We start from the raw sequence: 72,089 nt of genomic DNA on the forward strand, positions 1-72,089 counted from the left end.
GGAAGCAGTTTGGTTGAAGAAATTCATCTCGGAACTTGAATTTGTTCCTTCCATCTTAGAACCTATTATGTTATTGTGTGACAACAATGGTGCAATAGCAAAAGCGAAAGAGCCATGGTCTCATTAGAAGTCAAAACACATTCTGACGTGATCTCACTTGATTAGGGAGATCATTGCACGAGGAGATATTATGATGGAAAGGGTTCTATAAAATTACAACATAGCAGATCCACTAACTAAGCCACTAGCTCATGAAGTCTTTGAGCGTCACTATGAAGATGATTTAGTGGTCAAGATGCGATCATCTGCCTCGGTATAAGAGGAGATTGACTGGAGGAAGACGATGCAGAAAAATTCTTGGCCAGGGTAGTGAGAATATTGGAGAATGTGTTCTTCAATTATCCCCGTTATTCATCAATACTAATCGAATGATAATTTATGGTTTGACGATAAACCATACCCTAAGTCATTTTCCAGTCTCGTGCGGATGACGGATTATACATATACGATAACCGATAATGGTAAAGGTTACATGAGAGAGTTTGAGGCTACTAGGTATCTTCTAGAGCACGAGGTGTAGCTTGGCACACCATGGGCTGGAAACTTAAAATATTGATTGGGTTAAATCGATCCTTATTTAATTAATCTATATGTTGATATAGTTAATTATTAAGGTTGGTCGATAAATGTTATTGGTCCATTAAAGTAATTAACTAGAATGATACATGGGCCTAGAGGGTCACACGTACAAGGTCATAAGGGCGTTGGTGAATATATTTTACTTTGGAGGTTTTTTTTGAGAAAAACCATAAGTGTAATATAAGGAGGGAAAGGGGTCTCATTTTAAGCACCCATGCAAGCCTGATTTGAGCGCCCCTTCCCTTTGTTCATTGTCCACATCAACGAAGGAGAGAGTCTCCAAGAAGAGTTGAACAGAAAGAGTTGGAGATCCAAACGCCGAGTGATCGTGTGGATACTTTTAGAGCTGGACACATGAATGGCTTCGGAATGATATCAAAGTGATCATGTCAAGGGTGGAATAAGTTCCTTAAAAAGTTACACTCAATATTTTGTTTTGAAGATCGATTGTGAATCGATCGACACACTTCCGCATCCATGGAACCTAACAATACATGGATCAACAGGAAAAATGAGAATACATGTCGCTCAAGCAAAGCGATTTAGAAATGCACAGCAAGATCAACAGGAAAAATCACAAATTACACTAACAAATACTCCAAATGACTCTAAAATTCAAATACAAGGAAATAGAAAGCACCTAATAGGGTTGATCCAGGATGAAGCTCCTCTCTGTCTTGCATTTGTGATCGGGCCACCTCTAGAATGACCTCCTCCTCTCGAAATTTGGCTTTTATACTTAGGTCACATGGAAAAATTACCATTTTATCCCTAGTGAGTAATTAGTTTTTATCCATCAATGTAGGCTTGATCTAAATAATCCAACTGTAAAGATAGAAATAAGAGCTTGAGACAAGAAAATCCATAAGAAAATTACTTGAATCAGACTTCAGGATCAAAAGTTATTAATAAATGAAAATCGACCAATCTAAGCCGTTGGATCAATTTTTATTATTCAATTTTATTTTTTTATACACACAATGTCATGTCGATTCTCTGATTGGGCAAAGCATTTGAACTTAAAATGGCGAGTTCATTCTTGTAGTTCCACGTACCCCCTATCCTGAAATCAAAATAAAGAAAAAAACAATAAAAAATAGACACAATATATAGTGATTTGCCCATACCTGTGCATCTTGTAAGTTACACCCAATCACAGAGTGCCACGTCACTTCCCATGTGTGCGCTTTGTATGCACAGCATCAGAGATGAACTTACCGCCTGGAGAGAGAATTTCCTAGAATTTTGCAAAAAAATCCCTGATTAAATATGCACACGCAAAACTGACACCGCCCAAAACATATTTATTTATATTACTTTTCGCTTCCTCTCCTCCATTTTTTCCTGAAAAACCCATGAAAAATCCTGATTAATTTCAATAAAATCCTTATTTTTGCCTTATAAATGTACTTTTTTCATTTAAAAATTCATTTCTTCCTCAAATAAATTCCCAAAAAAATCCAATGAAATTTCAGAAAATTTAGAAAAATCACTAAATTGTCCCCACATTAATTAACCATAAAATTAATTTTTAAAGCTGCCATTTTCGTTTAAACAGAATTATTCCAAGCATAAATAAATTCCATAAAATTCATAAATTAACAGAAAATTAGGGTAAAATCAGAATTCACTTGAAAAAATTAATTAACATGAACTATATGATAACAACCCTACTTTGGACTATTTAAATGCATAAAACTGTGATAATTGCTTGAAATAAATGCCAAATTTAGAGTGTTATCACGGCCTCAGAGTGCCCTTATTATATGTGGTATTTATTATTTATTCAAACCATGACTAATGAAAATATTATAAATATTATGTTACTAAACCATATTAGAACATTTTAACGTCATTCTTACTCCTTTGTGGGCAAAAAACAATATAATTTAGATAGGTGACAAAATTAAATTATATATATAATTTGTTTAAGTAAACATTAATTCAAATAATATATACATATTTTTAAAAAAACCAATTTATAAAGTATGATAAGATTATTGCTCCTAGGGGATTACAATTAAGGGGTTAATTGAATCAATGACAAAAGTTGAATTCATGTTAAGCCTATAGAATATTCATTAAAAATAACAATTAATTGAAAAAATATTTTTCTTGATAAGTATCTAATTTTTTTTCAAATATATGTAACTTATTTATTTTATAAAATTTGATGATTTTATATATTGTAAGTGGGTCTCATTAAAGGGTAATGAGATGAATAAATATAAGTGGGATACTATTATTTAAGTGATTTACTATTCAATTAAAAAATTCCTTACTGAAATAGTTATAGTTCTATACATGCCATCGGGCAAAATTGAAGGACATTTTTTTATTTTGAGTAGCTTGCATTGAGAGGATAGCTGGTATCATGAAAATAATATGTATTTATAATTAGTTAACTGATTATGTTTTCAAGTAATAAGTATTTGAATAATGTCTTGATCAACACAAAATATAACATTGTAAAAGTTGTTGTTGTTTTTATCCATATTTTCTAATTCCGGAGGAGGTGATGATATTGTTGAAGAATGTGTATTTATTGTGAAATATATCTATTTATAATATAAATAATTAAATCAAGAACTGTGTATGTATTGGAGAAATAACTGACACCATTTGAAGTCGTTCTTGCTTCATTGAGGGTCACTTTGAGGAAATAAATGCAATTGCCGAAAAGGCTTGAAAATTATTTTAATTTTTAATGTTTTTTAATCATGGAATAATTAATTTAAATAATATGTTTTCAATAAAAGAGTTAAAATAGTTTTAAATAATTTGATATAATTTTCCCTCATTTTCCGGTCAATCTAAGAGCATGAAATAGATTTATTGTTTTGATGTATTAAGAGCATGAAATCGATCAATCAATTTCAGATACAATATTAATATGATCTATTAATATGATTCACATTAAATATTTTATTATGGGGAAGATTTTATATATTGTAAAATGCAAACTAAAATAATATGAAATTACTTATCGGATAAATGATAACAGCACTAAATGTATAATATTCTTACAATTTAGCAAGCCACATTGAGGAGATATCTTGGATTGATAAAAAAAGTTATTTTTCTTAATAATAATAACTATTGTGTAATTTAGTAATAAAAAATGGAAATACTACGGATGGATTATTTATTCATATTAATTAAAAAATAGTTTCCAAGTATGAATATCATTTGATAAATCTTAATGGATAACTGCGACCAAAAAAATAAACTCTTTTTTATTTATTTAAGTAATCCGTAACTGAAATAATATGTATTCATTATTTGAAAGCCACAATAGTTGTAAAAAAGTTTGGTGTTGTTGTTGTGTCTTAGTGGTCTCTGTAAAAAATAAATTTACTTATCTGAAGTAATTTATTATTAATTCAAATAATATTTAAAGTGAAGTAATATTCTTCAATGAACTAAATAAACAATGATGTCATCACATAGTGTCCAAGATATGACGACACCTTCATATCCAGATATGAGGGATTCAATATGAAAGAAGCAAAATCTCATAATTACGAAGTAGGGCATTGATAAGCTCAAATTTTGGGTGTTTTTACTGGTTATTTATCAGTTAAATCGTGTGAGGATTGAGCTTATGCAACAATAATTATAACCTCAGCCTTAGGGCAAGTAAGGGTCGATCCACAGGGAGCAGAGAAAACAACAGAAAATTCTGTTCAGTTTACTGTAGAATAGCAGTTCAAGATTTTTAATTTCAGCTTTAATGTTCAGTTAAACTAACCTCAGTTAAGTTCTACAAATTATTCTTTGTAAAACTTAACTGAACAGAGCCGTCATCAGAGAATTTCCTGCTGACGGTGTGCTCTTGCCCTTTGAGGCAAAGGAGCAAACACCTTGCTCGCAGGTGCGGTTTGTGCGCAGGTGAATGCTGACGCACGGGGTTGCTGCCCATGCGCAAGTGCTACCTGCGCGTGGGATGGCTTCCCTATGCGCAGGCTGCTGCTTGCGCACAGCGTGGCTGCCTGTGGGCAGGCAGCTAACTGCGCGTGGGGTTGCTTGCCTGCGCGCGGGATGGCTGGCCTGTGCGCAGGCAGCTACCTGCGCGCGGGCACGGCTTGGGCAGCTCGCAGCTAGCTGCGCGCAGCCTCTGCTGCGTGCGGCGGTGCTGCGCGCGGCCTTGGCTGCGTGCGGTGGTGCTGCGCGCGGCATTGCTACGCACGGCCTTGGCTGCAGGAAGCTCGGCCTGCTGGCAACCTATGCGGTGGCCTTGGTTGCTAGCTGCCTAGGCCCTCCTGCAGGAGTCAATTTCACAGAATTTGCTGAAGAACAGTTTAGGTTTTCAGAAAAACGAGAGGGAAAATCAATCTGAACAAACAAAGAATTCAAAGATCAAACTAGAAGATGAACAATCTCGTTTGGAACAACAGGGAGGTACCACTCAGCACCTTCCCCTCCAACCTCGATTGTCTTTGCAGGGAGAGGACACACCAACTGAAACAAAAACTCTCACACCACCTTGTGTCACGCCCTTCCGGCAAGATGACGATCGTCGTGCTCCAGCTACTCCTCAGCTTGCTTCTCTCCCAGCTCCAATGCTCATCAGCCTTGGAGGGTCTGCAGAAATCCTTCCTCTCCAAGCCCTAGCTTCCTTGAGAGAAATTCTGGACAACCTATAATGAGCCCTTAAGAGGCTATTTATAGGTTTCTCTTAAAACATGCTTAGTGGAAAAATTAGGGCTTCTTTCGTCTTGATTTTTCGCCAGCTCTTCTTGATCAAGTTCCTCTTTCTTTGGCTGCCTTAATCTGTATCTGAACTCACTAATCGAAAATGTAAGATCTAATCCACTTGATTCAAAGAATCAAGTGGGGTTAGTGAATTTGTAAAATAATGCATATGAATGACAACCAATATGGATTAGGTGGATATGATTGATGCTTTTATGCTAAAAAAACTCTAAACATTTGATGACGTATTGAGAGTCATCAGGCATCTCAACTCTAATGTTCCACCTAGAGGACATGAGTCGTACAGGCTCAATTCTCTTAAGCACCACTGAAGTCTGCCTTTTATAAATTGACCTTTACATGAACACTTTGATCATCAAAATACATATCTAGACATTTCTATATCTATTCTCTTTATATTGTCTTTTTGATCTTTCTCATCGTACTGTTTAACATGTTATCAGAGCAAACCCACATAGATCCACATGAGGATATTGAATCTGATGAACCAATAGTGAAACATCTTCAACATCGAAGAATGAGGTTTGTTGAGCGCATTGAACAACTGGTGTTGAGCCACATCCGCCCATTAGCTTGAAGTTAAACTCCCTCATATACCTTTAATGGAATCACCAAGTTGTAGCAACTACTTCAACACTAGGATTATGCCTATATTTTACTCACAAGGGGTCCTCAAGAGCACTGTCATTCTTCGACACATAGCATCCACGCTAGAAGTGTGATATGTATGTTATAGCTAAACTCATGTTAGCAATGACGGATGAAGTTCTTATGATCATTCAAGATTGTGATATGGCTAACTCAGAATGAATCACAATCAACTGCTATCTCTCTTCCGGCTTAGAATCAAGGGTAACGGAGCTAATCATCAGACCCAACAACCAGTGAGGAGGTGCACTCAATATCGCTGATGTCTAACATCCATAGGTTAAATTGAATGCTCAGTGAATGAGCACACTCTGAATTTTGTTCTGATTCGATGTCTATCACCAAAATATCTAGTCTTTCACACTAGTAGGAACACTATCATGTCATTGTTGTCTTTTAACACTATTGTTTGCGATGCTATGATCTGAAAATACACTAATAGTTGAGAAGAAGTTCAAGAACCACTACATATGGTGAATCAAACTTACAATTTAGAAGACTTCAATAATAGGGGTTGAGAATGAAAAAATCGAGGACGTGACTAAAAAATGGACAATATCATAACCAAAAACACCAAAAAATGTCCCAAGTTCAAGATATGAAGTTACATAGGACACAACAGATGTACGCCCTGATAGCTTTGGACCACTACCAGGATGACATACAACCGCACCAATGATTGCACCACACAAGCACCATCAAGCTACTTGACTTGACCAAACCAACCAAAAGCTAAGTGTCACATTGAGGACTCCAACTAGGTTTTTAGTCGAGACCCTCACCTATTACTCTTCATTGGTACTCCAATAGTGGTTCTATGTGACAATATGTGCAACACCTCATTCAACCCACAACATATCAAGGATTGAACAAACTCTATTGGTTCTTCATCTCTTTTTACACACCATCAAAATATTAATCTTTATAATGGTATACAACTAACTAAATGGAAATATGTGTGGCCAGCAAGCCAATCACACATTCCATATTGCATTCATTATTTATTATTATGATGTATTCATTATATTGCACATCTATGCTTATAATGAAGTCCATGAATACATGATCCAACTAAGTGAATTATGATACCACCTTGATATTTTTAAAATATTCACGTATGAAGGATACTTGAGAAGGACATCGAAGTATATGTATGAAATAGCATTATCTACTTTCACTCACATTATGAGGTATGGCTGGTCATGTAGCCATTAGTATGGATACATTGAAGGATAGATAGTGGGTGTTCTTTAAAGGAAAGAGTTCACTGAACTGATCCATATGAATCCCTGAACAGTAATATACCAAACTCTCAATCAGGCTTATTCACATCACGGTTGTGCTAGTGGTCCTTAAATCTGAGACATCAAAGATGTCTTATGGACGTATTGTTGTACTTTGAGTATGGCCTAAGAGTTCCTAATCATGGGATTCTGAATAATCTTATTTCAAGTGAAACTACAAGTTCACAAATACGATTGAGTGATCAAGATGGGATCGTCCACCTTCAGTATAAGAGGACATAGCTCATTAATTAATCTATATGAAGTCCTAGGCCAAGGTAGTGGAAGATGAGTGAAGAGTTATGTAATGATTTCACAATTTATCAATCCAACTCAGATAACAGATTAGGTTTTGAGAGTTGACCATACCCTTAGTCTTCTTGGGAGTATCAAACAGATGAGAGATTGTATGTACACAAACATGTTCCTATTTATCTTCTAGAGCATGTGGTGTATGTAGGCACCCTATTCAGTAGAGACTTGACCTATCAATTAGGTTAAATAAAATTTCCATTAATTAATCTATATTAAAATATAGGTAATTAATCTGGAAGACCAATAAAGGTTATTAGGCCATTGGAGTTGTGAACTAGACCGATACATGGGCCTAAAAGGCCACATGCAAGTGGTTTTTTGGATGTTGGAAGATATTCTTAACTTTAGGGAGTTTTATGATAAATACTAACTTATCATAAATAAGGGAAGGCCCTAAATGAAGTTGACCCAAGGCTAGAATTGTTTAGGGATTTCCCTTTCTTCTCCATTCTCCTCTTAGCCCCTCTCCATTTCCAATGCGATCAAGATGACATAAAAATAATGGTGGAATGTGAACATGGCTCATCAAGTCAAAGGAGAAGATTTGACATGAGGAGGATTACTTGGATACATCTAGAGGTTGACCCTTAAACAGCTCGACACATCTCATGTGACGATTCAAGAAATTATGGATATGATCAATGCCTTGGTAATTGGACATAAGGAATTATTTTGTGGATGACATTTTGATCCCCTTGTGATTATCCCATTGTAGGAGTACACCTTGTTTCATCAAGATCAAGGTCATAACCCAACACATCTAACATAAAAAGGATCTATTTTCTGTAAAACAACTTAATGTTAGACAACAATGTATTTGTTGAATTTCATCCATAATAGTGTCTTATTGTGGATTTTGCACGACCAGGGAAAACCTTCTCAAGGGTGACATGAGGGGGTCTCGACCACCTACAACCATCACCTTTGAGAGTGCATGTCAATGAGGGAACCTTTTTTGTTAACTAGCATCACCATCTCATGCATCAATTGCTTCATATTTTGAACTCTGTTTTGTCTCGTTTTGGGTTCCCTTTAACAGACTTGCCTCAAAAATAAGTGTTTACGTCCTGTTGCATGGCTAAAATAAATTATTTTCCCTTTTCCTTCACAACTTAGCAATCCTCAAAACGATTGGAACTCATTTAATCCAATCTCTGGGGCTCTACTCTCATTATTTCTCACTCTGAGTTCTCCTATAATGTTTCCTTTAATGATTCTTACAACAGGTTCACATGACTCTATTCTTCGAAGACGAAAATCAATTTCCTATTGACATTTTTCTGGTCGCAAAACTGCATTGATAACTCGATCACAAGATACAAGCTTTTTCAATATTACTTAGGGGAGGGGTGCGTAAATATCAGTCACTCCATCAACAGTTAAAAGATGAAGGTATCCAACATCATCTCTCCTATTTTCATACACCACAAAACATTGAAATATCATTGAAATCACGCTTGTGATGATGCTACATTCATCATTGGCTTAAAAATTATGGGATGAGGCCATTGTCACTGCTGCTTATCTCATCAACCAAATGCCAACACCAATACTCCAAAATCATTTGCAATGTGAGGTACTCCATAAGATGACATCTGATTATAATTTTACAAAACTATTTGACCACTTTTATTTTCCCAATCTCTGGGCATATGCTGCATCCAAGCTATGTCAACGGTGTGAACAATGTGTGCTGATGGGATATAGGATGCACAAAAGGCTATTGGTGTTATTCCCTAACCTCAAAATGTAATAATGTAGCTCACGATGTTGTTTTCAATGAGCATATTTTCACATTTTAGCGGTCTTAAACTGAACTGAATGTCTCTTGACTTCCATCTCTACCTAGTATGATTACCCCTCCTCCGACATCTTCTACACCTTCGACCACTAACCATCCTTCATCCCTACACATAGACACAAATATACCCCAGTCACCATCCTCATCCAGAAAATCCCAAAGTTTTTGCTCATCTCCAACCTCTACTCTCCACCTATATCACAAGTGTCCCCCAAACACTTAATGATGCCACCCCAAACCTTTACCTCAATGTCTCACTACGTCAATCATGCCACCCAAATCAAGCTCAGTCTCAGCTTCTCTTGCACCCAAAGCATCAAGCTATGCAATGAGAATACAAAGCATTTCTCCAAAATCATAGCTAAGACCATGTCCCTTTATCTCCAGTCACAAAGCCAATGGGTTGTAAATGGAGTTTCAAAACCAAACTTCATCCAGATGGCACCTTTGTCTACTTCAATGCCCATGTTGTCGTTCAAGGCTTTAGGTAAATCCCATGGATTGATAACTAAGAAGCCTTTGGCACAGTCTTAAAATGACCACACTTTGAATTATCCTTACCCTTGCAGCCACCCATTATTGGAACCTTCAAAAGTTAAAATTTTCTAATGCCTTTTTGCATGGAGATATATATGAACTTATACATAGGAAACAACCTGTTGAAGTATTGCCTCCACTCAACTCTCATCTGTCTATCGTCTTCAATAATTATTGTATGGCTTGAAGCAAGATTCTTGAGTGTAGTTTCACAAACTCAACTTGTTCTTAATGTCTCTTGGTTTTACTTGATCTTAAACAGATTCATACCTCTTCTACAAGTTGTCTCCCTATGGCTTGCTCTACCTGTTAGTGTATGTTGAGGGCTTGCTCGTACATTGGTTGGATCCCAGCGAAATTCAACAAGTCATCTCATCACTTCGAAAGGAGTTTGGCATAAAACACTTATGCCATGCACATCATTATCTCAGCATAAATCTCCAACAACATTCTAAAGTTATGTATCTAAGTAAAGCTCAATATGCAATCAAAATGTTATGCATGGCCAAAATGGACCAACGCAAACCATAAAGCACCCCTTGCTGCACAGTATCAAATCTCGCTATAGATGTTATTAAAGCGGTATGCATGGAAAAAGATGTGATGTGATCCTACAAAATATCATAAAATTAGTGGAGTGTACAGTATCTGATGATAATACATCCATTATCCTCGATATTTCCGTTGGGTTGCATTAAAATATTTAGTATGTGATGGTGAAAGGATGTGTTATTCCAACTTAGGCTTTCATCACATCTCTTCTCCTCAGCATCAAATTTTCAGCGATGTTGGTTCGGCAGGCGTTATCTCAGGCTGTCAGCCCATTAGTGGGTATCTCATTTATATTTGCTCAAACTTAGTCAGCTGCGTATCCCAAAAGCAAAATAGGGTAGCTCATTCAAGCACTGAAAAATCCCACCACAAACTACTATGGGTAAAATCTCTGCTACGTGAACTAAAAATATCCTTTACATTGAACCCATTTGCGGTGCGACAACTTAGGAGGTACCTATTTAACCACAAATCATGTTTTTTGTGCAGGTACTAAAAAAATTCAAATATAATATCATTTTGTGAGTGACCATGTTGTACAAGGCGGTCTGCAGGTAAAATTTGTTCCAAGCCAGGATCAAATAGCTGATGCTCTAGCCAAGCCCCTAGCGAAAGCATGATTCCAGAGGACCAATTCCAAGGTCAATCTTGACTCAAGCCTGCACTTAAACAGGTTGCCAAAGGAATGATGATGGTATCATCACCAAATATCAGTGATTTTAAACGACCGAAGCAAACCTCATAATTAAAAATCAGTTATATAAATATTTTAAAATTGAAATAAATATAAAGTTTGAATGATGCTCTGGCTCCTCATAGGGTCACATTATTGTGTTTGAATTGTGTTAATGCACAATATATTTAATTAATAATAACTTGTGCTTGTTAATTAAGTAAATCTTATCCTTGAAAATTTTGGAATTATTGTGAGATGTGTTTTTATTTACTAAAATCATAAATAATTATATCTATTAAGTAAGTAATTGGTAACTGGAGAGGATTTGACGACAGTGACATACAGTGGTTCACATTACAATGATAATTGGGATTGATAAACAAAATTTGTATTGATGTATTACTGATTAGAAAAAGTATGCCCGCGATTTTATGTCATTTTTATTCTAGTGGTTCTTATTAAAAGGATGAATGGGATTGATGAAAAATGAGTTGTATTAATTTGTGAGTTTTATTTTTTATGTATTCACACAATAACTAATCAAAGTGCACATTAACGGAAAAATATATAACTAATTGAAAACATTTTGATACAGTTTTGTGCCTTAGTGAGCCACAATAATATGATTAAAATGATTATTGAAAAATGTATATTTATTATGAATTACATTTATTAGGTATCTTATTAAAAATATTAAAAGTATATTAACCCATCAATTAAAGGCAATCATTTTAAAAAACTTGATGCCGTCCCGTGCTCAGTGGGTTAAAAATGTATCGACATATATATAAAGATTGATTATCATTCAAATAGTACGTAATTAAAATTTGTATGTATTTTAAAATTAAATATAAAGAATTATACACTTTTGATTGAATTCTTATATCCCTTATGAGAGTTTATTGCATTCATGAAAAATAAGTTGTATTTATTATGATTGGACTTTGTTATATATTCAAGTGATGAGTAATTATAAATGGTATTAACATATTTTCATTCAAACTCCACACAAGCTTGTGATTTCCGTCATGTATTGAGATATTAATTTGAGCGCTAAAACTCGCTTAACTCATTCCCAGTTGATGTATTAGTGTCTCAATAACATAGATGGGGTACTTCATGTACTTGAATGAATATTTTCAGATTGAGATATCTGTCAATAACATACGTAGGCATATGTTAGAGTCTAAAGATGTCCCCTCAATTCTATTTTACAGTCAAATGCGTACTCTATTCACCAAGCATCCATGATGAGATGGCTGCTGGGGCGTTTGCACAACCATTCACGAAGATGACACGGAGGCTGCAAATTCTGATTGACAGTCGAAGTGACAACGTTGGGAGGTAGACAACTAATGATTGACCACCATCTTCCTCCATCTTTACGGAAGAGCGGATTGCTCCGTCCACTTCTTATCCCATTTTATTATTCATAGACTTACTTTTTTGGTTTCCTTCAACGTCCACACCTGATGATCATGCAAGGAAGATCGCGGGAGGGCAGCGTGTTGGGAATCACATCAGACGATTATACAAGGATTTATTTAAATGTCAAGAGAGATGAGTAACCTAAGGAAACAGTCAAAACGGAAAGATATCAATGAAGACACTGAAAATAAAACTGCGGGCTTTCCAGTTTCTGGGCCCCCAGTAAGTCTGCCAAAAAAACACCATTATTTACAACCAAGAAAATCGAACTTAGCCATCTGAAGACCCATATCAAAATTAAATAGAAATATTTTACATTTCTTTATATGCTATTAAATGGCGCCGTTCGAATTATGATGATAATGACATGACACAACACGTTTAGTCATAGATTTTTGTAAAATTTAGTGACGCGTAAGGCCAGGGTGACGTCAGGAACTGCCGGCCACCAGATAGCTGAGTCACAAATCGTAGTCCGTCCCGTTCCGTGGTCATCGCCGGCAAACCCTAGCAAGGAACAAGCATTCCATCGTCTGAACACCCCTCCAATCAATACCTTCTCCAGAATACTAGAAATCTCAGACTTTTCAGAACTTTGAGTAGGGTTTTTAATGACATCTACTAAATAATTTATGTCAAATCCATGTCAGAGACTTACCCAATCGATTTGGAGTAGTAACAGTTGAGAAGGCCAAAGCAAAGAATCCCGGGGTGCCCACAAGATCTGGTCTCCGCGTTTCGAGAGATTCTTCCCATCCCTGCAACCCTGATCGAAGGTCCAGTCAAGAAAATGTAAGGGCCGCCCGTAAGCAATGACGATGCTGTCATGGCGACGGGATTCCTCAAAAAGCTGTTGTCAGAAGGAAAAGGTTATACTTTGACTATTCCGTAGTGCGAAGGCTTGTGGACGACCCCTGTGTGGATTCTGCGGCCGCTCCGGCTTTCTGCCCAGCCGCAGTAAATGCAAGCAGAGAGTCAGACTGTTGTCTACCGAAAAGGGCGAAAAAAAAGGAAAACTCATAAAAGCCCGATCTTTGAATCGAACGCGAAATGGGGTTTAGCTTGGAGGATTTGCAGGGGTGATGATCAGAGATGTGGGTTTTATTTTTATTTATTTATTTGTATTTTTTATTATTTTTTCCGGACATGTGTGTTAAACTACAGATGAGAGAGACGGAGAAGTATTCTCAGATGGAGGAGAGTTCGGGCTCCGGCGACGCCGATTGCGGGAGTTCTTCGCGCGGGCCGCTGCGGGCTGAGGCGGACAAGAAAGGGAAGAGCGCCGCCCAAGCGCCGCCGCCGAGATGCCAGGTGGAGGGCTGCGCCGTAGATCTGACGGGGAGCAAGGCCTATTACTGCCGCCACAAGGTCTGCGGGATACACTCAAAGTCCCCCAAGGTCATGGTCGCCGGCTTGGAGCAGAGGTTTTGCCAACAGTGCAGCCGGTACCATCCTCTCTCTCTCTCTCTATCTCTCTCTATCTCTCTCTCTCTCTTCCAATCCGTTTATCGCCCCCCTCTCTGTCTCTGTATCTCTTTCCATCTAATACTATTTCTCCTCTTCTCTCTGAATCTGTCTATATCCTTCCGCCTTCACTCCATCTATCTCTCTATCTTTTGATGTATCTCTCTACCTGCCTATACTTCTATTTCTCTAACCTTCTATGAATATCTGCGTATACATTTTTTTCTCCCTAAATTTTTTTTTATCTGTCAATCTCTCTCTCCACCATTCTCCTATTACTATCTTAAGTCTATCCGTATTACTATTTCTCTGTCTCTCTCTCTTTATCTGTCAACCTCTCCATCCATCTATCCGTCTGACCATAAAATTTGCCAGTGTCCTCTCCCTGAAGGTTTTTGCCCGTTTTGCTGGCAATGGTAATTTGCCAGTGTTCTCAGTCCCCTGGATAATTACCCCCCCCCCCCTCTCTCTCTCTCTCTCTCTCCTCTCTCTCTCGCGCGTCGTAGTCACATTCTGTGGCGTGAGTCGGCGCGGAATAGGACTCAAGGACAAGCAGTGGTCTGGGATATGCCATCTATCTTTTTTTGTCGAAGCCACAACTCGTGACGCTTTTGTTTTTTTTCTATTTTTGATCGGCCCACCTCATGTCTTGCGCCAGGCTTCCGATAAGAAAAATAGCAATAACCCGCGATAACGCTTTCGCGCGTGCAGGTTCCACGTACTGCGGGAGTTCGACCAGGGGAAGAGGAGCTGTCGCCGGCGCTTGGCGGGCCACAACGAGCGGCGGAGGAAGCCCATGCTCCCCAACCCGCCAGCCACCGCATTTCTCCGCCCGCCGCGCCCGCCGCCGTTCCCCTCAGGTAGCGGTTTTCTGCTGGACTTCGCCAACTCGAGGTTGGCGACGGCGAGAGGGGGTACCTGGGCGAGCGCGCGGGCGGGAGGGGGACTGTCGCCGCCGGCCTGGCCGGGCGTTGCCGCCAGCAGCCTCGGCCATGCTGGGGGCCTCTTCTCCAACCAGGAAGAAGCTCATCGTAGAGAGGAATGGGGGATCTCCGACTCGGGCTGTGCTCTCTCTCTTCTGTCAACCCAGCCATGGGGTACCGCCGCCGCCGCTGCCGCGGCGGCAAGGGCCCCGATAACTGTGGACCCCAGCTACGGCGGTGGCAATAGTTGCGAGCAGCTCGCCAGCGAGCTTGAGCTCGCTCTACAGGGGGGGCATCTCCCTTGGCTGCCATGATCTGTAATTGGTTTTAAGCGGCTCAAGGCCTCCTTTCTCTTGGTGTTAATCTTGCAACTTGCCTTCTCCGATTTATTCTTTCCGTTTTGCATGTCTCAGGTATCACTCGCTTCTGCTGTTACTTGATCTACGCGGGGTTCGGATGGCACTTGCCCACCGAGCAGTATACGGTGGGTAGCAGGCATGTCGTATCGTATTGTTTTTCGTCTAGAAGACAGTTATGACTTCTTGGTTTAAAACTTCTGGAACTTTAGTGTGGAGGTTTATTTTGGACTTATCTTCGCCCCGTGATCTCTAAGTGGCGGCTGGTTTCTGTGTGAAACAGCTGAGTCATGGGTTCAACACTTGTTATAAGAGCCAAGAGGTTGAAGCCATGCCGAGACAATGATCTGTCTGCGTCAACCATCGGTGAGTTGGAAATCATTCTTGAAAGGAGATTTTGAAAAGATGGTGAATGTTGTAGAAGGCTTGAGGAGAATAAGGTTTGTCATCACTGATAACAATTTCTTACTGCCTTGATGTAACACTACCTTAAGTTGACTAATTTCTGACCTCTCCAAAACCTTGCGTGGTGAGCTGGGCGTTACTGAGGCAGAAATCAGAAGCGCACTTTTCAAAAATACCCATTTTTTCTGTATTTATAATTTAATAAACATGGAATTTATTTGTTCACAGTCTTATAGAAGAAGAAAACTAGAAACGAGAGACCCAGATATGAGGGAGAGATGAGAACGTTCATATTAGTAGAGACGTGGTATTTGAAGAATGCTATAAATGGGATTGGGAGATTTCGGTTGATCTGTAACATAGAGGTACATTCTAATTTCCCGTTTTTTTCTAAACTCACAGATGGTCAGGGTGACCATATGATGCCATATCAGCATCAAGTTCATGAATAATGTCTATATCATGCTCCAAATTCAAACATTTTGGTCATATGACCACTGCATAGAACTCAACTAGAAAACTCAGAGTCAGAGACCTTGAAGAGGCCTATGATGATGCTGAAAAAAAAAATCCACACTGATCCAGCAAATAGGTGAATGGAAATTGAAGCTACAAAGCTGGAATAATGGAGGTGTGACTTAGAAGAGGATATTGAATTAATACAGAAGAATTTCACCCATGTAGAGTTTTCTCCACCATCTGGTTGTAATCCCATTAGCCTCAAATGGTTGTACAAGGTGAAGATGAATCATCACCTAGACATAATCATGTACAAAGCCTATATATTGATTATGAAGAGGCTTTTATGTAGTAGCCAGAATCGAGACTGTTGGAGTGATGATCTCTCTTACAGGACGAGGATAGACAAATAATCATTTGGACGTCAACTATTCATTCAAATGGATTTATAGAAGAAATTTTTACAAAAAGTAGCACGAGGGCTATGTGAAGGAGGGAAGAGCACATCTAGTGATAACATTGAATGAAGCTTTTTATGGCCTGAAGTAGGCATATAGAGCTCAGTGCACCAAATTAGACAAGTGCTTATGCTCTTTTGGTTTCCTAAGGAGTTCAGAGGAGTATGTGCAGTGCGATAAAATTATTGGTGTATATGTTAATGTTATCCATACAACATGTCTAGAGAACATTCATATTGAGAAGTTTAAGACACAAATCCAGGAGTTCAATTGAGTAATCTTGGATTACTCCGTTCCTAATTCAGAATTGAGATACTTCAGACGTCGGTAAAAATAGAGTTGGGTTAGGGGGTATTGCTATGAAGACGCTAGAGAAATACTGCATGATGGATTGTAATCCTACAGAGATGCTTTTGGAAATATGATTCCAATTCAATAAGAAAGGAGTTCATCTGCTAAAAAATTATGCACATAATAGAATTCTGATTGGGAATATGAGATATTTCACCAATATTAGACCAGATCTAATGACGGATTGTAACCTATGGAGATCCTGTTGGAAATATGATGCCAATTCAATAAGAAGGGAGTTCATCTGCTAGTAAATCGCACACATAATAGAATTCTGATTGGGAATATGATATATTTCACCCATTTAGACTTGGTCTAATGACCTCAATTCATTGTCTCAAAATTCAATTATTGAGCATATGGGACTAGGCAAGAAAATACTGAGTTATGTGAAAGGGAGACTGGTTTTTGGTTTGGTATATGAGAGAGGAGGAGATATTTTGGTGGCTTATTCAAATGGTGGCTTATGAAGATATAAAGAGTACTACAGGTATGTGTCGTTTTATATGATTGTGACTAACATAATAACTTAATGATTCATGCAGCGGAAAACTTATTAAAGAATCTGAACAAAGATTTAAATCCTAATACTAAAATCACATAGACATAGATAGGGTACCCAATTTCTTGATTCCTCAATCAGTGTGTGTTTAACAGTTCATGTGTCTAGCCTCTTAATGTATCCTCATGGTCCTCACCACATTGAATATTCTCCATCTTGACGATAACCATTATTGATCCACCATTTTCATTTTCCCATCCAGGTCACATTTGAAAGTAGAGGAGGGGAGAAAATGAAGGGAGAAGAAGGATGTACATCTAAACAACTATGTCAATTTCATTTCAGGGCTTTCTCCTCTTAAATTCGAACAGGAATCTTCATAAAAGCCCCTATTACATTTTCAAACATCCAAAAGACTATTTATCAATATAGTTAATGATTTCAAAACCCCAATAATGAAATATTTCGAGGTATAGATTAATCAATGATTAGTTTAAACCAATTGATAGGTTGAGTTTCAAGACCATGGGGTGTCAAGCTAAACTTCATTATTTAGAACCTCATTCTTTAGAAGACACAATTAGTATAATGAGTCTTTCATGGAAACTAACTGTTATCAGTTACCATGAACATATAGTGACTCATCAGCTGGACTCTCCTAAGACAACTTCGGGTGGTAAATTGTTAAATGCTAATTGGTCATCCTTGTTGGTACTGGTGCGTTTCAAAATCATTGAATAACTTTTCTTTGATATTCAACTACCCTGGAACGACTTATTCACATAATATTCTTTTAGTTTTCTCTACTTATAGTGAGAGTAGACAACCCCATCTTGACCTCTTAATCATCTTCATGAAATTCTTCTTTCACATGAGCTAACATAATTTAAAACTTCATGAATCAGAACTTGCATGTCATAGTCAAAGTACAACTGACCATCCACAAGGCAGATATAGTATCTCAGATCTAAAGAAAACTTAAAAATCATTATGTGAATAAAACTTATTGATATTTTGGTAGAAAACCATTCAGGGATCCATACATATCAATTCATTGAACTTTCTCCCCTAAAAAGCACTCAATATTTGTCCTTAGTTTCTCCACACTTATGCCAAAGGTATTGGGCATTATCATCGCATGAGTGAGACTAGATACTGATACTTTGTATAAATATTTGAATGTCCTTCTTGATTATGATTTTAATACAACTATTTATAATATGTGGTGAAAGAATAGTAATCTTTGTATCATGATGTCATCATAATTCACTTAGTTATTGCATGTAATCATAGACTTCATTATACTCATCACACATGCATTATAATGAACAAATGGTGTATCAATGAACATTAAATGAGATATGGAATATATTATTGCCTCGTCAAACATATATTTGGATTAGTATAGTAATGCAAGTGTGAAAAATCAAATGATAATCTATGTTCCATTACTTTTCAATTTTTATGAACCTAGAACTGGAAAAAAATTTGGTTATTTTTAAAGTAAAATATAATGTAGTGATAAATATTCATGATGCAAGAGAAATTCACTCTCCAATGTCTTATATACCTTGGAGTTTTAGATTACTATTTCGATTTTGGAAAAAGTTGGTTTGAATGATTAAAAATGGTAATGTAGGAGGGGTAATTATTGATTTAAAACTTTTATGCCAGGTAGCAAAGAAATAAAATTGTTAATTACTCCTTTTCTGGACCCCAATATGAAAGGCTGCCATATTTGGACCCAAAGTCTTTTAAATTGATAGAGCTTCTCAAAGAAGTACACACTTACATCTTATATTAGATCACTAACCCAACCCTTGGGGAAGCCAATACATCCAGATGTGGATAGGAAAGTGCATATCTTTGATGGGTGATAATGCCGAAGAATATTTATGAAACATTTTTCTATCAAGGGGTTTAAAGTGTTGGTGGAGACCTTGTCGAGGGATTTAAAAAATATTTGCACATACAATATACAGGGCACATCAAAATACTACAGACTCCTCTTTGCTTTCCACAACTGAATTGGGTATAAGATAGTTGAATAATATAATTAATTAACATTTTAGTGAATTTGTAATAACCTTCCTTGAGACTACTTTCTTGAGTCACTAAGTGCCTCCAGATATAATGTAACTGCACATTGACTAAAAGCTTAAAGCATGTCATCCCTTATGCCTCAATGTGATGATGACCTACCATCGGACATTTGAGAAAATTTTCATGTATTGTTGATTGAAGATTCTGTGAAGATATTTTCTCAAACTAGAACACAGAAGTCCCTGGGACTTCTCAGGTATGATATGATATAATTATAAAAGTAGAAGCATATGGGTATCAATAAAGTTGGATGGATTGGAATGAATCTTTTGGACCTTAACAATAGAGACTGATTCCTCTTTGAGGATGGGTGCTTGAGGCTTTCACATACTATTCTGATCCAAGGACTACAAGAATTTACATCAGGGACAACAAGAAGTATTCATAGGGGTATGTCCCAAATAGGGTTTATCAAATTATATCAGTACCCATTAGAGTGTTCTCAACTGACCTGGGTTTTACACACATCTGCACCCATGTCCATTTGAAAGTTACCTTAATCGTAGACTTTTTCAAACTGCTTTAGTTGGGATGTTTAGCTTTGTAATAATAATTGATGTACCATCTTATTTCTTATAGCCCTCACAATGTATCAATAATCTCTCTCACAGTAAATAGACATATTGAGAACAGACATGTATAGTAGGTTAATATGAGCATTTACATTTATATCTGCATTAAATTGACTATACATGCATGTTAAGCTTAAAATGATGAAAGTTTCTTTTGAATGATATTTATATGTTTTGCATTTAAAAGTATTTTTAAAAGTTTTAATGATGTCATATTCTGAAAGAACATTTTTGAGTTGAAATGTGATTTGTCATGAATGGTTTGGCATTATATTCAAAGAGATATCATTTTTTAATTCAAGTTATTTATTTCAAATATTTTTATAATTGAAAATCTATTTTTTTGAACTGTTTAATGGTTCTTGGACCTTTTGCTGTATTCCCAAATTGGAGGAGAGAGAAAATTAGAAGTTAGAATAATCTAAATGCAAATCACGATTTTATATGATCTTGTAGGTGTTCAGACTGATAGTTTGAGCGTAGCTTTATTTTTTTGGACTATTTCCATCCATATGGTTGGATATATAAATAGAGCCTTGGATTTTCGTAAAAGCTATCTTTAAGCTCAATTCCTACTTGAGAGGTAAATTCAAAGAAGGTGAAGTTTTGAAAGTTCATCATAAGTGTTATTTGTGTCTCAATTGCTTGGAGAAGGTTCATAGAGAAGAGGAGAGGCTGTTATGAATCAGGAAGATGCCTCGATCCCAACAGAACATAGTGATATAAGGTTAGCCTCTTGCCCTACATTGGTCATTCTTCAACGTACTTAGGTAGAGCATATCCTTCATCACTATCCGCCGTCATCCATCACCATCTATCATCATCGAAAACCGCATCACATATCATCTACCACCCACATCATATAAGTCATCAAATATTTAGATTTTTAAGTATCAAAGCATCAAGAATATTTAGTTAATCCATGTGAGTTGTCATGCGTATGCATTATTTTATAAAATTACTAACACCACTTGATTCTTCGAATCAAGTGGATTATATTTGACATTTTTTGGTTAGTAAGTTCAGAAACAGGTGAAGACAACCAAAGGAGGACGACAAGAATCAAGAGGAGTTGGCGAAAATTCAAGAAGAAGAAAATTCCAAAAATGCCCCCGGGGCATGTGTTAAGAGAAACCTATAAATACTCTCTCGAGAGTTCATTTTGAGGTTGTCCAGAATTTTCTCTAAGGAAGCTAGGGCTTGGAGAAGAAGGTGTTCTGCAGACCCTCCAGTAGCTGATGAGCCATTGGAGCTGGGAGGAGAAGCAAGCTGAAGAGTACCCGCTCAAGAAGATCGCCGACTCACCGGACAGGACGTGACACGAAGTCGGAGTGATTGAGCTGGTTCAGCTTTGTTTTCTTCTCCCTCTTGGACAATCTCAGTTGGGGTTGAAGCACCTTGCAAGGTTCTTCAGCAGTTTCCAACCAGAGTTGTTTTGTTTAATTCGAAGATTTTCTTGTTGTTCAGAGTTCATTTTCTTTTACCTTTTCTGTGTTTGATTTCATCCGAATCTTAACTCATCATGCTTAATCGATTCTCTACATAACAATCGGTGAGGTCTCGCTCAGGCAGGAAGAACATAGCCGCCTGCTGCCAAGGGATCTGCGCGCAGGATCGACCTGCACACAGTCGCCTGCGCGTGAGAACCCGCGTGCAAGCAGCACCGTGCGCAGGGAACCCGCGCGCAAGCCACGCCCGCGTGGAGGCCACGCCCGCGTGCAGCAATAGTCGTGCGCAGGCCACGCCCACGCACAGCAGCTGCCGCGAGCGAGCACTCACCTGCACACAGGACACCACTTGTGCGCAGGGTGCTTGTTCTTTTGCCCCAAGGGGCAAGAGAGAACCGTCAACAAGAAACTCTTGCTGACGGTTCTGCTCATTCCAGTTTATAAGAACTTGATCTACAAACCTAACCGGAAACAATCTAACTGAGGAATTAGCCGAATCTATATTTGTAAAGAATCTCTGCAACTTAACTCAAAAGTTTTTACAGAGATTAACACTCAGAATTAGAGAATTAAATGAACTGATTTGATAGAAAGAATTCTTCTGCTGTTTTTTGCCGTCTCCCTGTGGATCGACCCTCACTCGCCCTAAGCTGTGAGGTTATAAATTTCGTTGTACAAGCTCAATCCTCACACGCATTAACTGATTATTAACCAGTAAGAAACCATTGCAAAATTGAGTTTATCAGTCACCTCTTCATGTCTTCCTCCATCCTACTCTCTTGATCTGACTCACTTTGTTCTTGATCCACACACTACCATTAATGTTAATACTTGTCTTACTCTTATTGAATAGTTAATATCCCTATCTCTGATCAGCATCTTAATTTTATCACTACCTTTTGCACAATATGTATCCCGTCTCCTTCTCTTAAAACAACTATCAAGAGAGTTATTGTCCTAAGATTCATTCCCTATGGAGACAACCCATACTAATCCATTATTCAGTGCATTAAAGTGAGTATTGGTTTATAAAATTCATTGATTAAACTCAAGTACAACACTTACATGATTTTACCTTAATTTTAAGTTTATCAGGTATGATCATCTAAGAAGTTATGCATGACAACCTTATGAGATAAAAACTGGTTATTAAAACATATGGGATACTCCACAATCTCATTCATCATCAATTAAAAACAATTATGGAGACATATTTTTCCATGACTTTATGTATATAAGCCCAAAACATCATATATATTGTGAAAAATGACATAGATCATTTATGCATTCTGGCATGGATATTTAATAAAAAATATGGTTTAAACTTATGGAGACCAAATTTAAATTGAAAAAACAGATAAATACATATGGAAATATTTACATCTGCATAATTTTATTATATATATATATATGGAAATAGTAAGAACATGAAAACCACACTACCACAAGGAGTCACAGTTCAAATTAAATAAGGACACCTATATGAGAATTTTGCTCTCAAAATACCTATAGCACCAAGCTGTTGGTCAGTGGATATGAGATCATCAATTTTTTCCCAATATGCTCTCTGTAAATATTAACCAATACAATTGTTTCCATTCAATCATAGGCATTTTAAGGAAATTTTGACATGACTATTCACAGGTCATCTTAATTTTAGTGTGAAGTTAGTATTCATGCGTTGGTTCACTTAACATATTATTTTTCAATTTTTGATTGTGAAATTTGAATGTTTTAAATTTCAAATTGAATTAGACATAATATCACATTTTGATGCCAGTTTGATATTATTTTACATTATCAGGTGGAATAAAATTTGTATTTAGTTCTCTTAAGTTAATCCAAATTCAGAGGTTGAACTAAAGAACAAGATGAGAAAATAGATGAGTTATGTTACTTCTGAAAAGAAAGTAAAAGACCACACAAAGAATAACTGAAGGAAGTAGTTTCTGGCAAAGAAGGGAAGGAAGAACAAAAAAAAGTAAAAGGGAAGTGGTATGCCTCTGAGAAGGAAGCTCCTAGTCATTTATTTCAACAAAAGTTCATATAAAGGCATTCATCACAACCATCTGATAAGCTCAATTTACGTGGTTTTTTACTTGTTATTTACAGGTTAGTCGCGTGAGGAATTGAGCTATTCAACACAAAAAGTTAACCTCACAGTCTTAGGGTGAGTGAGGTGTCGATCCACAGAGAGCAGATAAAACAATGGTAACTCCTTTTTTTAATTCAGTTCAGGTCATCGGGTTTCTATATCAACACTAACAATAAAAGTAAATTATCTTCAGTAAAGTCAATCGAATTTCCTCAAAAATGATAGGTAAAATAACCTCTCAATGAATCAGTGAGTTCTGTTTCAGAGTTAGCTTATTGGAAGTAAGAGATGTGGAATTGGCAATATCACAAAACCTTACGCTCGCACGCACAGGATTGGCCTGCGCGCGGCGTCGTCTGCGCGCGGGTATGGCCTGCACGCGGCGACTGCTGCTCGAGGGTTTGTGCCTGCGCACGGCGTCGTCTGCGCGCGGGTGTGGCCTGCACGCGGCGACTGCTACGCGCGGGTTTGTGCCTGCGCGCGGCGTCTGCTGCACGTGGGCGAGACCTGCGCGCGGCGACTGCTGGGCGCGGGTTCTTGCCTGCGCGCGGCGTCTGCTGCGCACGACGTGGCCTGCTTGCGGCGCGGCTGTGCGCAACTTTGTTGCGCGCGGCCTTGGCTACAGGCAGCCCTGGCTGTGCGCAGCCCTACTGCGTGCAACCTTGGCTGCTGGCGGCCTTGGTTGTGCGCAGGCTTGCGGCGCACGACCTGGGCTGATGGGGCCTTGGTTGTGCACGGGTTTGGGTGAGCACAGCTTGCTGCTGCTATAGAGAAGAATTCAAACAAAATTGCTATGGAAAACTGTGGATTTTTCTGGGGAAAACAGAGACGAAGAACAATTTGAACCAACAACAATCTTTCAACCAAACTAAAACAAGAACAATATCAATTGGAAACGTTGGAAGATCACTGGGGTGAATCTTCCAACCCAATCTGGATTGTCTGAAAGGGAGAGAATTACACTGTATTGGAACTGGGGAAATCGCTCCAACCTGGTGTCACGTCCCTTGCGGCAAGGTGGAGGTCGTCAATCCCAAGCTATTCCTCAGCTTGCTCCTTCTCTCCAGCTCCAATGCTCATCAGATCTTGGAGGGTCTGCAGAACTCCTTCTTCTCCAAGCCCTAGCCTGTTTGGACAGAATTTCTGGACAACCTAAAATGAACCCTCAAGAGGCTATTTATAGGTTTCTCTAGTTGTGCCTCTTGGGGATTTTTAGGGCTTTTTTCTTCTTCATGATTTTCGCCAGCTCCTCTTGGTCAAATGCATTTTCCTTTGTTCTTAATCCCCATCTGAACTCATTAAGTCCAATTAGTGAGATCAAATCCACTTGATTCAAAGAATTAAGTGGGGTTAGTAAAGAGGAAAATAATGCGCATGAAGTATGACTAATATGGACTAAATATATGCAAATGACACTTTGATGCTCAGAAAATTCATAATAATTAATGACACAATGAGAGTCATCACCATCGTCCCACATAGCAACCAAAAACACAAGGGTGAATCCATGGGCCCAGGGAATAACCTCCATCCATGATCATTGGCAAATAAAAACAGCACCTAAACATTCTGTTAATAACACACATTAGTAATATATTAATATGACAATATCTACCTGTTTATTCACATAAACCTTTTATATACGCGTGTTATCAATGCTAAAATAGTTAAATCCATTTTTTGAATAATGTTTGAATTTTAAGTATTTTTAAGTAATTTTCTGCTAACACTATGTTCTGAAAGAAAATAACCATTTTTGAGTCTAAATATGATTCTTCCTGAAATTTTTGGCATTATAATCACAAATATATGAATTTTAAATTTCATCCTATATATTGATTTATATTTTTATCTTTATATGAAGTATACATATTTGAAATTAGTTGTGCCACATGTTGCCATTTGATTCGTTTGAATGGTGACCACTAGTTGATTCATCTAAATGATTAACATCAACTAATCATTAAATCTTGCTAATGGTTGGTGTTCGCCAATCATTACAAGAATATTGTTATGGCACCATGGTTAGCAATACCATAATGTCATTAATTACTAACCATATTTTTATTATTTTTTTACTGCACATGATGTGTGGCCATATAAAGGGCTATTTTTTGCGGTAAATGTGATGTAGAGACTGAGGCGATCAGACTTTAAATAAATATTATTTCATTACTTTTTTGCCTTTGACTGGTCAAGGGGGTGTCGGTTGTTGTGGCATGAGACATGTGGTGCGCATGTGTCCTTCGCTAATATTTCTTAAAAAAATACATTGATATGGCACTCGCTGACACGCTGCCACATCAAACACATTCTCTTTATTAAATAAGTATAATTAAAATAATGATAAACTGTTTCCCCTTCAGCGACATGTGGCATGAAAGGATTCATTGATCCATGATGATTTGGGACAATCTGAACCAATAATTGGATTTAATGAAATCCTCGGGACAAAAACCCTAACTATAACGAGATAGTGCTGATGAAGATGATGAGAGAGAAATCTTTGGATTAAATCAACGGCTAAGAATCATCTAACTTCAGGTTTTTATATTTTTCAATTGAGAGGGTCAATTAAGTTGAAAATTTGAGGCGAGCTTCGTCTTTCTCTCATCTATCCATTTGTATGGTTGATCTATATAAATTGGGTACCCGAATTTGTTAAATACCTCTTTAAAATCACTTTCCCCTAGAGAGGTAGATTACAACATAGTGAGGTTTTGGAGGTCCATCAAGGGTCTTTTTTGGTGTCTTGAATGTTTGGAGAAGGAAAACAGAGAAGAGGAGAGGCTGATCTAAAAATGGCTATAAGCTCTTATCCGGGCAAAACAAATGGATATAAGCTGGGTCTCTTGCCTTAGATTGATTTTTTGCCATCACATCTACCACCTACATCATGTATCATCTACATTATCATGATTCCATCCAATGTTCTCTCCTTCATTTAAAACATAAAACCTAAATAATCAATTGATAACCTTCTTATCCATATCACTGTCACTAATTCATATGTTACTTTCACATGCCTCCATTTATCCACTGCCCTCACTTTTATTTCATCAATTTCAATCTTCTCTATTAATTATCTTCAGCCCATGTTTATTACCTAGCCATTATCATCATGCCATTTCATTTTCTTTATCTTATCACTACTTCCTATCTCATATTTTAGATTTATCTCCTCCCATTCTTTTTAGTTGTCATTTAACAATTATTAAATCCCTAATTTCTGTTCCCTATGGAGATTATTTCTATTTAGTCTTTGAGATAATTTTTTTTTTTTGGTTTTTTTCCCTATCTATTAGTTTTGATTCTTGGAAATATATGAAAATTGCATTCTTGTAGAAATTTTATTTTGTTAGAAAGACTAAAATATGTAGGGAGCTGTATGAGAATTTAGCCAGGGGCCTGAATAATCCCTGGGAGAAGCATGTGAGAAATTGAAGGAACTAACACGAAAATGTATGTACCATGTTGTAGAACAATGAGAGATTGTCTTGACCTTTTATGCAGGGTTAAGAGGCCAAGATCAGAAGATGATCGATGCCGTTAGTGGAGGTATGTTTATGCATAAGTATCTAGATGAGGTTATTGATATTTTAGAAACCCTTGTAGAGAGTAATGTTTATTATGCCGCCCTGAAACACCATGGAATAACACAAATTCTAGACAAGGTGGAATCGTCAAGGTAAGTGCTGTAGAGCCCAATTTAGAGATTGACCAGCTAGTAAAAACAGTTTCTCATTTAACTACACTGCTTGATAAGATGAGCACTCAAGATGTACTTCGGTCATATCAAAGAGATATATCATCATTTCCTATTGCTGATAATGTTGGGATATATTCTCCTTCACACGAACAGGTTATGGCCACTAATAGGTTTAGGATGAACAAACTTATGGGTTCAAATTCTTGAATTCTAGAGATAATGCGTATAATAGGCCTATATGGAACAGCTTTCAGATCGGGCTAACCCCTCATCCTTTCAGTAGCAAGCACAAAGGATCTTCTATCAATGGGGTCCACAAAACTCCTTCCAGCCAAACACTCACCCACCTTATGACGAGCTAAACAGAAAGGTGCAGGAAAAATATGACAAGATGATTAAAAGGCAAGCTCAAATGTCGGGAATGACGCAAGAGTTCAAGAAGGAAATTGAGAGGATGAGAGAGGAGCATGCGGTGCAAACGGGTAATATAAAAAATGTAAATTGGATAAAAGTAGTTCACACAGCCACAAACACAGTTGAACCCAACTCAGCTTATAATTAATCCCAGAAATTTACATTATATTGATAGTCATATCTCTAATGAAAATAATCATGAGACCACACATCCACTTTCTATGTTGATAAATGGAAAGGTTCTCCCTAATATTTCTAAAAAATTAGAGGAATTGGACCTATCTTATGAGGATAAAGAGGAAATTAGGAAAGAACCTGATTCTGAAAAATATGTGCCAGCCATTCTATTTCCTGATGCTTTGGAAACTTTTAAAATTCAACCAAGTGCTAAAGATGAGCATTTTCTAAAAAATGTTAAACAATTTAACATCGAAATTCCTTTGACTGAAACAATTTAACGTATTTCCTCATCTGTTAACTTTTTGAAAATTGTGCACTCCTAGTAGAAAGGAGAAAAGGATTCGATTATCTGAAAGTATGAGTTCTATTATGAAAACTTCCTTAAAAACCTAGGGACCCAGAGCACCTTCAATCAAGTGTGAGAGAGGAAATATTGTATCAAAATATGTACTTGATTCAGGAGTAAATATTTTTACTAAGGCCATATATAATAAATTTGAATTTTGAGATTAGAACCCATCTTTCTATAACATTAACAAGGAAGCTTTATGGATTGGTGGATGATGAAGTTTTAAGATATAACACTGCTATTTCCTGTCAGATTTTATAGTGGCTTACATAAAAGTCTCCGAAGACCTAAGAAATGCCATATTATTTGAGGTCAACCTTTTGTAGCCACAACAAGGGGAAACACAGCTTGGGAAAACGTGACTTTTGAATTGAAAATGGGGAGGGGAAAAGTCGAAACTGATATGGTTAGGTTAATGAACTATGCTATGCGTTCCACGATTGATGATTTGCAATGCACTTTTAATTTTTAGAATCGTGTTTGTTATTTGGTTCAAAGTTATATTTGAAACTATTGACATCTACATTAATTTATGCATCCTCAGTAGCAAATCATGAGTCTCATATTATCATATCATCATCATTATATTAGCATCAAGAAAAATAATCATTATATTGGTTGGTCCATTTCTGATATTAAAGGAATTAGTGCATTTACATGTGTTCATAGAATTTTTACTTTTGAGAATGCTAAGCCTACTAGCGAATGCCAAAGGAAATTGAACCGCATGGTCTAAGAGGAAGTTAGAAAAAGAAAAACTGAATAGACTGGAGGCTGAATTTATTTATTCATTTTCTAAAATTCCTTGGGTTATTCATGTGCATGTAGTTCCTAAGAAATGGGAACTTGTGTGACCCAGAATGAGAAAGGGGAATATATCCAAAGTAGATTACAAGTAGTTCAAGAATATTCATTGATTATAGGAAGCTTAATGTGGTCACCAAGAATATCAATATCCCTTGCCCTTTTATGACCACATTTAGAAACATTAGTTAGTCATAATTATTTCTATTTTCTAGATGGATATCCAGGGTATAATCAAGTAGAAATTCAGACCAAAGATGAGGAGAATACTGCATTTACTTGTCCATTTGTAACTTCTACATTTAGATGGATGTTGTTTGGACTATGCAATGTCCTTGCTACACTTCAGTGATGTATGACAGATCTAATTTCCAACCTAGTATGAGACTGCTTCAAAATCTTTATGGATAATCTTTTGGTGTTTGGTTTGAATTTTGACGCATGTTTGGATAACTATAAATGCATCATGACATTATGCACATTCTAATGCAAATTTTGAGATCATTTTATCTATATTATTCTCATATTTATATAAATTTTAAATATATTTATGTTCCTCCCTCTAGTATGTTAGCTTATATTTTTCATAAGAGATAAAAAATAGTTTGTGTGCCAACGACCAACAGCACTCTATTCAGCCACCGGCATACGAGTATAGAGGCAGTGAAGCCTGCCTACAACAAGCGAGCACTGCTACGCCTAAGGAGCTGAAACATGGCCCACACAAAGGCTCATATAAGACCTACACAAGGGCCTGTGCAACCTCATGCGAGGGAAGTGTTTATTTATTTCATACCATAACATTGTATGGAATTTCTACAGTTTTACTTATTTTAGAATTCTCCAATACGGGATGGGAAACCTCACTCATCTATAGCGTCGCACTGGGATGGGCTGAAAAACATGAAACTGATCGTGACTCGTTGGGACGTGATCTTAAGAAGTAAGAGGGAAATCATGATCGTGCTCTGAGCCGACCCTACCCATAGCTCGGATCATAGCTGGTAGTATCAAATAAAAGAACATGATCTCAGCCATCCAATCTTCATAAGGAAGATCTGACTGTGAGATCCATCTCATAATATTAAACTTCAGTCCTTTTATTTTCAACTTTTTGATTGACCGCGGCTTACGATGCTGACAACTAGGCTAAATGACGGGCAAATCAGACTACAAGGTGCTGACTATGCAGCTGATGGGGTTGATGACATGGAAATTGACATGGAGATGGGGTGCACCAAATTAAGAAGGGTCAACAAACGATTGAATCGCAGCTGTTAACCCTTCATATATGATATCCAACGACCAAGGGGGCAGATACATAAGTTACCCCCCTTGGCTATCATTTTCCTCGGCCGGACGATGGTTGCCGGTTGAAGGGGGGCTGCCATGGCTGTCAGACAACCTTCAAAGACCCTCTCATGGACAATTGATGCAATTGTAGGCCAGGGAGATTCCCCCCATGTTTTTAAGCAAATAAGAATACCTAATTTGGGGGTATCTCTTGTAGTAGGAAGGAGGCACTAGCGGAGGTCCCATTCAGAGTTTGAAGTGCTCGTCGGGGTCGTGACAACTCTGCCATTGGGCAGGAAACTCGGAGAGGTTTTGGAGAAGGACTAGGAAGAGAGCAATCTCCACCATCAAGGAGGAGGAAGGGGAAGACTGCACACCGAGGCTTGGGAATGGCGAGACATTCCCACCCCTATGCTTTGATTTGGTGTGGATTGGGTACGTTTTCTAACCAGATGTGAATGAGAATTCACTCATAAACATAATGGCATTGATAGCTTAAATTTGATCTGTAGGAAGTTTTGGTTTCATTTGATCTGTAGGAAGCTTTTGGCCTAATTGAGTCATTCTGTCGAACACATGCAGGGTGTCGACAGAAACACCCTATTTTCTTTCAATTTTCTGTCATAAAACTATAATATATATAGCTATATAATAAGTACTACACTTATAGACATTATTTTCTAAAATTATAATCGACCTATTAATCATATATTCATTCTTATTATTCTTATTAGTCCCTCTATCTTGTCTTAATCTCTCTGCCTATCTAGCTACTTAATTATATTATAAACTAGATAATCCCTATTCTCTTTCCTAATTCTCTTAAGCTTAAACTCTTAGAATATATAAGTATTACTCTATCCCCTTATTCTGCATTTAATACATATATAATTAAGTAATACATATATAATAAGTATTCCTTATTTCTCCTATCATAATTAATACTTCCTCGCTTCTTCCTTTTTCTTCTTACCTCTTACTAAACTAAATACTTCTTGTAACTAACTTCTAGGTCTTATTATCTTAAATCGTTCTTCACTATCCAACTAAAATCTTAATATCCATTATCTCTATCTACTAGCTTACATATGACTTACCATTGATTAAATTAGTAACCTTCTATCTCCTATTGATAGTATTTTAATATTCTATCTCATTAATCTTATCTACTTCTTACACTACCTATATTAATATCACCCATAACTATAATACCATTAATCCATTTAACATATTTTACTTATTTATTATCTCTAGTATCTATAAAAATATTTAAATAATAACTTATATTCTCTCTCATCTCAAGTTATATCTCACAGCATTCACTATTCATTACTATTAAATATTATCTTAATTTTCTAATCCATTAGATACTACCCCCACCTATTAATTACTTATCTTCCACTAGACTCACTTTATGTTAGTATTTTTATTTCTCCTTAACTATAGCTCAACTATTCAGTTCACCTCTAAAGGCCAGTCCTTGTGGAGTGACAAGTTCAAATATAGGGGTTTTATGTCATTGTTTTAAATCAGACAACCAACAATATTTACTAAAATTTACACTTAAATACTCTATGATTAGTATAATTCAAGTAAGGGGTAAATCTAGAGAGAAGCAGAAAATTAATTTCAGAATTTTTCTCAAGCTTGGAATGAATAAAATGATTTTAAAAGTGATAAATACAAGTGATGTGATTTTTATGGATTTTGTTAATTTATATCATTTTCTATGATTTAAATTGAAGCATAAATACATATTTCCTAATTTCAATTACCCCAGAATTTGAAAAGAAATATTTTATGATTTTTTGTAATTTAATTTAAGAATTTGATTATATGGATTTTTAAGAATTTGATAGATGTTCAAATCACTGGAAATTGATTATATGAATTTTTGGGGTATTTCGTGGTTTTTGGAATTTTAAATGCAGAAAATAAATTTTCCTACTTGTTTTATAATTCTCCTTATTTTTTAATTTTTAAATTCTGAAATGGAAAATTTACCTACTCTGGTAATCACTGGATGTGGAGCAGCAGCCGAGGCGGCGGCGGAGCGGTGATAGAGGTGGTCGTCAGATCTGTGTGGGCCTTTAAGTCGGTGGGCCTGATCCTGATCCATTTAGGCTGGCCTTCGTGGCTAAGCCCACTAACGATTTGGCTAAGTCCTGCACAGGGCACTCCTCTGCATGTGCACGGATGGAGGGTAGAGGGGTGTCCTTGCTGCAGAACACCCCACAACAACGAATGATAGTGGCTATGAGGGTGAAAAATCCGAATTTTGAAACGATAAAAATTGATATCTAAATGCGATTATTTTGGGACTCAAAGTAGGGAATTCTGGGGGATATAGACAGAGATAGTAAGAGATTTTAGAGAAATAAAGAAATAGGTTTAGAGAGAGAAAAGGTCCAAATGTGGAGATAGAGAGAGAAAATGAAGAAATGGTGTAGCGGGAATTCGAGAGGGAATTTAAAATTGCAAATGAATAAGATTTTTTATGAAATTTTCAGGGGATGAGTTAATGGTATGGCTGAAGGTCTAGAGAGAGAAAGGGTCAATTCAAGAGAGAGAAATTAGGGAAAATGAATAGATAATGATAAGAATAAGTAGATCTAGGTTCCTAAAATCTCGATGCAAGTCTAATAAGCCCTCTGATGGGGGACCATCGCGCCGACACCAACACTAGACGAGCTCAACCACATTGAGCTGCTCGTGCCGACGTACACGACCCAGGATTCAAGTATTTGTCGTGACCTTTCGTAAGTTTTCTTTACTATTTCATTTGCTTGTAATTTTCAGGACAATTGGACCAGGCTGTTGTTTTGGGCCTCGTCCACGTCTCCATTTCTACTTTCAAAATACTTGTAAAGAGGAGGACCTCGTCTCATGACGGTTTCCTCCTCTAAGGACGGTCCCTTGGCACCCTTCCTCCCTATATAAGGGGAAGGTATGCCCAAGGGAGAGGCAGATTTGAGAGAAAAACACCACTTTCCCTTGTTCGTTATTTTTTATCTTTCCTAGAGAATTAGAGAATTTTTTTTTTTAGAGAGACATCGTTCTGGCCGTTCTCCCCTCTCCAGATCTGGATCTGGAACGTCGCTGAAGCCGGCCATCTCCACCAGCGCGCCTGGTTTTTCCGTTCGCACATCCGAGGAGCTGCCCATCCGCCGCTCGGCGGCGTCCCTGCCCCTCCACACCGACGACCGACCGCCCCGTCCGACCACGTCGGCGCGGAAATCCGCCGTGAGCAGTGCACTGGCTGTTGTGTGCTCTGTTCCTCGCTCGGCCAGCCGTATCGTTTCCGAATTTGCCCCTTTCAGCCGCACACCGCAAGAGGTCCTCCCCCACGACGTACTCGACGCCGCGCAGTCTCCGCCTCCATCGGGGGGGGGGGGGAATTGTTAGTACCGATTTCGTTCGATCTGCGGCACGCCCGTGCGAGACCCGCCATCCTCAGCTCGCCCGTCATCGCCCGACCTTGGCCTCTCTGGGGTGGCTCTTGTGCCGCCAGTCATGCCCATTCCTCGGTACACCCGCGCGAGACCCGTCGTCCACTGCACCGCACGGCTGTGGCCGCTACCGGGTGGCTCTTGTGCTGCCGATCTCGCCCATCCCACGGTGCTCCCGCGTGATATCCACCGCCCATTGCGCGCTCGACGCCGCGCACCCCCAGCCCGTCCGCTCCTTGGGTCGCTACACAGAATCACTGCCGTCCCTCGTTCATACCAGTCGGAGTTTTCAAGTTTCTATCGACCAAGAATCGTGAACGGATTATTGCCAAGTTCTAACTTCGACTTCCCTTTTAAATTACAGTATCATTGCTTTCTCCAGTGCCGTCGCCCCCTATCGAATTCCTCTGCCGACGTGAATAATATACGATAGGATAACCACCGTTGTCAGGAGGTAGGGATTTTCTTTGCGATTCATGACTATCTTGTTGACCTTGGGATTTGACTCCGACGGGTGGTAAAACGCCTCTCCATCGTAGTATTGTCGCAGATTTCTACGGGTCATCCAGAGTCTATCCTCCTACTTTTCTATCGAGGATTTGTTGGATTGTTCTCCCTAGTTGTCCCGTCCTTATGCTCAATAAAGTTCTTAAAATTTGCATAACTCATCAGTCTTAAATAATCATCTTTCACGCATAGTTGTGACGTAATACGTGCCGTCGATCCCGGCAGTCATCGTATTACATCACCCTCAATGCTCCCTCTCAATTCAGGCTCCTTATATTTTTCCAGGATGAGGTATTTTTCAATACAAACTAGGGATGAGATTGAATGAAAACTTCAACAAACTTACATTAATCAGGTTGAACAACTTGGATTCTGAAATATGACTTTTCTTTATTGCCTACCACTTGATGGAGCATGTGGAGAATAAGGGAAAATGAGTATTATATACATGGGATGAACTAATAAAATAGCCCTTTGGGCATTTTCTATTATATTTATTGCCATTTTTCCTCTTTTTCTCCATAGGTTGAGAGCTTCCCCTTGCGATCTTCAGCTTCATTCTTTGAAGGGTTTTAAGAGCCTACTGGGATGGTCAGGTCATGGTCCTTCTCCCTCTGATTTCTCTTTTGAAGGACCCTAAAACTATTTGCTCATTTCAAGCTCCTTTTGAGGATCACTAAACTCTCAAAAATTCTCCAACTATTGAAGAATTGTATCTTCTCATTCCTGTAAATTTCTGCACATTTTGAAGTATAAAATAATAATCAACACTCAAAATTCTTGACTTCAAAGAAGTGATGGATTTTTGTAAAAAATAACCATAATGTGCAAAAATAAAATTTATATCTTCTGCATACATATTATTTTAATTCAAATAATAACATGATGAATGCCCAATTAATAATACCCAAATCTTCTACAATGTATACAAATAACCATGCATTTATCATGTTATCATGGAGACTGATATCATGCGAATTATTTTATAAATATTATGCATAATGATGAATATCTACATATAAATGTCAATCTTTCAAAATATTAGCTTTAAAAAGATTAAAATTGTCTTTAGTGTGAATTATGATTTTTTAGATTTAATGAAACAAATATAGATTTTTTTGACTTTAGATTCACGAAGAAATTAATTTTACAATAAAAAGACTAATTTAAAATTATTAGTGTTGTTTACTAATTTTTCTTGACTCTTTTATATATTTTCTCACATTTTTCAACAACAGATTCCTAGAGAGATTCATTTCATAATGTGAAGGCATGATGAGCTGGAAACAACTGGAGGAGAGAGAAAATGAAGAAATAAGATGGCCATAGTTCACGAAATGGAAACATTGATATCTCGAAATCCTACTATCATATCCATCTGAAATTAAGGGTATTTTTGTATTTTCCTAATCTTTTCGTCCACTGAGGAATTTGTAAAATCAAGTCAGGAAGGGGGGAAAACCACTTTGAACTTGCCCCAACCCTAGTTGGCCAAGAAGGATATAACAAGCCCATTTTTTTCTTGATGTAACACGGAGTCAGCCGGGATCGAACGACACGTGTTACAGCACAGGAAGAGACAAGCGTGCACAATGATGCAAGAATAATATGGTGTCATCTTTAAGATTTAACAACAAGTACAAAGGACTATTTAAATTTGTACGATCGATTAATTTTGCGTAGTTAGATTGAATCATAATCGACTCCTCAACGTCCCATTGGACCAATTAGATGCTACAAGATGAGGGGTAAATTTAATTACCTGTTGGCTTCCAATCCTTCTCAGTAATGGACTAGCGGTTTACCACAAAGAAGATCCTGTCTCTCACAATGAGGGCAAAGTATTCTAATTGACGTATGACAATTCTAACTTTCGAAGGCATGTACACAATTCAACAGTACTAAAAGAAATAACCAAATTGAGAATGAAGGGATAGCGGCAGAACCTGGTGGGCGATTTCCGTCAATGAGCAATCTAAGTAGCAACGAACTGACTGGCGAAAACCAGGAGCAGATCACAGATGTATGGCGATGAAGAGCATGCTGTGCATGTGGGGTACGCAAAGTTTGACATACAAAGAGGCGCAAGGAACGCGGGCAAGGTGCTTGGGGCCACGCGAGTCATGGTGCACGGAGCCGTGTGGACGTTATGCACTGGTGGAGCGAGTGGCATGCGGTGGAGCGCCCAAGGCTGCACAACGATGAGCGCTAGGTGGCGCATGGAGCCCGTGGTGCGACGCATAAGGGAGAGTGGAATGGGACACGCAGGCTGGCCCCGGCGATGCGTGCTAGGCAGCACGTGGAGCGCGCGGCATGGCGCACAACACAGAGCGGAATGGGGGCGCGCGGGCTGGCCTCAGCGATGCGTGCTAGGCGGCGTGTGAGCAGATGGTGCGACGCACATGACAGAGTGAATGAGGCGCGCGGGCTGGCCGCGAAGCGCGTTTCTAGCGCGCTCCAACTAGATAAGAACGTCGTTCTTGGACGTTCTGGCGCAAGAATTTCCAGGGAATAGGGCGGCGGTCGACAAGAACGGAGGCAGAGGCACAGGCTACGGGGCGATGTCGACGTCATCAATAGAAACAACGAACAAGCTGTGGGGATCCAAGGAGGGACTCAAGAAGACGTTTCTTATGCAAATGTTGAAGTAAAACCATTCAAGAAACCTGCTATTCTTGACAGAAACGATGAACAAATGACAGAAGGGCGGAGCGCTGGCAACGTTCCATGGAAAGCTCAACGTGGAGAGGTGACCACGATCCCACGATCTAACTAGGACGACTATCTCTTGGGGGAGAGGGAAAACTAGGAAAACTAGAAAATAAGAACTCAAACTTCAATTTTTCAATTCAACTTCTCTTAGTGGTCCTCTTGGGCATGCCGGCCTTTATATAGGGTCGAAGGCATGCCCAATCAGCCATAACGGGAAGGAACCGTCTCTTGATGAGCGGCCTTCCCAAAACAACGAAAAGAAAACCATTCAAAAGGATGAGGCCCAAAACACAGATAGGCCTGTCCACAATTCGAGTAGAAAATTACATTCAAAATAAATGATAAAATATGAACGCTCGATGATGTGTCATTAAGTAGAGTATGGGTCGTGGGCGTCGGCTTGAGCTGCTTGACGAGGTTGTTGACATCTTTCTCTATTGGCGGCGAGATGGTCCCCCATCATTTCTACAATCAATTTTTTTAAGTCAATTTTTTGAAGTCAATTTTTTGGCATTTCTTGGGCTGATCTAGTGATTTTCTTCTTCCCATATTGATTTTCTTCTTGTACATTGCTAAAACACCTAGAATGGATGAAATATTCATGCTCTAGGAGTTATTGTGTGTAGAACATCATCTTAGTTCAAGAGTGCAATCTAAAATCCTAAAATTAGGTAGGTCATCCACCATTTATGGTATCTCATGGATATTATGTGGTCTTCAATCCAAATCACACCACCATGTTTATTTAAGTTCATTGAATAAAATATTACTTTCATTATTATTCTAGTGTGATGTTTATAATAAAGTCCACCAATACGTGCAATGACATAGTGAACTATGATGATATCATAATACAGTGATTACTAGTCTATAAGCATGTATTCTAAGTATTACGATTCGATGGATAGTCGGGATGGATGTCCAATTATCTGGATAGAATAACACTAATTGATCCTACTTATACGATAAGTACAACGGATCCTATGGCTAATAGTGTGGTGACACTAAGGACAAATATTGGGTGCTCTTTGGAGAAAGTGTTCACTGAATTGATCCGTATGAATACCTCAATGGTATTATACATAAACGTCAATCAGGTTGATTCATATCACATTTGTATAAGTGATCCACTGACCTGAGGCACCAATGACCTGAGCCTCTATTCATGGGATTCAAACAAGTCATAACCCGGGTGTAATAAGAAGCTCAAGGAGGTTCTTGAGTGGTGAAGATGGGATCATCCACCCACGTTATAAGAGGAGATTGGCTTGAGGAGGATGATGCAAAAAATGACACGGTAGTGAGGATATTGGACAAGGAGTTCCCCAATGATCCCCATTACACATAGTATTAATCAAATGTCGGGCTAGGGCTTGACGATCAACCATACCCTAAGTTATTTGAGAGTCTTGGGTGGATGATGGATTACACACATATGGTACTCGATGACCGTAAAGGTTCCATGAGAGAGTTGAAACACTACTTGGTATCTTCTAGAGAAAGAGGTGTAGTTTGTCACCCCATGGGCTAGAAACTTAGCCTATCTATTGGGTTAAATTGATCCTTACTTAATTAGCCAATATGTTGATATAGTTAATTGATACGATTAGATCATAATTGTTATTGAGCCACTAAACTTATTAACTTTACTGTACATGGGCTTAGAGGGTCACACACATAAGATGATAAGAGCATTGGTGAATTTATTTTACTTTGTAAGGTTTTTGAAGAAACTTAAGTAAAATATAAATTGGGAAGGGACATTCATTTAAATCACCCAGGCCAGGCATAATTTACAGCCTCCCTTGATCCACTATATTCTCTTCTCCACTCAACCAAGAAGTGTGTCTTCGTGGTGAATAGATACTCAAGATTTTAATGGAGAGTTGAAGAAGAGGAGGTGGAGATCCAAGCACCAAGTGATCATGTGGATACATTTAGAGGCCAGACATGTGAACTTTTCAGAACAATCTCAATAAGAGCAGGTCAAGGGTGGAACATGTTCCCCAAAAGATACATATGATGTACGCTTTCATAGATCGATTAATAATTGATTTAATCGTTTCCACATCATAGAATCATTTTTTCCATGATTTAACCAGAGCACCAAACCCAACAAGATCTCGTTTATATTGAATCTATTATGATCTACATCCTATTCAGAACTTCTATTCAGTTTCTCTCTAGGATCTTGCTTCCCCAAGGGAGAATAGAGATCAAGAAGAGGTAAGATTTATTTCCCTCTATTTATTCACTTTGGTTTGACCTTTTCGAGAGGGTCAAGCCCTAAATACCAGAATCATTCTCATCATTTTTTAGGTGATCTGAATCTTGAGGAGGAGGTTCAGATACTTTGATCCAATTCTCTTCTTTTGCATCCTCTCTCTATTATGAGCTATCCTATTTCTTTGTGTTTAATTTCTATTTCCTAGAACCATAAACTAGATTCAGATTTTGAGCACAGTTGCCTCCATGTGGATTGAACCCTTTCTCATTTTATACTTTCTATATTTTGAGAAATGAAATTTTATAAATTTTATTTCATAATCTTAAATATAAATGACACAATCAAACTTGCATTTAATCACACCATTTTTAGGCTTATCAATTCACGTCGTTGCCGGTGAGGAACAATAACTAAAATATGAGTGGATTGATCATTTTGTCTTGTTTTTACGTTATCCATTTCTTCTAACAAGTGGTATTAATTTATCTTACATGAAAGGTATAAGATCCTTTTAACCTATTCTAGTTGATGTTGACAAAAGCAGGATGAGAGGTAAGAGTTCAAGAGCTGAATCAATCTTTGAAAGCTTGGAATGAGAAAATCAACAAGAGAAGGTTAACATTGGTGACAACCACCAAGCAGAGCAAGGTGTGAGGATAATGGGGCTCAAAGAATTCTGTGATCCAATAAAAAGTGAAGCTTACACACACATCACTGCACCGGTTGCTTATGATGTTAATTTCAGAATCAACCCTAATATGTTGAACTTACTCCCTACTTTCTATGGCAGGATTAGTGAGGAACCATATGAGTTTTTTGAAGAATGTTTTCACATTTGAAATGCTTATAGTTATGCGGATGTGCCATGAGAAACTCTTCAATTGAGGTTATTTCCCTTTGCAATAAAAGATAGGACAAAAGAGTGATTCAAAGGAGAAGGACAAAAGTTTCAAACATGGAATGAGATGCAATTTAGCTTCCTACGGCAAGACAACCTCCTTGAGAAAGGCGATCAGAGATTTCACCCAGGGAGTTGACTTAATTAGGGAAGCCTAGGAGAGGTTTATAGCATTGACAAGAAAGTGTACACACCATGGTATTCTCCCCTATGAACTCGTTCAATTTTTTTATGGTGGATTAAATGACAAAGAGAGACACTTAATAAATATTTCTAGTGGTATGTTTTTGAAAATTCATGCAGATGAATCTATGGCTTTGATGGAGAAGCTTGTAGAGGATTGGGCCTAAGGCAAAGTTTCTCTAACCATGGCAGGAATGTGGTGCAAAATTAAAGGAGGATTGATCGATGTAAAAGGCAGTAAAGCCGGAGATGTGGATGAACAAGATGGAGAAGGATATAGGGAAGATGGGGAAAGCTATAGAAGACATGGCACAACCATCCCCAATTAAAGACAACGCGCCTAAGATCACCTCGTGTTGTTTTTTTTCTAGTACAGAACATACTGATGATGGTTGCCCCATGGTTGAGCAGGTCAATGCGATTTGAAATTAGAATGCTAGCCATAACCAATGGAATCAAAAGCCGAACATGCAGAACCAAGGGCAGAACAATAGAGCATGAAAAAACAATCAACCGAAGACTTTTGCCCCTCATCCGTAGTTGTAGACTTATCAAATCCGTCTAAGACCCTTACCTTTTAAGTATATGCTTCTAATGCTCAAATTAATGCTACATTAATGGGTTTTTTCAGGAAAATAGAAGAAAGCAAAAAGATCATGATGCAGACCATTGAAGATTGCAGGAGGGAAATTGAGGTGCTGAAGAGGGGCAAGGAGCACATGCACTTTAAAGTCATATTTATATATCAGGCTTGTCAATTTACTTGATGTGGGACTAAAGTCTCCCTTTGTTCCTTTATACATGCTACACACACCACCATGAACAGGAAAAGACATAGTCGCGCTGGCACTTAGACGTGCTATGGGAGGACAGTGCCACAATGGCCACCACTTGATGCTGTCATGGACCACCATAGGAGAGGTGCTGCTAGCCTTCATGATAGATAGCGCCGCGAGGGAGCCACCGCGAGAGCCATTGTGGGAGCCATCGAGGGAGGTGCTTGTTGATGAAAAGGATTCATCAGGTAAGGTTTCTAACCAAAATAACGGCTTCGCGACTCAGAGCCTATCTGAGTCAAAACAAAGGCTTCGCGACTCAGAGCCTATCTTAGTCAACTTAGATAAAAGGATTCAACCAAGTGAAATAGATACAATAAACATATCAATAATAATAGAGAACGCATTTTATTTCAAGAAATAATAAAACGTAGCCAATCAGGATTCACTTAATAACAAACAAATAGGAAACAGCCACATACCCCACCTAATGAGAAAACAGAAATAAGATAAATATTTGAAACTTTGAAATAACCGTTGTGAACGAAGAAATGTTCCCAAGGTTACAGATCGGAAACTTCCTATGTTCCATTAATTCTCTGTTTTACCCTGTGTTATAGCATTATAAATACTCTACGCATGTACTTGTTTGGGTTATGCAATAAGAGAATTTGTCCCTGTTCTATCTTCTCATCTCTTCAACCTTCTATCTCTCCATCTCCCCTTGTTCATTTATTTTTGTTGAGTGTCGAGGGTATGCGGAAGCACGCTTGGATGAAGAAACGCAGAAGATCGAGGGAGAATGAGAGACTTGATCTCTCCACACAAGCCTTCACAAGAGAGAGAGGGATAGCAAGAGAGATCTTGAAGAGAGTGAGGAAACAATACTTTCTCATGAATAATGAAATGAACCCTTACAAGTGCTTAAATAAGAAAAACAAGGAAAGAGAAATTCCTACTCCAACGGGATAACATGTGGTCCTCCTAAAAGAAAGGCCACGTTCATAGAGGCATGAGAATAGGACCACTACCAAGGAGTGATCCCCATGAGAATAGGGCCACTCCTAAACGTCCTCCCCGTAAGGAGGAAGGGAGGAGAACGTGTCAGCAAGGTGGCTGACACATCTTCCAACAAACTCCACCTTGTCAGACACCGTAGATGCCCAACAAGTCGATTCTCCACGTCGCAGATGCTCCACCTTGTCCAAGGTACCTACAACATGAATCAAGTCGAAACAGTGTTTGAACTTCTCCACCGTGACTGTCTTAGTCAACATGTCCGCAGCATTCTCCTCCGTGTGCACCTTCAGGAGAGCAATCTCTCCCAAACTCAACAACTCCCGGATCTTGTGATACCACATCGCATTGTGCTTCGATCGAGCATGGTAAATCTGGTTCTTTGCCAAACAAATAGCACTCTGGCTATCACAAAATAATGGAACCTCACCGTGTTGGATCCCTAGTTACATCATCAATACCTTCAACCACAAAGCTTCCTTAGCTGCTTCAATAGCTGCCATGTACTCCGCCTTGGTTGTGGATAACGCAACAGTCGATTGAAGTGTCGACTTCCAGCTCACCGGTCCACCAGCTACCTTAAACACATAACCCGTCATGGATCTTCGATTATCTAAGTCACTTGCAAAGTCTGCATCAACAAAACCAATCGCTTCAAGATCACTCCCCTTCTCAAAGAGGATCCCTTTATCAATGGTGCCCTTTAGATATCAAAGAATCCACTTCACCGCATTCCAATGCTCCTTCCCTGGATTGCTCATAAACCTGCTCACGAGCCCTACTGCATGAGCAATATCTGGCCTCGTACAAACCATAGCATACATGAGAGAACCAACCGCACTAGCATACGGAATTGACTTCATTTCATCTTTGTCTTCCTCAGTCTTCAGACTCTGGGCTGTAGACAACCTAAAATGATTCGCAAGAGGAGTACTCACAACTTTCGCATTTGCCATGCCAAAAAGATCAACGATCTTCTCAAGGTATCTCCTCTGAGTCAACCACAAGTCACCTTTCTCTCGGTCCCTGTGAATCTCCATACCAAGGATCTTCTTTGCAGCTCCAAGATCCTTCATGTCAAATTCCTTGCTCAATAGAGCCTTCAACTTCACAATCTCATGTAAGTTTTTAATAGCAATAAGCATATCATCCACATAGAGCATCAAGATGATGTGTGAGCCATCCTCACACACCTTCATGTAAACACAACAATCAAATTCGCACATGGAATATCCAATTCGCATCATGTACGAGTCAAACTTCTTGCATCAATGCCTCGGAGATTGCTTTAGCCCATATAGCGACTTTCTCAACTTGCAGACAAGATTTTCAGACCCCGGTGCATTGAAACTTTCAGGCTGATGCATGTAGATTGTTTCTTCCAAATTCTCATGGAGAAACGCCGTCTTCACATCCATCTGCTCCAGCTCCATATCATCATGAGCGACAATGGCTAACACCACACGAATAGATGTGTGCTTCACAATAGGAGAAAATATATTATTATAACCAACTCCCTGCTTTTGTGCGAACCCTTTGGCGACGAGCCTTGCTTTATATTGTGGACGATCCACATCGGTTGCTGGTGGTTTCACCTTGTAAACCCACTTGCATCCGATTGCACACTTCCCAACAGGAAGCTCCACCAAGTCCCATGTGCGATTCTTGTCCAAGGATGCTTGCTCCTCAGACATTGCTTGCAGCCACTTCTCCTTCTCGGGGCAACTGATTGCTACCTTGAAGGACATCGGTTCGCCATTTCCTGCAAAAAATGCAAACGCAACATAGTCCTCCTGATGAGCAGGAGGACTCGTCACCCGCATGCCTCGTCCAGTGACAATGCTCTCAGAATTCACTGTCTCATCAGTTGTCTCTCCATCTTCAACAACCAAATTGGGTGGACTCCTCGATTCCTCCACCTCCACCCAAGTCCTCTCTTTGACATGAGTGTCATCAGAATTCTGTACCTTCGAATCTGTAGGTGCAGCTTTCAACATGTGACCTTCGTCAAAGACCACATCACAACTGATCACGATCTTCTTTGCTTCAGGATCCCAGAGCCTATAGCCCTTCACTCCATTTTCATCGCCCTAAAAAAATGCATTTCTTGGACTTTGGGTCAAGCTTTGATCTCTCGTCAGCAGGGGTAAGGACGTAACCTGGACATCCAAATACATGCAGAGTGGAATAGTCAACCAGATTACCAGTCCATACCTCTTCAGCCACCTTCCCATCAAGAGCCGAATTCGGCGATCTATTGATCAAATAAATCGCCATACTAACCACCTCCGCCCAAAACTCCTTGGGCAATCCCGCATTCAACCGCATGCACCGTGCTCTCTCCGCAATGGTGCGGTTCATGTGTTCTGCAACACCATTCTGCTGAGGGGTCTTCCTCACCATAAAGTGATGCTGAACCCATGATCTTCACATAACTAATCAAACTCTGAAATCTTGAATTCAGTCCCATTGTCAGTCCGCAAGAGCTTGATCTTTCTCCCCGTCTGGTTCTCAACCTTCGCACACCATGCCTTGAACCGTGAAAACACCTCCGATTTAGGCGCCAGGAACTGAACCCAAACCTTCCTGGAAAAATCATCAACAAAGGTCACAAAGTAACGAGCACCACCCTTCGACATCACGTCAACGGGCCCCCAAACATCAGCATGGATGTAATCAAGTACGCCATCAGTAGTGTGCTTTGCAGCCTTGAATGCCCCCTTGCACTGCTTTCCCATCACACAGTACTTGCAAAAGTCCAATTTGCAAGATTTTACTCCAGGTAGAAATCCCTGCAAATGCAAAATCTGCATACCTTTCTCACTCATATGGCCCAATCTCAAGTGCCATAATAGAGTGTCATCAGTCATAGGCTCAAGTGGTGTCGCTGTGGCAGCTCCACCTACAACAGTACTCCCCTCAAGTCTGTAAATGTTGTCTCGTTGTCGTCTCCCTTGCATGATGACATTTGAGCTTTTACAAACCTGGAGGATCCTGTTCTCAGCATGATAAGAACAACCTTTCACTTCTAACACACCGAGCGAAATCAAGTTCTGCCTCAAAGCCGGTACATGACGTACATCTCCCAAAGTTCTCACCACTCCATCAAACATTCGCACCTTCACATTCCCCATGCCAATCACCTTCCACGGAGCATTGTTCCCCATGGATACAGTCCCCGAAGAGCTCCTATAGGATTCGAACCAATCAGCATGTGGACACATGTGGTAAGAACAACCTGAGTCAAGGATCCACGTGTCTGCCAATTCTTCAGCCGCAACCAAGGCAAAATAGACTCCTCCATCTTCATTGTCTTCATCCTCTGCGACATTGGCCAAACTCGATCCACCACCTGTCCTTTTACCACCCTTGTTCTTTGGACAGTCTCTCCTGAAGTGCCCCTTTTCATGGCACGCATGACATTCCTGATTCTTCAACCAGTTGGCCTTCGCCTTGGCCTGTCCTTTCTTCTTCTCTGTAGGCTTGACTTTCTCCTCGGCTCGACCTTTTCCTTTCCCTCCTTGCACGAACAGACCTTCACCTGATGCACCGTATGATGCAGAGCGCCTCTGCTCGAACTCCAACAAGGTTGAGATTGCTTCATCAAGGGTGGGAATTTTCGTCCCGTGAAGCATCGTCATCACAACGTTCTCGTACATCGGAGGTAACGAATTTACCAAGATAACTGTCTTGCTATCTTCAGGCAATTTGTCTTCAAATTTCTGCAATTCTACACAAAGACTTTGAAAGAAGTCAATATGATCGGACAATTTGGTACCTTCGGTCATACGGAGGCCAAATAACTTTTGCTTCATCAAATCCTTATTCATCGTCGTCTTCCCCTCGTAGCGGTTTGCCAAAGTCGTCCACATCTTGGCTGGATCATCAATCCCGTACACGTGATATTGCACGCCATCCAACAAACATTGCCGAATCGTGCTAGCCGCCTTGTTTTGGATCTTCTTCCAATCGGCATCCTTCATGTCGTCAGGTGTAGATCCTTCAATGGCTTCAACCACGTCCTTCTCGATCAAGATATTCTTCACCTTTTGTTGCCATATGCTAAAGTTGACGGAGCTACTTAATTTCTCGATGTCGAACCGAGTAATGATGGAGGAAGACATTTCCACGATTTTTGATACGCCTAAGCACAATCAAACGAGGCTCTAATATCACTTGTTGAGTGTCGAGGGTATGCGGAAGCACACTTCGATGAAGAAACGCAGAAGATCGAGGGAGAATGAGAGGCTTGATCTCTCCACACAAGCCTTCACAAGAGAGAGAGGGATAGCAAGAGAGATCTTGAAGAGAGTGAGGAAACAATACTTTCTCATGAATAATGAAATGAACCCTTACAAGTGCTTAAATAAGAAAAACAAGGAAAGAGAAATTCCTACTCCAACGGGATAACATGTGGTCCTCCTAAAAGAAAGGCCACGTTCATAGAGGCATGAGAATAGGACCACTACCAAGGAGTGATCCCCATGAGAATAGGGCCACTCCTAAACGTCCTCCCCGTAAGGAGGAAGGGAGGAGAACGTGTCAGCAAGGTGGCTGACACATCTTCCAACAATTTTTGCAGTGCTGACTAAGGCAGCTCCAATGACAGCAGCTTTGCAAGAGGCTGTGTTGACGGAGGCGGTTCTGAGGGCAGCATTACCGCAGGACGCAGCGTCGACGGCGGGGGCGTTGAAGGAGGCAGCACTGTTGAGGGCAGCATCGATCGCAGAATACCATGGGACGTCAAGGGAGGCGGAATTGATGCGAAATGCTGCAGGAGGAGCTGCGCGAGTCATACCAAGAGGCAGCTCCGCGTGAGGAGGCAGCGCCGTGTGAAGAGGTAGTGCCATACTAGGAAGGGACACCGTGCCAAGAGATGTTGCCGCACCAGGAGGGGAGCCGCGCAATGAGGTGGACGGAGCAGCGGCACGCGACGATCTACTCCTCCATCTCTCTCTCTCTTAACCATAGTTTCTCTCTCGTTAATTTTCTATCTCTCCTAACCCTAGTCGACGTGGCGTCCACTTAAGGGCGATCAGACAGCCAGGAGAGGCCCGATCACCCTTAACTGGGCTTAACAAAAGCACAAATGGAGGCCTCCTTTTTGCAATGAAAATCAACCTGCAGGTCTGATCTGGTCAATTCCTAGAGGGAGGATGGGTTGTCCGCATGTTCAGGCCATTCTGGGGATTAGAAACCTCTCCATGGAGGCACGGACAAGCCTTGACAGCAAGGTGTTCAAGGAAATGATGAAGACTTGGACTAGAGCTTCGTGAGGATGATAAATCTGATCCGAGGGAGCTCAGATGACCCAAATCATGCGCCGAGGTTAGTCTTCCTCTCTTGAATTGAATAAATTGTTTAGTTAGGTTTATTTTGTTTTTAATTTTTAATTTAGTTTTAAAATCACCAAAAAACCAAAAATTCTAATTCTGATTTCCCATATTTGCGATTTCTCATCCGATATATATCTGATTCGCATAATTTTGGATTTGTTGGATTGCTATCATGTCTTTCTTCATGTGTTCACAATTAATTCAGAATTCTAGAATCAAATCGTCATTTAATTCTCAGAACTTGTGGCTTGTACGCATGAATTTTATTCAAACACACTTGTTTCTCCATGGATTTGTCTTCTACTTGCCATTGTATTACGTTTTAATCGTTAATTGGACAGAGTACTGTTTTATTTTCTTTGATTCACAAATTTGTCTTTTAACGACCGTGATTTTACATTCATCAAGAGGCTGCACACATGAGCTACTCCACATGACTTGCTTGAGGATCAAAGGTTTCTCTAATGTGATCCATGAGCATGTGATTTGTTTCAAATTTTTGTTGAGCCCATTACGATTCTGTTTGAAGTCTTCAGCGGCAAATCGTTATCAGTTTTCATCCATATCAAGGCTCTAAAATCAAGGCTCTAAAATCAAGGCTCTAAAACCCAACACACATTATGGTAGCAAGACCTCAGTGGAAGCTCAAGGATTTTGAACTATTAACTAAAAAATAATTACAACTAAAATAGTTATCTTTTCTGATCATGCGATATTGGATATTTGATGTATAAAAAAGAAGAAAACCTAGGTTTATTTGGTGTATCTTATAAATGAAAGAGTTTGATATTGAAATAAAAGATTGATATGTATCTGAAACCTTCGTTGCCGACCACTTATCTAGATTACAGATTACCACCACAACATCGATCTTTTAATTTTCTGATGAGCATACACTTAGAGTTAGCACTAGAAGAACACCATGGTTTTCACATCTAGTGAATTATTTAGTTTCAGGATTGACCCCCCATTAACGGAGTGAGAAAAAGAGAAAGAAATTCCTTAGGGAGGTTAGACTTTTTTGGGAGGATATTGAACCTTTTCTCTTAGGTGTAGACCAGATTTTGAAGATATTGTATGCCATAAAAGGAACATACGGGCATCTTAGACTTGTGTCACTCATCTTTTTGTAGTGGATATTTGTATTAAAAAATTACTGCTTAAGATTCTTCTATGCGCTTTCTTTTGGCCTACTTTATTTCAAAATTTATTTGATTTTTGTAAAAAAAATATTGAAATGTCAATCTATGGTGAACCTTATGAATAATGATGCCATGCCTTTGAATACAATTACTGAGATATAAATAGTTGACTTATGTGGCATAGATTTCATAGGACCATTTCCACCATCGTATGAGCATGAATATATTCTGGTAGCTTTATATTTCTTGTCCAAGAAGGTTGATGAGTTTTCCACTCGGATAAATGATCACAAAGTATTGAAAATTTAAAATCATAATATTTTCATAAGAATTGGATACCCTAGAGAAATTATAAGTGATGGTGTATCACACTTCAATAACTTACTATCCTGGTCTCCACTTAAGAAATATAGGGTTCATCATAAGCTGATGACCATCCTCAGGCCAATGGAAAGGTTGAAGCTAGCAATTGGGAAAGCAAAAATATCCTTAGAAAGATAACAATGCTGGATAATAAAGATTGGAGGGACCAATTACCTGATACATTATGGTCATATAGATCAGCTATAAGGGGCCCATCGGGATGTTCTTATAGGCTGATATTTTGAAAAGATTGTAATCTTCTAGTCGAGATTGATCATCTAGTTACTGAGCAACAAATAAATTGAATACTGTGTTAGAAGATGTTGGGAAACACCGCATGCTATGTTTGTGGGAGCTTCAGGATTTGGGGAAGGAGACATTAAAACTCAGTGATTTATAAGGCGATTTTCCTCATAACAAACTGAATTGGAAATTTTTTTATGCAAATATGAAAGTTTGGCTCTATAACTTACATTTGAAATTATTTCCAGGGAAGCTTAGGAACCTATGGGATGAACCATTTATTATAGTATAACTGTTATATTATGGAGCTGTTTTGATTTCAGATCCAAAGATAGTTGAAAAATTCATAGGAAATGGTTTGAAATATAAGCCATTCCTGTAGCTAGAACCTCAACCAAAGGAAGTTTCGATGCACTTGCATGATGATCATGAGGTGTGACTTTGCAATAGTGAACTGTTCCAGTTATTACATTTGCTTCTGAAAATTTAAAATTTGGCATTTAACATTGCCGTTTTTTTTTTTATCTTTTTGCGTAGGTTTTTAAGCTCTATAAATGGCTATTATATATATAGCTTGGATGACCCCTCACATCTCTCTCTTGAAAGTCTAATATTGACAGGGCCCTAACAAGGTGAGAACCAGCTGAATAGAAAGGATTACAAGATTGAAGAACTAGATGAATGTGAGCACGGATCCATAACAATTATTAAGGTATTTTTGGCTTTAAAATTTGTCGTGTCACATATCACAGTTTGATTCGTTGAAAGGCAACCAGTAGATGGTTCCAGCTAATGATTAGCACCAACCAATCATTAAATCTTGTTAATGATTAGAGTTAACTGATAAGTTCAAACAATGTGTGTTTAATGTCATTATTTTAGGGTTTTCGAAATTAATTAATAAAATTTGTTTTATCCTTTAGTGCTCCAGCAAGGGGTCGAACCATATGGAGGCGGTGGTGATATTCAATTTTGATTGAATTAGGGTTTCGAAATCCAAATTTAAATAATATGATTTTTTCTTAGGTGATAGAAAATGCTTCTATCTTGCATTCAACATTCTAATATTTTTAAATTCAAATTATCACAATTAACTCTCTTTTATTTATTAGCAGAGACTTAAAATGACTTACTTTTTATCTTTTTGGTAATCCATGAAAATCAAATTTATGATTACTTTGCAATTATTGATAATATTTGCTAAATAATCCCCTAACTTGGATCGATTATGTGCCAAATTGATTTAAGATTTGTTATCAAGGAATGTTCACTGGTTCTTTACGGGTCGAAAACTCTTTTTTAGAATTTTTTATCCAAATTTTATCTAGAAATCGTGAAAATACCTTAAATTTGAAAATCTTGATTACTATTTGCTAATCAAGGAAATTAGGAACTAAATTGCGTTGATTAAAGAATCAATTTGATTCGACATGATTCAACCTTAACTAATTAATATTGCGTGATTGGAAAACAAATGAAATTGAGAATTAAAACAATTGAAATCGGAATTGAAGAAGAAATTTTGAAATTAAAAAAAATTATGAAATTGATAAAATTGGAACCAAAATTAAATGAGGATTGAATTCAAACTGAGCCTAGGAATACCAGAAATGAACATGGAATCGACTTGAAGGAATTCTGCGCAACGAACAACGAGCTTTTACAAGGATTTCAGGCTTGAATTTGGGGAAGAACACAATGCCGGATCGTCGGATTTGCTGTCCAAATTGAGCTACAAGTTCACTCCAAGGTGTTCTTGAGTCTTCAAGGGAGCAAGGCGATCTCTCCTCAAACTTCAACATCAAGAACACCACCCTAATTTTTCCCCTTCCCCCAAGGTACTAACATATCTTCTTTGCTTTGTACGGAGGTGAAGCGGAGAGCAGCAATTGGACCACGTGGCGCTGCGTACCCGTCTAGCCTTGTCCGCATGGTGGGTATGTGTGATTTGCACAGATGAAGCTTGAAGGTAATTTTTAGATCTGAAATGCTATTGGTCCACACGAGCCTCGCTGGGGTTTAACTCGCTGCGTCGCACACAGTGAGTTAAGTCACCCATTTTTGGTCCATGATCGCCACGCGTGGTGTGTGATACACACGATGTTGTGTACGTGGGTGTCACACACAGAAGATGCATGGCTTCTGATTGGCCCTCGTGGTCCTCGTGCATGTCCTGCGCAATTTAACAAATAGTTAGGGCTTAAACTGGCCCAATAAGGGCCAGTTTCATTAAAAAATGTTGTATATTAAAAAAAACAATTGAACTAAAGTGTAAAACTATTAATGCATAAAAAATGCTCTATTAATTTCTCAAACATGTTTTTTTATTGATTTATTTTTTTCATTTATCGAAGTAGGACAATAAAAAATTCAATTTTAAACCATTTAAAATGTGTTATTTATGAAAAGTATTGTTTCTCTTGAAAATTACGAGAAGTCTTGTTTTAACATAAAATCATAATAACATGAACTAAAATTTAATGTTTTTAGATGTTAAAGCCACAAGTATGATGAAATTAGGATTTTCTTAGCTCTTATTTGCATGTTATCATCAGCCAATCATTAAAATGGTGACCTTATGGCATCATGATTAACGGTAGGGGACATGCCTAAGCCCCACAATCAGAAGTAACATATTCTCTTCTATACAATAACTGAATTAGGATACACCTTCATCGTCAACCCCTGATATATTATCCAGTTTCTAGCTATTATAAGTTTATACTTATTTTCTCTCTCCTCCAAAGAGCTATAAATAGGCCATTTTTGTAATGAACCATTTGGTACTTTTTGGAATTGAATTTTCCTTCCATGAATATTAATGTCGGACGTCGTCGATGGCGTCGTCTCACGGGTAAACCACTAAGTGAACATAACTACGTGGATGCAAATAATCTAGGTGGAATGTATGTGCAGGGCCGACGAGTGGGAATTCGCCAAGTTCCGAGCTCCGGAGAGGGCGACCGATGACGATGATGGTGACCCTTGTCGGGGTGATAATAGTGGAGAAGGTGCCAAATGGAACGGATCCATAGCGGCTTGCATGTAACGGACGGGCTCAATCCGCACCTAGGAAGCCGCTCAATTCATAGTCTTCTCGATAATTTTCTCTCACCTAATCTAACCCAAGCGCAGAGGAGTGCAGTCGAAAGGTATACTGTAGAAAGTAATATAACTGGCGAGCATGGAAACTGTGTACCTCGTTGGTTGGCGTTGCTCGTCATCAGGATCTTTGCCGGTGTAAGCGCCGGTGCAAGCAGATGCGGTGGAGAAGTGCCGGGGTGCGGATAAGTGGATAGAGGCGTGCTGTCAAGAGGCACTGATCAGCTCAACTGGCGGTGGGATTATGACGCAGGAGCGTGATATCAGAGGTAGGTGTGAAGAGATGCACTGGTAGATGTGTACAGCAGCGTGGCGATCGTGCAACGGCAAAACCGATGAAGCAATGGAGTCGGTTGGCAACCAAGTTGATGGGGGTCCATTGCGACAACACCGACACGGGATGAGTTAAACCGCACCGAGCTGGTCGTGCTGATGTTCGCAACCCCGACTTCAAGTATTTGGCTTGAACTTATTTGTAAATCTCAATCGTGTTGTATTCTAATTTCATCAAACAATCAGACTGGGCCATTATGTTTTAAGCCTCGTCTGTCAAACTTTCTTTCGTCATTGTAATGCTTGGCTCGGGGAGGCATCATCTCGCGACGGTTTCTTCCCCTATGAATGACCACTTGGGACCTCTCCTCCCTATATAAGGGGATGGCATGCCCAAGTGATGAGGGGTTTGTCATTTGAAAGTTTGAAAGATTCTTTTCTTAAGTTGTGTTCTCTTTCCTTATAGAGTAGATAGGAGTTATAGATCTGTATGAGTGGAGAACGCGGGTCATGTTGCCGCCTTCGCCATTCCACGTCGAGATCACTCCGTGGACCGCATCGTCGTCGACATGTTCATCCTTTGTACAGAGTTCTTCAATTTCGTTAAGAAGTCGATTCTTGGACGGTTCTCTTTCATGATCTCCAAAGAATCATCTGCTCCAGCCGTCATTTTGGAGATACCGTCATCTCATCACCGCCACTGCCGTTGATGCCGCCGCCGCCTATACCTCTCCAGCCCATGCCTTTGAGCGCTCGCGCCCCACGCGCCTGCACCCTCACGCCTCAGCAAGCCGCTGCCAGCCCCTCTTCTCTGCGCGCCAGTGTCCCGTGCAGCCTCGCCCACGCGCGCACGCCCTTGCATGCCAGTGCTTCGTGCAACCGTGCCCCGCGTGCGCACGCTCGTGCGTGTGCCAGCCACGCACCCTCTCTCTTCGCGCACATGCCCGCGCTCGCCAGCGCCCCCATGTGTCAACAACTGGCCCCTCCTGGCATGCTCAACCCGCGCCGTGTCCTCTTGCGGCTGACCCTGAGCTACGTTACTTTTGCCCAGAGCCGTTGATTCCTAGGTCGCCCTATCTTCACCGACGTCTCATCGTCGCTCACCCACACTGTGTCATCCTGGTGCCGGAACCGTTATCTTCAAAATTGCCACCGCCAATTCGCTATTGAATATAAACATCAATTGACCATCATCTACACTAGGTTCCTTTTTGTCTCCCCTTCTTATTCAGTATTATTACTGTCTTTAGTGCCATCTTCCCCTATCAGTTCCTCTGGCGCCTTTAATAAATACGAATCAAATAGGATAGCCCCTTTGTGGAGAGGTAGGGTATTTCTGACGGTAGAAGATTAGCTTACTGGTAACGAAAGTGTGAACATCTTCGAGCTGTAAAACGCTCCTTTTGTCCTAGGTATTCTACTGATTTTGAGGGTCATTGGGAGTCTACTGTGATTCATCTTCTTTTGAGATTTTATTGGATTGATCACCTAGTAGTCGTCGTCTCCTATTGCTCATCAAAGAGTTATTTCAAAAATACTTGCATGCATAACGCTTGACATTTAGGATTCCTTATTTTACTATGTTGTAGTACAAGTCGTCGATCCGGACAAGTGCGTATTACATCACAAGTGCAGGTCAACGGATGGCCTAGCGAGGACGTGGAGTGGCGGGACAAATACCCAAATTTGGCGGAGTTGTTTTGCCTAAAGAATATTGGGTTATGCAGCTTTAGGCCCAAGGCACAAATAGGGCCTCTCCTGATCGATTAGATCAGGTTGTAGATCACACCGGTAGCATTTCTTCCCCGTGGGTATTGAGGTGAATGACCAGTCCGGTGACAGATCAGAAGTGTTCCAAGGAGTTAAGACGACGATGGTTATCGTCAGTGCCGATTCGGAATTGCGCACGATCAGGGCAGACCAGCAGGTGTTTTGGTGTCGACCGATTCAGCAGCACGTGATGATGCCCTCGTCTGGCTACCTGACGATCAACACAGCTGTTTGACTTGCGGCGCGAACGGCCACACCAAATGGCGGACAATCGATCCAGGGAGTATTCTTACCAAGGATCCCTGCAACCGAGCCACAAAATGGACGTTCCGTCGGGGTCGTGGGGAACAAACACATGCAGTCGTCGGGCAAACCGGCTGGGTATTGCTCGATCGTGGCAGGCCGACGGTGGATGTGCAGGCACCGTGTGGGACCCAATGAACGGGTGACTCAGGCACCCCGAACAGTTGGCACGAGGAAAGAATCTTGGGAATCTGATCGGGCGGACGTTGACCTCCGCCAGAATGTCACGATGGCCGACTGGTGAGCCACGGAGGACGGTGAGCGATTCCCCTTTTCAGCTTTCTTTTGGCTGCTGTAGACGAGAAGAAGAAGACTCCTGATGCCTCTCTCCCGTCCTCTATTCTTCCCTCTCTTCCCAGTTCCCCTTCCTCTACCTCTCCCTCCTTTCTTCTTCAGGCATGAGATCTGATAACTGACTCAAACAACTACCACAAAACTAGATCTGAACAGGACGTGATCCCATCATGGCCTTACATAGGGCCATGATGGGCCCATTACATGGAGTCCAAAAAAGGGAGTCCAATAAGAATCCCCCCATTTACAACACAAATAAGAAAATAACTATAAAACGACGTGAAATAAAAATGATATGAACAGATACGAAAACATGGTGATACAGACGCGTCACGACGTGTAGGGTGCACTCATCGTTACAAACACAAAACATAAATCAAATGACTGAAAACAAATAATTAAAACACGATGATACGGACGCAGACATGCTCTACCCGGGGTATTTAAACCCGGGCATCTTCACGGACATTTTGGCATGCCGGTCGGGCTGGGCATAGACCAGCTGTGATGCTGATGACGGCGAAGATGGCTCTGATGACATTTTGTCCATGTCATTTGGGTACGCTCCATCAAATATCCCTTGCACTTCCATTTTACCTCTGTTGCACTTGAGAGGGTGTTCTCTTCTTAAGTATCTTCATCTCCCCCAAGATTCTTGTACTACCACCCCAAACCATGCTGCTTCGAACCTCTTGTCACTCGAGCTGTCATCCTACACCCTATCATCCCATGCCACGAAGTCCCTCATTGAGGTAGCCCTGCTTTGATGTGCAATGCCAATAATTTACCACGTCCGTCCTATCAAAGTGCATAGTATCTGCCCTACAACCAAATACTCCCCTGAATCTTTGTACCTCCCTACCATAGTCTTCCATCTTTGTAATCAAGATTACCTGGTATTGTGTTTTTGATGGGGGACCATCTCGTGGCCGACATTGATAGTCCTAAAATTTAGGTATTTAAAAATGTCGTTTTGATTTAGACTTATGCAATACAATTTATAATAACCCTTAATTACTAAATACTATGTATAGAGCAAGCAAGGGGTCAAATCGCAGGGAGGCACTAAGCAAGAATTTTTATCCTAATTATGTTTAATTCTGCTTATAATTAATCAAAATTAAGTAGAAACATAATTTTGATATTAATATATTTGGTCAAGACATTCAAGATAGAGTAATTTTCATCAGATTATTTCGGATTGCCAATATTCCAATCGAGATAATTTATAATACAATTTTTATGTATTAAAATTGGGAATTAACAATCAAGAAAGGGATTTTTGAAATTGGAATTGAAGATGGATGAATTTTTGGATAAAATTTTGTATTTAGGTTTTTTATATGTTGAATTGAATTTCCAAACAATCAATTACTAGATCTAGAGAGAGAAGTAGATGAATTAACCTAGAGAAAGAAATTATAAGAATTTGGTGAAAATGGATTAAAAGTGAAATTCGACCCTAATCTAGAGATCTTTGATGCCAAATTGGATGAAAATCAATGTAGAGCTAAGGATTAAAAGTCAGATCTTGAATCAAAATCAAAATGCAATGCTAATTTCATTTCATGTCAACAAGGGCATGTACATTTTGCCCATGCCATGGCCTTTTAGAATCTTTCATGAAGAAGTTCAAAAAGTAAATCAGAAACTTACAACTTTCAATGATGAATCAGAATCTGTCGACTTTGAAAGCATCACTTGTGTCCTTCTTGGTCAAATCCATGGGAAGCACTTCAAAAGTGATTTTCCCCTTCTTCTCGACCTTCTTTTAAAAATCCAACTGTCTGGATTGTAGAGGGTGGAAAGACAAATCCACCCTCAAAATTTCAGCTCAATCGGACGGCTAGATATCAAGATATTACCATTTTATTGGGGATTAATCTTGGCCGTCGGATATTTTTTCTCTCCTCAAAGAAAATATGAAATTCCCATTTTTTATTTGTTGCCATGATTTTTCCTCACATGGGTCGCGTTCTGACACGTTGTTGTGCGCTTCCATAGGCCACAATCATCGCTATAAGAAAGAGACAAAAATATTCTTTTAGAGTGGCTGAGATCGCGCCACGTCGTCCCGCGTCACCCTTTTTTTTAAAAAAGAAAAAGACAAACCTTTTCTTTAAAAATCATTACATGCGGTTATCGATTGGCGCGTGCAATCACTACAAGTGGTAAATTGATTCTGCGTGTATTGAATGCACAAAATATGCCTTTGTGTTATAAATGCACATGGAGATCGATTCTCTGCATGCATTTATTGCATGGGAAAAATCAATAAATAGAAAATGACAAAACAAACCATTTTCTCGCCACCCACGCCTTGTACTTTTTCAATATTCATTGATTTGGTCATTATGGCATCGCGATGCATGATGCCATAATGAGCCTATAATTGATTATTTTGGCGCTTCCAATCATTCACCTGGATTTTGGGGCAAATGACATGGATGCCTCCAATTTAATATAAAAAAATATTTAAATAAGAGATAAATCATAAAAATCAATTCTTTTAATTCTAAAATCATATCTTGGCTAAATAATGGTCAAAACAATATAAATAAATATGGAAAATTTCTAGAAAAATCAGAACAAGCTTTACCATCCTTTAGACAAGTATTTGAGGCCCTATAAAAAATATTTCTTTAATGCAATGAGGTTAAATACCATGTAAAAAATACTAAAATTAAAAAACAATCATAAAACCAGAGTGCAAGTCATTTATATCTTTTTATATATGATAAGATGCAAATATGGCCAATTAAAGACATATATGTAATGTAATATATACCAATTAAACATTATAATTTGCAAGTTATCAAACACCAAGGGACGTTTGCAGTCACACCGACCAGCAAGAGCTGACGCCCATGACCCATAAGTCAAGTACTCGGCTTAACGACAAGTCATCTGACGTTTTATCTTTCTTTTCGTTTTGTAATTGTAATTTTATTTTTGAATTGTAGATGGGCCTATTCGTGTTTGGGCCTCGTCCTATGGACTGTTTTTTATTTTGTCGTTAAGGGAAGGTGATAAATCCAAAATGATAATAATATATATGTGCAATTTCAGCTAATTTATCTACTTCTTTATCTTTATCTGGATATATTATCAATATTTATGTTAAGTTGTGAAACATCATGAAACAAAATCACCTTTTTCTAATTTGGAGTTAATTATTATCATTTGTGGGACTAACCCCACTTAACTCAATGAGTTAAGTGGAATGAATCTCACTCTCTTCTTAGTTTATGTGGAAGATGCAAGAATTAGGTGAAACTTTCATGAATAAAGGGGATAATTAAATGAAGAGAAAGCTATTTGGACCAGAGGAGCAGGCTCAGCCACAACCCTGGGCCAAGAAAGAAGGCCCAAAGCAAGACAGTTGGCTCTAGTCTAAAGGCCCATTAAGGAAGCTCCACTAAGCCCACTATGAGAGGCATGTTGGGCCAAAGAAAGGAGGGCAAGGGGAAGGTCCAGTCATGATTATTTATGAATATTTCATGGGCTTAAATGATGATTGGAGGACAACCTTGGACGTGGATCCAAGCCAGAGAAGAAGATCCGGCCATTCAATCCACAAAACATCCAAGGGTGGAGACTTAAAGATAACACCTTTAATGCTAATTAAGGAAAGAAGCCTTGAACGTCCAGGGGGTATTTCAAAGGTCTCAATGCTGATTGGAGGACCATAATGGACGTGGATCATGACCCTGAAAAGAAGATCTGGCCATCCATTGTATTAAAAATCCAATGGCTCTCCTTTGCTCTCTCTCCCTATATAAACCCCTTCACCCTATTGTAAAATTCATCTTGTGATTCAATCCAAAGTAATGTTTGGTGGACTAAGTGCAATTGAGTCATAGATCCATTCACCTCAGTGAGTGCCAGGCTGAGCAGGAAGCATCCAGGGCTGAAGAAGCTGGTGGAAAGGAGAAGAAGAAGTCCCTTGGACCTTAGCGGGTGTGACAAAGAGGTTACCTTCTTATTTCTCCTTTTTGATTCTTTTCTGTTCGTATTTTGTCTTTTGGTTATTGAATCAGCTAGCCAATATCCAGACGGTTCAAGTGCATCCAACCACGCTCTAAAATTCGTTCTCGAACTCATTCTAGAGTGATTTTAGTACAGTCCATTTTTTCTCTCTCCTCCACCAAGGCACCTTCCCCATTTGGCATCCGGACTTGGCCAAATTTTGACTAAGTCCAGAGCGCCAAACTGTTTCATTTCCTATTTTGTTTTAGCTTTCAAATACTCCTAAAAAATACCAACAAATTATTTTCTGCCTATTAATATTATTATAATATTATAATAATATTTTATTTTTCTTTGTTATATATTTTTATTTAATTAGTTATTTATCTTCATATGTAGTAAACCTACCTCTAAAATTATTAAAAAATACATAACTAAAGCACAAATTCCTAAGAAAAAAAACCCTTGCTCCCTGTGGATCGACCCTTACTCTCCCTACGCTAGTAAGGTTATTATAAATTTTTGTTGTTTTAATTCGGATAAACCAACGACACTAATTAGTGAAGTTAGCTCATCACTAATTACCCCAAAATCTGAAATATCAGAAGGTCGCTCATCTCCAGACGGTTCCTTCCTGTTTTGGCCCATTTGGGCATGCCCTGCCCCTATATAAAGGATGACATGCCCAAGAAGCCAGATTGGGAGTTGATTTGAAAATTGAAATTGTTTCTTCATTTTGGCTCCCTCCTTTCCTCGTGGAGACAGTTTTCTTTTATCATTTTTAGTCCAGATCGTGGGAAGAACGCTCGCCATGTCTCCTGCCACATTGAAGAAATCGTGGGGAACTGTTGCCAGCACCCATCGTGTTCGTCCAGATCATGATTAAGAATGAAGTTCTTGAGCTTTTATTTTTCAAGACGGTCCAAGAATCATCATATTGGATTTAACTTGAAGCCTTTCTCGTTAACCTTCTAAAGCTGAAAACACCGTGCCAATGATTGCATTGCTGCCACCATCTTCAACATCAATTCCGCCTCAGGCATCGCTGATACCATAATTGCCGGCGACCTACGACCTTCCACCAGCCCTTCAATCATATATCTCAAGCCATCCACACTCATTGCCTCATCCGGCGTGTGCATCGTTGCTGCTCCCGCACACTCGGCCGCCCACGTGCCCTCATTGCCATCTATGTGCCCGCTAGCCTGGCGCCCGCGCCCGGTTCAACTGCGCACCACCAAGTTGCCCATCAACGCACTAGGCCATCATTGTTCTTGCGCGTGCCCTTCAAGTGTAGTGCCCTGCCTTCAAATACACGTGCGACAGTAGAGCACCCCCGCTACTGTGTGCCCTCACGAATGCGACTGCAGCGCTTTGCCCCTCGAGCCCCTCTTTGCACCTTTGTTCTATGTGCCGATGGTCTACACCATTTCCAAACAAAGCATCTCCCCGTCGAATCCCCCAGCTCTCCTCCGACTGCCATGGACCATACAGGTTCGACTGGCTTCCCTACATCCATAGTTATCGTGATTTTCCCTAGTATTGTTGACGTGTGTTCTTATCACATCTGAGAGCGCACTCTTAATGTGTTGGGACTTAGCGACCAATTATTGTGAGAGATAGGGTGATTTGCTTTGTGGTATCACTAGTCTTTATAGAGGAGGGTTGGATGCCTTTGGGTAATTACTCTACCCAACATTTTTATAGACGTCTAATTGGTCCAAAGTTACTTTGAGGAGCCAGATTGACCAATCAAACTTTGTCAACCTAATTGACCGTCAGAAATGAACAGAATTGCTGCGTACTTATCATTGAATTTACAACTTTGCATCTCATTGATATTGCACATCTTTACACGGGTGTCATCTTGTGTTGTAACATGTGCGGATAAATCCCAGCTGATTACATGTTACATCAGTTTTCTCATTGTTTTTCACCACTTTTAGGTTTATTGGAAGGATAATATCATACATTTATGTCTTTATGTAGCTGATCGGTTAAGATTTTGAATTTTGAACTTAGTTTTACCACGGTGGCATTAAGAAATTATTCCCCCTCAACCAAAGAGAAAGGCTGCATCACTTTCTCCAAACTTTAAGGTTTCAATCGAACATGTGAATTTATGGCTCATCCCTTGATGCCAGAGGTCATTGGGGATGTTGCCCGGTGGATACCGAGTAACATGGCTTGGTATCTCGATAGTGGGTCGGACGTTGACTGTGCCGTTTTTATAACCCTAACTGGGTAATTACTAAGATGTAATGAGTGATGCGTACTACGTGTCGTATATGTAGGCTCCGACTCGAAGGAGATGCTGACTTTCGTGCCCCGAAGGCATCACCGGGTGACAGAGATGGTGGTCTCTTGATCCTCGTCGGAGGACCGAAGACGTCTACAGCCAAACAAAATCAACCCGTAGGGCTCGCATGTAACGGACAGACTCGTCCGTACTTGTAAGACGCTCACTTGCATTCGTAGTTATCTCTCAATTCTTTCCTCTCTCACCTACCTAGCCCGATCGCGGTGGAGTCAAGACGAAAGTACACTGCAAAAGGTAAAATAGCAAGCGGCAGAGAGAGGATGTACCTCGTCGTTGTGCGGCTCATCGTGTAGGTGATTCATCGATATGGCGACCAGGATGGGATGCGGTGGAGAGTAGTCGGAGAAGAAACGGTGGCTTGACTGTCAACGGTGATGAAGGAGCTATAACGGAGGGTCAGAAGAGAGGGGAGCAAGGGTGAAGGTGAGTCGCTAGGGATGGCACCGACGGATGGAGTGGGTCGCAGCAGTGGCGCTGAGGGATCGGCCAATCCAGTGTGCCTAATCCGTCTTGAGGATGGCAATCACAGTAGCCACGGAGAGATGTCAACGGGGTGCGGATATGGTTGGCCCAACGGATCTCAGTCGATCAGCTGGCGTGCGAGCGCTGAAGACCAATGTGGTGACGTTAATACCAATTCCTGGATGCTTACAATCACCTTAATAGACAAATCTCTTATCTTCATTTGGCTTGTGATGTTTGAGGCAGTATTCCAATTATGGTGGACATTCAAATCTACCGACCATGACTATATAGGTAATGAAGCTAGATTAACTCATAAAAAGCAAGAGAAATATATTCACCTTTATTCTTGCATCAAACAGGATATTTAACACTTTGTTTCTTCAAATGTCCACCCTATTGGAAAGGAAGCATGCTTCCTTATGTTGCTTCCTTTTAGATGGACAGTCAGCATATTGATTGCCGTATCACTTACCTTTGCCCTTAAAATTTCCCTTGGAGGAAATATTGAGGAGAGTGTTTTCACATTTATCTGATTTTAATCTATCCTATTTTTGTGCACAAGGAGAAATGAGCACCAATGTCTTAAAAATCCAATTTCATTGTTGAATTAAATTCTCAAATAAAAATTTCAAAAATTGAGAAATAATTGACCATATTTGATGGCGCGACGCAGCCCGAGCCCCCAGGTGTCTTCGGAGACATCGACATCACTGCCAGTTCGCGTCTAGTCTGCACGGCAAACTAAAGCGATGACGCATACACCCGGATTCAAATATCCCGGGTAACGGGCCCTTTATCTTTTATTTTCCTTCGTCGTTTCATTTGGACTTCAGCCTCATTTCCTTCCTTTCTGTCATTTTTATCTTTGTTTTGTAGCTCTTTATCTAGCCTTACTCATTGTAGTGAGGGGAAATCCAACCTATAAGGATTTCCCCTCCACCACCACAAAAAAGGGTAGAGAATTCCCTTCTTCCCCCTCTTTCTTTCTTTTCCTTTTTTTTTCTTACCCCTTTATTTTCTTTTCTTTTTCTCCTTTCTTTTATATCCTTTTTATTTTTGGACTTGGGCTTGTTATGTTAAGGCCCATCCAATCCCCCCCCCTATAAAAGGGACAGGATGGCGCCCTAAAAACCTTACTTCTCGTTTCATTTTGACAAAGTATTTTTCTGAGAAGTATTGTTAGAATGAGAAAGTTTCCGCTCACGATCGAGGAAGAAGAAGGAGAAGAAGGAAGAAGGAGAAGGAGGAGAAAGGATAGGAAGAGAGAAGGAGAGAGGAAGAAAGAGGGAGAGAAGGGAAGGGAAGAACGCAGAATGCGGAGAGGAACAAGAGGTACGCTGGTGCAACTCCCCTCCTGCCGCCTAGCAGAATCTCCACCACCGCCGGCGTATCTGGTGCGGCCATGGTGCACCTGGCCCTTCGATCTCCCCACTCTACCGACTGCCGACGCAGCCCCGCCTCTGGGCGCGGTTCACGCTGTGTCTGCACTCTTGGTTGTCGCCACCGCTTCGACCGGTCGCCTGGCACCTCGCCGGTCAGCCCGCCGTCCACTACTCACCTTTCCGTCCACCTGGCCCCCGATGCGGCCCTTGCCTCCACATGCCGTGTCACGCACTGACTGCGGCATTCAGCCTTTGTCGACGATCTCGATCGTCTGCCCAGTCACCGACGGCCGCGCGCTGACCACGCTCGTCAGCCCGTCGCTCGCGGTCTTACTTTCGCCCCACCGGCCGTAAGCACCGTTCCCACCCCTAGGAGCAGCTTGAGCCCTTTCGGCAGCCCAGGCTGCTATCTCCGTGCATGACAACCGCTCAGCCAATGCCTAGCCACACGCTGAATGTGCTAGTCAAGCCCCAACGTCGTGGTCCGATCTGGCTGCCGCTCACATTGGGCTGGCACCCGCTGCTTGCCGCCATTGTCGCTCACCGCCTCATACGCCTCAGCGCGTCCGTAGAGGCTCCTACGCACTCCTCTCGTGCCCATGAGTCACCGGCACTCGACCGCACTCCACAGCTGCTGCCCGTCTTTGACGCCCCTGCCGTCTTTGCCCCACCCCCCACTACCTGGCCTGTCCGCGTGCTGCGCTTGATCTAGGATCTCTGCCACCGAGCAGCCGTCGCCGCCGCATTTTTCAGCCCGGCCCTGACTGCGTTCGTGCCCGATGACATCACCGTCACCGCGTGCTCGAACACGCCACCAACCACACTCAGAGCTCTTGCCTGCCGTGCGCCTGTCACCTGTCTTCCGCATCGCTGCACGAGGACGAACGCACGGAACCAAATTTGACAGACAACGGACATTGAAGAGGTACGCCTGCCCCATCTCTTATTTCTTTCAGTGCAGAGTCATATTGCCTCCACCGCGCTCGGGATAGACATAGGTGAGCAGGACAGGACGAGTGAAAACACACGAATTACAAGTGTCTTGCCTGTTTTGTATGAGTGGGGCTTGCCCGTCCCGTGTCAGCAAAATCTAGCAGGGAAAACCCCGTTCGGCGCCGTACCATCCTCGACCCCCTCAGACGAGGTTCTGGAGGTCCAACCTCCTACAATCGGGCGACTCCGTTGGTTTCCCGAGAGTCGGATTCCATTGTTAGTCGGCGCTTTCACGTACCACAAATAGACGCATTTTTCCCATTCCATCGTAGTTTCCGCCGTTAGAGTTCACTGTTGGACGACGCCCCCAGCCGTAGTCCGATACCATCTACTTTATCGACACCAAGTCACCACGCTCGGTGACGACTGAACGACGTCCTGACGACGTCCGGCATCAATATCATATTTGGCTGCCTTGAGCATGTATGGTCCTTGATCGGATGTCCAGCTCAGACATGCATGTCCCATGTAGGCAACTCAGCCTACTAGGGCTTCCGCTTGTCCATGGCCCAGAGTAGGGTGGTCGTTTTAAACAAACACTCTCAATATAGCTCTTCCCTGGCCATGTTGGGCCTGCATTGTGACACTAGCCCAGATTAGAGTGGTCACATTAAGAGAATGTGCACTTTTGTGACCATTCAGGAACCACACCTGGGCTGTTGCCATATATCCACATCTTCATGATGTGAGAGGTCCTTCAGGGTTCCAGTTATGAAATTGCATCCTTCTCATGCTACTTGATGGAATCTAAACTATTGTAATCACCCAGCTCCCCCATTACTACGTAATGTCATGAGGAAACACATAAGAATGCTGTATGATTTGCCATTCGGTTGCCACCGTCAAATGCAACTATGGGTGGACAAAAATAGGTCATGTGCCATGACATCTTATGTAGTTTTTGTTTCTAAATCATGTTGGACCAAGAGTTGCCCCAAATATATTATCAAAATTCAACCGCGTCGAAATCACATTCAATTACAAATATTTACAATGAAAACTAAAAATATCTCAAAAAACTTCTCTCACAGATTTTAGCAGCTAGGAGCTTGAAAATGAAATTTATTTATACAATAAAAAATGTTCACTGTTAATCAGAGAAAATATGATGAAAAATAGGTTTGAAATCTCAAAGATCAACATAATCATTCTAAAAGAGATATAAAAATGTTCTTATACTAATTGACAGAACTATTTTAAAGTGGAAGCATACCAGAAACTATTAAGTTAAATAGATGGGGAATTTATCTTCTGGACCTTATGAGTGGACAATGAGTCGTCATGCAGATAAAGCTTTAAGGTTCTCATCTACTATATAATCTAGGGACCACAAGCATTTAAATAGGGACACATGAGGTTTGCCAAATTATAAAACCACCCATAGAAGTGTTTGGAACTGACTTAATTTCTTCACATGTTTGCACCCACGGCCCATTGAATGATGTCTCCATCCTAAACTTTATATAACCACTTGAAAATTGTAATGTCTAACTTTTTAGTAAACCTTCATATCTACCATTATATGTGTGTTAGCTCAAATATTAGATCCAACATAGGATATGATCAAAAACTTGTTTCTACGAGCTCACATCCCAGCATTGAAATCTGCCATAATTCTGTGTTTGAACAAGACTTGGTCTTAATTAACTGTAGCACGCTAAATGTTAGCACTTTGGAATGTACTATAGATGCCATTTCAATGGAGGAGGTTTAATGGTGAATAAGTGGCTCTGAAAATCTGGAATATGTGATACACATGCAATTCATTATGACTGATGTTTCAGTCCCAGATGATGTTCCTTGTTGGAAAGTCTGGTTATGACTCAAGGATTTGAAGAAATTCTACGTCATAGAAAAACAATTCTCAAGAGATATCACTTGAGTATTTATTTAGGAGACTGTTATGGGAGCTCGTTTCCTTCTCAAAAGCTCCTGAATAAGATGTGTGTAAGTAGGAATGGACACAGAGATTGATTTAATCAAAAGAAATAATTTTTATAACTGGAATAAAGTCATTTAGCATGAAGAGGCTTTTCAATGAGAATTGATTTATCTAGGGAAAAATGGTTAGGCACAAGGTCCAGTTGGTGAAAAAAGGATATGTGCAAGATCTATGATGATGTAATTATTTAATAGATCAAATTAAGACCATAAACTTGATTACTTATATAGCAACTCCATAGGGTTGGAATATGCATCATCTAGATGTTAAGTTAGCTTTCCAAATTGCTGAAACTTTGGAGGAAGTATTTGTCAATCATCTGGAAGGTTATGAGATGAAGGGCCAATATAATTAGTCGTGAGGGTTAAGAAACCTCTCTATGGCATGTAGCAAGCTCCTAGAATGTGGAAAAGATTAGGTTTACATATATGTGGGTGATGTGTGTGACCTGATAATAGGGTAAAATCATCCAAAAGTGGATGTGGGAACAATTAAAGATGAATGATCTTGAACTTCTGACTTCCTATTTTGACATTAATTTAATCCAAGGCGACAAAGAGATCATATTTTTCAAAAGGAAGTATGCATCAGGGGTGTCTAAAAGTATGGGAATGTTAGATTGGAGTCCAGATCAAACACTCCTTGGAACAAGGATTAATTTGGAAAAATGTGGTAATCCAATTGGTTCCATATATTATCTTAGCATGATGGCCCTGATTGGGAAATGTGGTAATTTAATCTAATTTTATAACCTACTACATCTGACACCTATTGGCCTCAACTGGGTACACTACTAGTGCCCTTAGCAGACACATAAAGTCACCAATAGAGGAGCATCCTGTAATAATGAAAGCTTAATATGTTATGTTACATTATCTTTACATTACTTTATGTTACGTTGCGTTCTGTTACGTTTTGTTAAGTTGAGTTACGTTGTGTTGCATTATGTTATGTTGCATTGCTTTGCGATACATTGCATTGCGTTGTGTTATGTTGCGTTGCGTTATGTTGCATTACGTCACATTATGTTACGTTGTGTTACGTTACGTTACGTTGTGTTACGTTATGTTATGTTACATTATGTTACGCTATGTTGTGTTACATTATGATATGTTACGTTACATTGTGTTACATTACATTACATTACGTTACGTTGCGTTACGTTTCGTTACGTTGCATTCGTTACATTGCGCTACATTGTGTTACACTGTGTTACATCGCATTGCGTTATGTTACGATACGTTATGTCATGTTATGTTACATTATGTTAGGTTACATTAGGTTAGGTTACATTACATTATGTTCTCTTATTTTACATTACGTTATGTCGTGTTATGTTACATTATGTTATGTTACGTTATGTTATGTTAAGTTATGTTATGTTATGTTACATTATGTCGTGTTACATTACGTTATGTTATGTGATGGGGGACCATCGCGCCAACCTCGTCACAAGCCGACGTGAACCACGCCAAGCAGCTCGAGCTGACGGTTGTGACCCCGGCTTCAAATACTCAGCGTATCTGATCTTAGTAAGTATAGAACTTTATTTCTTGTATTTTGATTTTATGGGTATTTTCCGAATTGGGCCACCGTGTTTTGGGCCTTATCCTGTATTTTCGTTCATTTTCCTTTTCATTGTATGTTAAGGGGATTCTCATCTAGTGATGGTTTTTGCCTTTTGTTAGCCCACTTAGGCATCTGTCCTCTCCTATATAAAGGGAGGGTATGCCAAGGACGGCTTAGGTTGCATCTTGAAATTCAAAAGTGTCTTGTTCTTTAGAGTTCTTGTTTCCCGCTTAGTTAGGTTAGCAGTTGTAGATCTAGATCGTGGGTTCCTTGCTACCGTGCCCGCTTCACCACGTCAAGAATAAGCCGTGGAAGAACCGCCAATGATGACACCCCTTCTCCATTTATCAAGTTCTTGGGATCTATCAAGAAGTCAATTTCTTAAACGGCCGTCGCTCAAGAACCATCAAGAAAATGCATTCTTGGGATTATTCTGGAGGTCTGCTGTCTTCACTATTGCCTACAGCACGTTGATGATGTCGCCATCACTGTCACCGCCGAGGACACCAACAACGCCGCCACTATTGCCGATCTCAGCTGCGCCAGCCGTGCCCTGGCTACCATGTGAACCGCGGCCCCACCGCGCACCCTGCTTGCCTTGGGCGTTACCCACCGCTGTGCACCCCGCGCACTGTCGTGCGCATTGCCATAGTTGTACGTGCAACCCACCGTGCGCATCGCTGCCACACGCTGCCACACACTGTCGTGCATGCCGCAGGCTGCCGCAAGCCACTGCAAGTTGCTGCGAGATGCCCTTTTTGCACGTGCCTTGCGCCACCTCTGCTGCTCCATCTCCTGACACCAACCGAAGTTGGTATAACACATCTTTTCATGCACCAAGTGAATCATCCTTGCTCGCATTCATCGCCAATCGTAGTGTTTGATCATCGGTTGCCATCGCCTAATCCCCCTTTTCTTCATCAGTAGTATTGCCTCCTTCAGTGCCGTCTCCACTATGTATTCTTTCCGCCTGAATTAAAGAATTACATATAAGATAGCCACCCTTGTTGTGTTAGGATGCTTCTTGTGGTTGAGGACTGATACTTCATAATGAGGGTTGTGGACACTATCGGGCTGTCAAGCTCCTCACGTCATAGGTCTTGGAGAATTCCACATGTTGTTGAGAGTTTAGTTGTGGCAATTTCTTCCTCTGAAACTTAGTGAATCGTACTCTCTGAATTGATAGTTGTGTTATTTGTTTGCCAAGAGCTATTTTCTAAAACACATCCATACCATTTGTGCATATATTCTCACTTCATGTGTTGTAACACGTGCCGTGCAATCTCTGCGATTACATGTTACATCATAGTGTTATGTGATGTTATGTTATGTTATGTTGTGTTGTGTTATATTTCATTATGTTATGGCATGTTATGTTATGTTATGTTATGTTGTGTTATGTTATTTTATCTTATCTTATGTTATGTAATGTAATGTTATGTTATGTTATTTTATCTTATGTTAAGGGAATGATAACAATGATGTTGTGTTACAAGATAGGTGACATACATGTGGTTCTGATGGGGGACCATCTTGCCAATGACATCAAAGGACGCCAGCAACCACTTTGAGCAGCTGAAGCCGACGTTCACGACCCAACTCTCAAGTATACAGCCTAACGATGGGTCGTGACCACTTATTTTCATTGTATTTTCATGTCTTGTATTTTCATTTCAAACTGTGGATGGACCTTCGTGTTTGGGTCTCGTCCAATGTGTATGTTTTCATTAACATCTGTTATGGAAAGGCCGCTCATCATGAGATGGTTCCTTCCTGTTTGGTCCAATTGGGCACGATCCCTACTCCATATAAAGGGAGGCATGCCCAAGGAAAGCCTTGGAGTTGATTTGAAAGTTGATTTTCTTGAATTGGCTCAAGCCCGTCTCCCCTTGGGAGTTTTATCATTTTCTTGTCTAGGAATAGATTGTGGGAATGTCTGCCACATCGCCTTGCCCGCGCCGAGAGTTTTCTGTGGAAGGAACCGTCGTCGCCATGCCCAGCCTGTAGCCATTCTTGAAGTTTTTATTCGTACATCAAGAACTAGATTTCTTGATCTTGTTGTTGTGCAAGAATCATCAAGAAACCCCATCTTGGTGCTGTTCATGGAGTCGTCGCCATGCCGCTGCTGCTCATTGCCACTGTCCATGCCACGCCATCGCTGCCCCCTTCGACGCTGTCATCAACGCTGCCTTCACTGCTATCTATAACGCTGCCTCCGCCATAGTACTTAGACTTCCTGACTTCGCGAAAGTCTTCGAGGTGTCCTGCGATGCCTCAGCAGTCGGGATAGGGGGAGTCCTTAGCCAGGAAGGACATCCCATTGAGTATTTCAGCGAAAAGCTGAACGACACGCGCAGGCGATACGACAACTATGATCGAGAATTTTACGCCGTAGTGCAGTCGTTGCGCCATTGGCGCCACTACCTCCTCCTGAAGGAGTTTGTTCTTTTCTCGGAACATAGTGCGCTACGTCACCTACATGACCAGCGCAAGGTCAGCGATCGCCACACACGGTGGATCGCCTATCTACAGGATTTCACGTATGTCGTTCGTCACAAGAAAGGCAAAGACAATGTAGTAGCCAATGCCTTGAGTAGACGACCGCTAGTCTTGAACGTGATGAAGACCCAAATCCTTGGGTTCGACCAGCTCCGCGAGGGTTACACTGATTGTCCCGACTTCGGGAGAATCTTCGCGCAGGTCCACAAAAGCACCGTCCCGAAGTCCCGGGACTACTACCTCGATGACGGATACCTCTTTCACGGCAAGAGGCTATGCATACCTCGGACATCCCTCCGAGATTTCTTAGTATGGGTGACGCACGCCGACGGCTTGAGCGGACACTTCGGCATCAACAAGACGATTCAGGAGATGAAGCATCGGTTCTTTTGGCCATCTCTGAAGCGAGACGTGGGAAAAATCATTTCCCAATGCTCCACGTGCACGAGAGCAAAGATGACGAAGCAGAACGCGGGCCTCTACACGCCCCTACCCATCCCCGACAGGCCATGGGAAGACATTAGCGTAGACTTTGTCTTAGGTCTGCCTAAGACATTGAGGAACCATGATTCCATCATGGTTGTCGTTGACCGCTTCTCGAAGATGGCACACTTCGTGCCGTGTTCGAAGGCATCCGATGCATCTAGAGTCGCTCGTCTCTTCTTCGATCACGTGGTTAGGCTACACGGCGTACCGAAGACCATCGTCTCTGATTGGGACGTGAAGTTCACAAGCTACTTCTGGAAAAATTTATGGGTTCTCATGGGGACCCAATTGAAGTTTTCCACGGCGTACCATCCTCAGACGGATGGACATACGGAGGTTACCAACCGTAGTCTAGGTAACCTCCTTAGAGCACTAGTGGGTGAAAACCTTAGGACATGGGATCAAATCCTACCACGCGCCGAATTCGCCTTCAACCACTCGGTGAAACGCACAACGGGAAAGGCCCCGTTTGAGATAGTGTACGGTCAACTTCCTAGGAAGCCTATTGACCTTCTTCCCTTAGACTCATGTAGCAAAATTTCTAATGATGCATATGATTTTGCGAACAAACTTAGGAGCATGCATGAGCATATTCATTCACGCATTTCATCCCTCAATGAGCAATACAAGGCTGTCGCCGACAAGGGGTGTAGGTCTAGTACATTCTCAGAGGGTGATCTAGTGATGGTTAGATTGAGGCCTGAGAGACACTCTCCAGGGGTCGCTACGAAGCTTCATGCGCGTAGTGCCGGGCCTTTCCGAGTAGCCCAAAGGATCAACGACAACGCATATGTCGTGAGCATTCCTCCTAGTTGGGGAATTAGTTCTACCTTTAACGTCTGTGATCTGATCCGATATCATCCCTTGCCACCCATTGTTGAGCCTCACAACCACTCGAAACTTGGTAGTGAAGTGAGTGAGAGCACATAGTCTCCATTCCCATTCCCCACCCGTATGCGGCAGGAAAAGATAGAAACAGTACTGCAGGAAGTAATTAACGCTGCAGGGGATCGAGTGGAGCGCACATTCTTGGTGCACTGGTAGGGGCGACCGACATCGGACGACACATGGATTTCTGAAGATGACTTACAACGAAATCGGCCTGATCTGCTCCAGCCCATCGACAACATCGTGCAGGCTAGCTCGACGGAGCCGAGCTCTTCCCACCCCGGGAGGATGATGGGGGACCATCGTGACGACGCCGACATCGACACGGAGCATGTTCGACCACGCCAAGCCGCTCGTGCCGACACATGTGACCCGACCTTCAAGTATTCCAAGTAAGTCAATATTACTCGTCTTATGGTAGTGTCGGATCGGGTCATCTATCAAACCGATCCCATCTTTTTTGGTTGTTTTAATGTTGAATTATCTTGTAAAGAGGAGGGC

At 40.3% G+C, this 72,089-nt stretch overlaps 1 protein-coding gene and 2 long non-coding RNA genes across 8 annotated transcripts; 2 read left to right on the forward strand and 1 right to left on the reverse strand.

Annotated features, from left to right (window-relative positions):
* Positions 1-12,857: 12,857 nt before the first annotated feature.
* LOC144703895 (uncharacterized) lies at positions 12,858-13,611 on the reverse strand. Of its 2 annotated transcripts, none has more exons than XR_013581663.1 (3): positions 13,472-13,611; positions 13,254-13,361; positions 12,858-13,102 (listed from the first exon to the last, which is right to left on the reverse strand). It is a non-coding gene; the product is annotated as an uncharacterized LOC144703895 (long non-coding RNA). The 2 variants fall into 2 exon arrangements; XR_013581662.1 differs by having other exon boundaries at positions 12,858-13,164.
* On the forward strand, positions 13,497-15,968 carry LOC144703871 (squamosa promoter-binding-like protein 17). 5 transcript variants are annotated; one of them, XM_078576176.1, is made up of 4 exons: positions 13,497-13,689; positions 13,760-14,040; positions 14,771-15,466; positions 15,622-15,968. In XM_078576176.1, exons 1-3 carry the CDS (start codon positions 13,678-13,680, stop codon positions 15,294-15,296), a joined length of 819 nt encoding a protein of 272 aa, XP_078432302.1. In that variant the 5' UTR covers positions 13,497-13,677; the 3' UTR covers positions 15,297-15,466; positions 15,622-15,968. The 5 variants fall into 5 exon arrangements, with proteins under 5 accessions (XP_078432302.1, XP_078432311.1, XP_078432286.1 ...); XM_078576185.1 differs by having other exon boundaries at positions 13,498-13,689; positions 13,787-14,040; XM_078576160.1 differs by having other exon boundaries at positions 13,549-14,040; positions 14,771-15,299; positions 15,396-15,466.
* Positions 15,969-33,346: 17,378 nt separating this feature from the next.
* LOC144703906 (uncharacterized) lies at positions 33,347-35,962 on the forward strand. Its single transcript, XR_013581667.1, has 3 exons — positions 33,347-34,383; positions 34,962-35,032; positions 35,675-35,962. It is a non-coding gene; the product is annotated as an uncharacterized LOC144703906 (long non-coding RNA).
* Positions 35,963-72,089: the final 36,127 nt, after the last annotated feature.

The sequence above is a fragment of the Wolffia australiana genome, chromosome 1 (assembly GCF_029677425.1).
Source record: "Wolffia australiana isolate 7733 chromosome 1, ASM2967742v1".
Lineage (NCBI taxonomy): Eukaryota > Viridiplantae > Streptophyta > Magnoliopsida > Alismatales > Araceae > Wolffia > Wolffia australiana.

Bases quoted from the DNA above. Each gene is read 5' to 3' on its own strand.
- LOC144703871 (XM_078576150.1), top strand. From the start codon at position 13,688: ATGTGGGTTTTATTTTTATTTATTTATTTGTATTTTTTATTATTTTTT. The intron at 14,041-14,770 runs GTACCATCCTCT...TCGCGCGTGCAG, and splicing joins TTTTGCCAACAGTGCAGCCG to GTTCCACGTACTGCGGGAGT.